The 69,107-nt window shown below is 49.2% G+C and overlaps 3 protein-coding genes across 7 annotated transcripts in view; 2 read left to right on the top strand and 1 right to left on the bottom strand.

The window, feature by feature from the left end:
* Positions 1 to 1,595, top strand: part of LOC120234481 (maestro heat-like repeat-containing protein family member 1) — an 82,684-nt gene extending 81,089 nt beyond the window's left edge. The window contains exon 42 of the mRNA XM_039236353.1: positions 976 to 1,595. Within this exon, the coding sequence (XP_039092284.1) occupies positions 976 to 1,304 (329 nt within the window). The 3' untranslated portion in view covers positions 1,305 to 1,595. The remainder of the gene's footprint in view (positions 1 to 975) is intronic.
* An 11,420-nt stretch (positions 1,596 to 13,015) lies between these two features.
* On the top strand, positions 13,016 to 47,906 carry DDX11 (DEAD/H-box helicase 11). Of its 3 annotated transcripts, none has more exons than XM_039236381.1 (28): positions 13,016 to 13,102; positions 17,526 to 17,713; positions 17,970 to 18,117; positions 24,244 to 24,492; positions 25,191 to 25,277; positions 25,579 to 25,736; positions 33,049 to 33,097; positions 34,010 to 34,117; positions 34,322 to 34,409; positions 34,817 to 35,022; positions 36,564 to 36,716; positions 37,330 to 37,376; positions 37,694 to 37,773; positions 38,690 to 38,734; positions 38,844 to 38,911; positions 40,045 to 40,083; positions 40,343 to 40,454; positions 40,575 to 40,706; positions 41,197 to 41,309; positions 44,138 to 44,210; positions 44,492 to 44,595; positions 45,242 to 45,391; positions 45,671 to 45,739; positions 45,852 to 45,952; positions 46,387 to 46,471; positions 46,792 to 46,870; positions 47,035 to 47,189; positions 47,272 to 47,906. In XM_039236381.1, the coding sequence occupies exons 2-28, from the start codon at positions 17,697 to 17,699 to the stop codon at positions 47,299 to 47,301; spliced, it is 2,745 nt and encodes a 914-aa protein (XP_039092312.1). In that variant the 5' UTR covers positions 13,016 to 13,102; positions 17,526 to 17,696; the 3' UTR covers positions 47,302 to 47,906. The 3 variants fall into 3 exon arrangements, with proteins under 3 accessions (XP_039092312.1, XP_039092311.1, XP_039092313.1); XM_039236380.1 differs by having other exon boundaries at positions 40,343 to 40,466; XM_039236382.1 differs by lacking the exons at positions 46,387 to 46,471; positions 47,272 to 47,906 and having other exon boundaries at positions 40,343 to 40,466; positions 47,035 to 47,126.
* Positions 47,907 to 48,570: 664 nt separating this feature from the next.
* On the bottom strand, positions 48,571 to 66,481 carry WASHC1 (WASH complex subunit 1). Of its 3 annotated transcripts, none has more exons than XM_039236371.1 (11): positions 66,450 to 66,481; positions 62,952 to 63,105; positions 52,621 to 52,732; positions 52,258 to 52,404; positions 51,961 to 52,097; positions 51,566 to 51,701; positions 51,166 to 51,367; positions 50,920 to 51,078; positions 50,049 to 50,207; positions 49,175 to 49,243; positions 48,571 to 49,017 (listed from the first exon to the last, which is right to left on the bottom strand). In XM_039236371.1, the coding sequence occupies exons 2-11, from the start codon at positions 63,098 to 63,100 to the stop codon at positions 48,878 to 48,880; spliced, it is 1,410 nt and encodes a 469-aa protein (XP_039092302.1). In that variant the 5' UTR covers positions 63,101 to 63,105; positions 66,450 to 66,481; the 3' UTR covers positions 48,571 to 48,877. The 3 variants fall into 3 exon arrangements, with proteins under 3 accessions (XP_039092302.1, XP_039092303.1, XP_039092304.1); XM_039236372.1 differs by lacking the exon at positions 66,450 to 66,481 and adding an exon at positions 65,974 to 66,261; XM_039236373.1 differs by lacking the exon at positions 66,450 to 66,481 and adding an exon at positions 65,505 to 65,617.
* Positions 66,482 to 69,107: the final 2,626 nt, after the last annotated feature.

Here is a 69,107-nt window from a genome sequence, read left to right as displayed (position 1 = left end):
CCAGTTATTCACTGCCATTACTATGTTAAATTTCCTTCTTCATACTTCATTTATGTTTGCTTGTTTGTTTTATCTTTCCTCCACTAGAATGTTATGTTCTTAAGGGTGGGGAATCTTGGGGCCCCGGGTGGCTCAGTTGGCTAAGCGTCTGACTTTGGCTCAGGTCATGATCTCACAGTTCGTGGGTTCGAGCCCCGCGTTGGGCTCTGTGCTGACAGCTAGCTCAGACCTGGAGCCTGTCTTCCAATTCTGTATCTCCCTCTCTCTGACCCTCCCCTGCTCACACTGTCTCTATCTCTCTCTCAAAAATAAATAAAACATTAAAAAAAATTAAAGGTGGGGGAATCTTTCTTGTTCACCATTGTATCCCCAGCACCTAGCATACTGGCTCGGGGTAGTAAGCACTCAATAATAGCTGTTGAAAGAATTAATAGTTATTGCTTATAACAGTGAAAAATTGCAAATGACCTAATTATTCATTAATAGAGAGTTCATCAAAGAAATTGTGATAGAACCATGTGATTGTATATTATGGTGCATAGAAGAATATTTTGTGGGAAGAAAAAATGTAAATCTTATTTTTGTAAAAAGAAGTGTTCATATTCGGTATTTAAAAAAATACTGCAGGGGTCACTGGCTGGCTTTGTCAGCACAGCATGCAACTCTTGATCTCGGGGTCATGACTTTGAGCCTCATGTTGGGCACGGAGATTACTTAAAAAAATATACTGCAAGGATAGGTATGAAAATATTAAGTGTTATCTCTGGATGAGAGGTGAGTGATTTTTCTTTCCTTTAAAAAATGATTTCTATTTAGACATTTTTCTACAGTAAAAGTATTACTTTTACAGTGACGAAAATTATTCTAAGTGAAGTTATAGAATAATAATCTGGTTTATGGGGTGGAAAATAATTGGGTTTGGGTAGACAGTCCTTGGAGACTGAGAGTCTGACTTGACCTCCTTTCTGGTTTCAGCTATTGGAGGTCTGAGGAATGATCCTGTGGAATCTATCCAGGCTTTGGTCATTACTACCCTGAAAAAACTTGACGAATATGTTTACCTCGAGTCTGCCTCTACTTCCAGGATGAGCCAGCTGAGCAATAACATCTTCAAAGTCACTGGCATGAAAGCCTCAGAAAGAAAGAAGCGACTGTTTAAAACTGTCAAACAGGAAAGAGATGATGATGACAATCAGAAAAATAATATCTGGAATTGGCTTCGAGGCCTTCTAAATTCCTTGCACAACCGCCACAGTAGGAGGGTGAAAAACATTCCACTCATAATAGGCAATTCAGATAAATAATCAATGTGGTCACAGGTCCCAACATCTGAAAGTCCACCTACAGAAGCTGGGCTTGCCCCCAAATAAGTTGCACCTAATTGCTCTGGGACCAAAGCTTTTTCCGTTTGTTTGTCCAGATATCAATACTTTGATTCACAGTAGCTCTCTGACCTTTGTCCAACTGGATGGGCTACTTGGGATTAACCCCAAGGAGGCAGTTTGGATCTTAGAAGGCACATATGTGTCTCTCCCTAGGGGACTGCTGGCTATCAGCATCTATATTTGTCAATAAAACTTATTTTCTCATCCTGAGACAAGATGACTTTCATCCTAGTTTTTGGGGATTGGGGATAAACCTGAGTGGCAGGGACAGCTCTGGAAGTATCTCCTTCGGCCTTCAGGTAAAATTCCAATGACAAGCGTGAGGAGGAGTAGGGTGGCGGAACTGCACGCTCCCTAGTTTCTGATCTTTTTTCCCCCACCTCTACACACCTTGGATGAAATTCCCAGGCCTGACACACTTACATGGGCATATTTAGATTTCAGGTTGGAACAGAAAAAGGCAGGCTGTGGGTGTAAACAGTGGAGTGGCAATGGCGCCGGCCCCATCTCTCTCACTTAAAAAAGCGCATCAGATTGAGATGGAATAAGTGACACTCTTATTGCGATAACTTTGAGTCCATTCTAATTTGTTTTTATAAATCACTCCAGAGGTGCAGGGCTGGCTCAGTTGGAAGAGCATGTGACTCTTGATCTTGGGGTTGGGTGAAGAGGTTACTTAAATTAAAAGAAAAAGACACTTGGGGGGACCTGAGTGGCTCAGTCAGTTAAGCATCTGGCCTTTGATTTGGGTTCGGGTCATGATCTCACAGTTTCACGGGCTTGAGCCCAGCATTGGGCTACGTGCTGACAACGCGGATCCTGCTTGGGATTCTCTCTATCCTTCTCTGTCTCTGCCCCTCCCCTGTTCATGTGCGTGTGTTCTCTCGCTCTCAAAATAAATGAGCTTAAAAAAAAAAAAGCCCACTTAAAAATCACTCTAAAACTCAGACTTGAATCCTTGCTCCCTCTCCCACATAATGATTATAAGTGACTAGTTCTTTTTTCCTACTTCAGAGCTCTCTACTTCACTGCTGTGGTTTGATATCTCATCTAGAAATGGCCTTGATAATACCTCCTGTGGACCCCCCAGTATTTCTCCCCTTCTTTTTTTTTTTTTTTTTTGTTTTTCAACTGTGTGTTTGGTTGCCTAGAAAAAGGAATGTGTTTCCCATCCTCCCTTGCAACAAGGTCTGACCCACCCAGGTGGGTGAAAGGGAAAGTAGTATATGCGACCTCCTAGACTTGTTCTTCAAGGACAGGGGCACATCCATCTTCTTCATGTCGCCCTAGTGACTGGAACGGAGACATGATGGTTGGAGCTAAATAGCTATCTCAGATCATCAGGAGGAAGTGATCTATTGAAGACGACAGAACATGAGGATAGAAAGAACCTAGGCCAGTTATGACAGTAGAGCTATTTACCAGTTTGGATACCTTCAGACTTTATCTGGGGGGTGGGAGGGTTAGACGTAAAATTTTAGCTGTCTTACCCAATGTTATTTGAGTTTTCTGTCACTGGCAAAACCCAATCTTGATGGATTTATGTAACATTTCAACATTGCTGTAGGGATTCAAAAGGGTAATGAATGTGAAGTGCTTAGCAGTTTGCCAGCCACAAAGTAAGAGGGCAATGATTTTTTTTGGTCAAAGGTCATGCTGTTAGGCTATTGGAACCTGGTTCTGAGAAGTTTGAAAGATGTGGAAAGACCAAAGAACTAGTTCCCATGCTGGTCAAATTGATTAATTTAACTTCTTTGAAGTTAGCCATGATGAGAATGGTTTTGATTGCTTCTGAATTTTGTGAACTTTTAGATAAAATCTTTCGAATACTGTTTTCCTCTTATTTAAAAGTGAGAACATTAAACTTAGTTTGTGGGAGGGGCGTCTGGGTGGCTTAGTCGGTTAAGCATCCGACTTTCGCTTAGGTCATGATCTCGCGGTTCGTGGGTTCGAGCCCCGCGTCGGGCTCTGTGCTGACTGCCAGCTCAGAGCCTGGAGCCTGTTTCAGTCTGTGACTCCCTCTCTCTCTGACCCTCCCCTGCTCACCCTGTCTCTCTCTCTCTCTCCTAGAAATAAATAAAAAAAACATTAAAAAAAAAACAGTTTGTGGGTGTTATGGACTGAAAGGAGATGGCTGTATACTTTGTCCATAAATAAGTGCTTAATAAATGGCTATAATTATTACCTGGGTATGATGGTTAATTTTATGCGTCAACATGGTTGAGCCATAGTGCCCAGATATTTGGTTAAACATTATTCTGGATGTTTCTATGAGGATGCCTTTGGATAAGATTAACATTGCAACTGCAAATAAGTAAATCAGACTGCTCTCTATAATGTGGGTTGGCCTCATCCCATCAGTTGAAGATCTAAATAGAATAAAAAACTGACTGGGGCACCTGGGTGGCTCAGTCGGTTAAGCGTTCAACTTTGGCTCAGGTCATGATCTCACGGTTTGTGGGTTTGAGCCCTGCATCAGGCTCTGTGCTGACAGCTAGCTCAGAGCTTGGAGCCTGTTTCAGATTCTGTATCTCCCTCATGCTGTCTCTCTCTCTCTCTCTCTTTCTCTCTCTCTCAGAAATAAAACATCAAAAAATTATTTTTAAAGAATAAAAAACTGACTTCCTGGGGTACCTGGGTGGCTCAATTGGTTAAGTATCTGACTCTTGATTTTAGCTCAGGTCATGATCTCATGGTTTGTGAAATTGAGCCCTACGTGGGGCTAGCATGCTGACGGCATGAAGCCTGCTTAGGATTGCCTAATGGGCCACCATATATATATATACATATATATATATATGTATATATATAGGACTTGGTGGCCTCCATAATTGGCAATTCCTTAAATCAATCTTTCTTTCTACACACACACACACACATACACACACGCGCGCGCGCGCGCACGCACACACTGTTGGTTCTGTTTCTCTGGAGAATCCTGACTAATTAACATCAAGTATAAGGCAGCCTCCCCTGAATGAAAAGAGGAGTGTCAACAATTTAGGATGACAGAGGTGTGGTTTGTGAGAGTTGGTGGGAGAACTAAACTTTAAAGGAGAAACACTACTTTGACTTAGCTTCTGAACCCAAGCACTGAGACTTTCCAGGCTTTGTATATTGGCATTTGCCCCACTGGCCTTCAGTCTAGTTTTACGTTCTGATTTTTGCTTTCTGACTTTCACTGCAACTTCTTTCAAACTTGGACTTCTCAGGGTACCCCCAACCCTGTCATGATCTCTAATTCTTGCTACCACCCCCTGGCTGCCCATTCTGTACTAAGACAGCTGCCCCGTCTGTATCAGGATTTTGTAGGGCCCTTAGTCTTGTATTGGGGGCGGGGGGGGGGGGGATATTGACCAGCTCAGCCTGCCCGGCAGAGGAAGCTGGTCAACGGCAGAGGGAAGAGTTGCCCTCTCACTTGGTCCTTACATTAGCACCCCCTGTCTTCCTTTGCACAATTTTCCCTTCTTCTGCCTTCCAGCACACATCTTCCCCTTGTCTCTCTCCTCCCCTCCAGACTCTTTAAATGGGTGGAGCACTTCTGCTCCTCCAACCTTCTCATCATTTAAACTTTTCTTAATCCTTGCAGAGTGATTTTGTTCAAACTACTGTACTGGCTCTCCCATATTAAGTTGCCAGGGGATTTCTTTCTAGTTATTGTCCTCCTTGCTATATCTAGTATTTTTGATCATTTTCTCTTTTGTCTCCGTGATGGCCCTAATTTGCCTTCTATTCCTCTAATTAATCAATCTCTCACCTTCTTTTCCCCCAAATGGCCATTTTTTTTTCATGCTACTGATGAATTTTATGTTATTTTATTATTTTAATTTTTTTTACAAATAGTTTATTGTCAAATTGGTTTCCATATAACACCCAGTGCTCATCCCCACAAGTGCCCTCCTCCATGCCCATCGCCCCCCTCCCCCCCCTCTTCCATCAGTCCTCAGTTTGTTCTCAGCATTCAAGAGTCTCTCATGGTTTGCCTCTCTCTCTTTCCCCAACTATTTTTCCCCTTCTTCTCCCCCATGGTCCTCCGTTAAGTTCCTCCTAATCCTCCTATATGTGCAAACATATGGTATTTGTCCTTCTCTGCCTGACTTATTTCGCTCAGCATAACACCCTCAAGGTCCATCCATGTTGCTACACATGGCCAGATTTCATTTTTTCTCATTGCCATGTAGTATTCCATGGTATAGATAAACCACATCTTCTCGATCCATTTGTCCGTTGATGGACACTTAGGCTCTTTCCATGTTTTAGCTATTGTTGAGAGTGCTGCTATGAACATTGGGGGTACATGTGCTCCTATGCATCAACATTTCTGTATCCTTTGGGTAAATTCCTAGCAGTGCTAGGAATTGTTGGATCATAGGGGAGTTCTATTGTTAGTTTCCTGAGGAACCTCCACACTGTTTTCCAGAGGGGCTGTACCAGTTTGCATTCCCACCAACAGTGTAGGAGGGTGCCCGTTTCTCCACATCCTCGCCAGCATCTAGAGTTCTCTGATTTGCTCATTTCAGCCACTCTGACTGGCATGAGGTGGTATCTCAGTGTGGTTTTGATTTGTGTTTCCCTGATGAGGAGGGATGCTGAGCATTGTTTCATGTGTCTGTTGGCCATCTGGATATCCTCTTTGGAGAAGTGTCTGTTCATATCTTCTGCCCCCAAATGGCCATTTCTTAAAGGTCATTCCCTGCTGTTTTCCTCTCTTTAAAAAATGTGTGGTAAAGAAATATATAAGATTAACTGTATTACCGTTTAAAATTTTTTTTAACATTTATTCATTTTTGAGAGAGAGATAGCATGCGAGTGGGGGAGGGGGAGAGAGAGAGGGAGACACAGAATCCAAAGCAGGCTCCAGGCTCTGAGCTGTCAGCACAGAGCCCGACGCGGGGCTGGAACTCACAAGCAGTGAGATCATGACCTGAGCTGAAGTCGGACGCTCAACTGACTGAGCCCCCCAGGCGCCCCAATAATAACCATTTTTAAGTGTTTGGTTTAGTGTTAAGTACATTGACTATTATGCAACCAATGTCTATAACTCTCTTCTCACGCTGAACTGAAATTCTATACCCATTAAACAACAATTCCCAACTTCCCACTCGACTCAGTCCCTGGTAACTTCCATTCTATTTTCTGTCTCTATGAATTTGACTACTCTAGGTACCTCCTTTAAGTGGAACCATACAGTATTTGTATTTTTGTGACTGGCTTACTTCACTTATGATGTGATCGTTAATTTCTTTTGTCAACCTGGATGGGCCATGGTTCCCAAATATTTGATCAAATGTTATTCTGGATGTTTCTGTGAAGGTGGTTTTTAGATGAGACTAACATTTAAACCAGTGGACTTTGAGTAAAGCACATTATTCACCATAATGTGGGTCAGTTACAGTTAAGCAAGTGAAGGCCTTAATAGAACAAGAGATTCCCAGAGCAAGAAGAGATTCTATGAGCAGACAGCCTTTGTACTTGAACTGCAACTCTTCCCTGAGTCTCCAGTCTGCCTGCTAGCTTACCTCACCAGATTTTGGATCTGCCACGCCTCCACTCTGAGCCAGTTCCTTAAAATAAATCTTTTGCTATACACATTCTATTGAAATCTATTTCTCTGGATAACCCTGACTATAATGTCCTCAAGTTTCATCCATGTTGTAGCAGATGTCAGAATTTCCTTTCATTTTAAGGCTGAAAAATACTCCATTGTATGTAAATACCACATTTTGTTTATTCATTCCTGATGGACACAGGTGGCTCCAACCTTTTGGCTATTGTGAATAAGGTGGCTATAAACATGTGCAAATACCTGTTCAACTCTCTGCTTTCACTACTTTTGGGTAGACAGCCAGAAGTGGATCTGCTATATCATATGCTAATTCTATTTTTAATTGTTTGAGGACCCACCATACTGTTTTCCATAGTAGCTACACCATTTTACATTCCCATTAGCAGTGGACAAAAGTTCCAATTTCTCCACATCCTTACTAACTCTTGTTATTTTCCGTGTGTTTTTATAGTAACCATCCTAATGAGTACGAGGTGGTATGTCATTGCAGTTTTGTTTTGCATTTCCCTTGTGATGAGTGATGCTGAGCATCTTTTTAAGTGCTTGTTGGCCATCTATTTCCATTCTTTGGAGAAATATCTATTCAGATCGTTTTGCCTATTTTTAATTTTACCTATTTATTTTTTAAAGTTTAGTTAGTTATTTAGTTAGAGAATTCCAAGTAGGCTCCATACCTCCATGTTATTATCTCAGGGTCCAACGTGGGGCCAGATTCCACGAACCATGAGATTATGACCTGAGCCAAAATCAGATGCTCAAAACGTCAACCGAGTCACCCAGGCACCCCTCCTTTTGCCCATTTTTTAATTGGGCTGTTTTGTTTTTGCTGTTGTTGAGTTGTAGATGTTCTTTACATATTCTAAATATTAGTCCCTTATCAGATACATGGCTTGCAAATATTTTCTCCCATTCTGTAGGTGGCCTTTTCACTCTGTTGATGGTGTCTTTTGATGTTTATTGTCCAATTATCTATTTTTACTTTTGCTGTCTATGCTTTTGGTATCCTTTCCAAGAAATCATTGCCAAATCCATATCCCCTATGTTTTCTTCTAAGAGCTTTACACTTTTAGCTTTTCCATTTAAATCCATTTTGTGTTAAAAATTTTTAACTTTTTTTAAAGAGAGATAGTGAGTGAGCAGGTGCCAAAATCAGTCAGATGTGCAACCGACTGAGTCACCCAGGTGCCCCCATTTTGTGTTAATTTTTATACATGGTATAAGGTAAGGGTCAGACATCATTTTTTGCATGTCAATGCCTCCTGTCTCCCCTGCATTTTAACTGTTCACATCTTCAGAAATTTTATCACTTACCATGGCTTTAGTTCTTTTACCCAGGGGTGATCAAATCTATATACAGAGCTTCTACTTTTTCCCTGAACTCTAGTCCCCCATTTTCAAACACTGCTGAATGCCTCATGGAAACATTGATGGGGTAGCCTAGAAATTTAGTCCAATTAATTAGATCAACCTATTATGTGAGGATCAACAGAGTGTATCCCATGCCCACCAGAGTGTGGCTTAATGAGGAAAAGCCATATAACTAGATATATGCTGGACATAGTAATCAAAGAAACTAGGGCTCAGAGAAATAATATTAGGGCACATCTTACACTGTTCCAGGGAGAAGCACATGGATTCTTGGGGATGGAGCAATCTAATCTGGTCTCTAGAGGTTTTCTCTTAGATGGACAGGCACATTTCATGGGATTTTTCCAGTGCATAGGTGATATGTTTCACTCAAATTCCTATGTTTTCCTTGTTCTGATTCTATGCTTACCAAGCAATTTTCCAATTCACATTGCCTTCCCGAATAGAAAGAAACAAAGTAGCTTCCACTCACTGGAAACAGCTCCATTATAAATGAATCCATTGGTATGGATGTAAATTTAGTGACCATGCATTTGTAGTCTGATACTTTTTTAAAGTTTATTTATTTTGGGGGAGAGAGAGAGAGAGAGCAAGCAAGAGAGCATGAGCAGGCAAGGGGCGGGGGGGGGGGGGGGGAGAGAGAATCCCAAGCAGGCTCCACACTGTCAGTGCAGAGCCTGATGTGGTGCTTGAACTCATGAACAGGGAGATCATGACCTGAGCCAAAATCAAGAGTCAGACACAACTGACTGAGCCACTCAGGCATCTCAGTAGTCTGACACTTTGAGTTTACTAAGATAATTCAGTTTCTGGACTGATGCTCAGTTGGTATTTATTGAATGGATGAATGTCAAGGCCAGGCTATACCTTGGAAAAAGATGCCTTCGAGAGGTCCTGGTTCTGCCTGCCCTGCAGTATGATATGTAACTAATATGTACCCCATCAAACTGCATAACAAAGACAGAATATTCCTATCCCCCTTCAAAATGCATGATCACTCCCGACCTCCTCATTTTTACTCTTCCAATTGCCAAAACCCTAAATCTCAAAATTTGATTTATACTTAGGACCCAAGTTTACTTATTATTAGATTTTATTTATTTGTTGTTAGATTATGTCACAGCTATTTCTATAGGGGATCTAAGGAAACTTAAAATAAAAGCATAGGAATGCTAGGGGCTCCTGGGTGGCTCAGTGAGTTGAGTGTCTGACTTTGGCTCAGGTCATGATCTCACAGTCTGTGAGTTCAAGGCCCGCATCAGGCTCTGTGCTGACAGCTCAGAGCCTGGAGCCTGCTTTGGAGTCCGTGTCTCCCTCTCTCTCTCTCTCTCTCAAAAATAAATAAACATTTATAAAAAGCACAGGAATGACAAATTAACATTAGTAATAGCTAAACTTTGTTGAGCTTTTATAATGTGGCATGCAAGTTACCTCAGCAACTTATGAGAATCATGTAAGGTTGGCTCTGTCACTGCCTCCATTTTAGAGTGAGAAAACTGAGGTTCAGAGTGCTTAAACAGCTTGCAAGATCGCTGAGGTTGTCAATAGTGGAGTGGGAATCTGAATACAGATGGTCTGACTTACTAGAGCATGTACTCAAAATCATCAAGAAGTAGTAAGAACAGGGAAAAAAAGTATCAAAAAATATTGGCCAATGAAAAACTAAAACAGCATACATGTAACTTTGAGGTTATTAGCAGCAGAGGCAAAGAGGAATATATAATGGGCTTAAGTAGCTCTCACTGTTGAGTTACAGAAAACACATTTGTACATGAATAGGACATTTTTTCTCCCTGGCTTTGAGTTTTGAGAGGAGTTTGTTAATAAGGTCTTGGAGTTAATTCAATGAATGGCATCATCTAAGGTGGTTTAATAAGAAATGGAGACGTGGTCCACATAGGGCTAACAGTCTTGATTTTACTTTTCGGGCAAAGCCCAGGGTCCAACATTAGGAGTGTCAATCTCATATATAATCCATGGGGTGAGGATGAGGGGAAGAGAGAAGATCATATCCAGGTTTATGGCCCAGCAGTAACTGCCTCCATCCCCTCCCTTCCTACTGCTGGCACTCTTGAAGTCCATGTCCCTATTGCACTGTCTGCTTTTCTATCTAACCTGGCTTGTTTGCTTGCTTCTTGTCTCTCCCTCCCAAACACCCTTTGAGAGAGGGAAACCGAAGGACTTCATAAAAATCTGCTTTCTGCTCCTTATCCTGCTTCTACTCTTGCTAGGAGTTGCACCCCCACCTACACATGCCTCATAGTGCACGTAATGTATGTCCTCCTTGTAAGAGACAAGGAGTTAATGATATTTTTTAGAATCATTAACATCTAAGGAAGGACCAGAGGAAGCCATCCTGTGTGTTCCAGACCACCAGCACTAGACATCAGGACACCAAGACCCCCCTGACTCCAAGTACTAACACCGTCCCCTCCACCCCCCTACCCCCGCTCTTTGTTCTAACCAGTTCCTGGATGCCTGAGAGGACACGTACAACAGACTACACACCTGGATAAAAAACTTCAGACCCCAAACATAGACCAGACTGTCTCTCCTTTCCTTTTTGAATCTCCCACTTTGTCTGTAACTGCACTCTTTGTATACTTTCAATAAACTCTGCTTTCACCTCCTGCTGGCTCAGTTTTGATTTTTTGTCAGGTTAGCTAACATACAGTGTATACAGTGTAGTCTTGGCTTCAGGAGTAGATTCCCACGTTCATCACTTACATACAACACCCCGTGCTCTCCTCAGTGCCCGTCACCCATTTCCCCCTGTGTTCCCCCACTCCATCAACCCTCAGTTTGTCCTCTGTATTTAAGAGTCTCTTATGGTTTGCCTCCCCCTCTGTAACTTATTTTTCCTTCCCTTCCCCTATGGTCTTCTGTTAAGTTTTTCAAATTCCACATATGAATGAAAACACATGATATCTGTCTTTCTCTGACTGACTTATTACACTTAGCATAATACCCTCCAGTTCATCCACGTTGTCACTAATGGCAAGATTTCAGGGGCGCCTGGGTGGCTTATTCGGGTAAGCATCCGACTTTCGCTTAGGTCATGATCTCGCGTTTCGTGGGTTCGAGCCCCGCGTCGGGCTCTGTGCTGACTGCCAGCTCAGAGCCTGGAGCCTGTTTCAGAGTCTGTGACTCCCTCTCTCTCTAACCCTCCCCTGCTCACGCTGTCTCTCTCTCTCCTAGAAATAAAACATTTAAAAAAATGGCAAGATTTCATTCTTTTTCATTGCCGAGTAGTATTCCATTGTAAATATAAACCACATCTTCATCCATGGACATTTGGGCTCTTTCCATACTTTGGCTATTGTTGATAGCACTGCTATAAACATTGGGGTGCAATGCCCCTTCGAATCAGCACTCCTGTATCCTTTGGATAAATTCCTAGTAGTGCCATTGCTGGGTCATAGGGTAATTCTATTTTTAATTTTTTGAGGAACCTCCACACTATTTTCCAGAGTGGCTGCACCAGTTTGCATGCATGCTCGATTGAAGAGGACGACCTTCAGTCAAGAGTATGTGAGTAGTTATGGTCCCTACTAGAACCTCCAAACAAGCTCTCACAGGTTTGATTTTTATCCTGCATGCAGCCAGGGGCCCTCTTGGCTGGTACTGTGAGTCCCTGGACCTGGCCTGCTGGCATCACCTTCACACTGCTTCCGGCTTAATATTTCCGAGACACTGCTTTTGCAACTGCACGTCTCTGTTTAAAAACATTTCAGTGACTTGGAAATTGCTTACAGTATGTTAAAAAGAAAACCACAGGCCCAAAGTGCATCACTTAGGCTAAGTCAGTAAACCAAGACTCAATACCTAACCTAGCTGCAGTTTCAACCTCCAGGAATTATAACCTTTAACTAGTCAATGTGGAATTTCCTGGTCAACGACTAGGAAATTTACTGATATACTCCTGCTCTCATTGGAAGGGGTTGGTGGTGTGCAACCTTGCCTAACCAAATTCCTTTTTTAAAAAAATGCCTTCTTTGTCTTTAAAATCCTTTCTTTTGTTTAACTCAGTGGAGATCCCCTATGCTTGCTATATGGGATGCTGCAGATTCAAGAACTGTTTAAAAGAGCCAATCAGGGCATGGAAGGGGGCACTTGTGGGGATGAGCACTGGGTATTATATGGAAACCAACTTGACAATAAACTATTTGTAAAAAATAAAAAAATAAAAATAAAAAAAAGAGCCAATCAGATCTTCAAATGTACTTGGTTGAATTTTGTTTTTAACAAGTATGAAGTCTAAGTGTACTATCTTGCTGTTTAAAGTCTTCTACAACCAGACCCGACTTACCTTCATCCTTCATCTTATCACCTTCTATTACTCCAACGGTGCTTCTTAAATTAGAGGCTTCATATGGAGGGAGAGAGAGAGAGAGAGACAGAGAAAGAGAGAGAGAGCGCGCGCGCGCGTCTGTGTGTGTGTGGAGGGGAGAGAGGCGGAGCTTTGAAGCAATACCGGGCATTTCCGACCACAGCCTCTAGGGGTCGGTCATGACCAGAACTCCCAGCTCCAGAAAAAAAGCCCACCCCTGAGTTCGCCGCGCAAGCGCAATGGCGCCAAAGGAGACGAACAAGCCCCGCCCCACCCTTCCGAGTTTCGGGGTGCGCAGGCGCAGTGGCTCGGGGGCGTGGCAACTCAGCACGCTCCTCCCAGGGGCCGACGTTGACGGAAAGCGCTGCGGTTTCAAATTCCGCAGCCTTGTGCTCAGACTCCTCAACTCCTCACCGGCCTGGACTTCGCGAAGGAGTCCCGCGGGCAAAGACGGTGAGAACAGTGCCAGCTGAGGAGAACGCGAAGCGAGAGGAAAGAGGGCAGGCGCTGGTGGAAACGCAAACACAGCGAGCTGTAGTCAGAGGGGCAGAGCGAGTCGGGAGCGGGAAAACGTTCTGGAGCCGGAGGGGCGTAGCCAGTGCATGATTGGCAGGCCAGAAACCAATAGGAGGGGGAAGGGCCGACCAAGGAGGGTGGGACCTATAGTTGGTGCCGGAGGCGCTTAAGAGTGAGAATAGCTAGCACGCGTCTGGGGGCTCCAGTTTAGCCCGGCTGTGCTAAGTGCTTTTCATAAATTACCTTATGTAAGGGTCACTGCAACAGCACTGTGAATAAGTGCTGTTACCTGGGAAGTCTGAGCCTTAGGGGTATTTACATAAGCTGGGATCCCAGAGCGCGCTTCCTGAGCCGGGTTCCCATCCTGTGTTCCTGGCTCCCCTCCACTGCCCATCAAGGAATCGAGGTCGAGTAGAGTCCAATCAAGAGGACTGGGATGAATGGAATTGGCCAGGTTGTTATAGGAAGTGTCATAAAAGTGAAAATAAATACAAGTAGAGGGAGACAGAAACCCCCAGCAAGGTGAGAATGTGGAGGTTGCAGGCCAGGCTGTCTCTCCAGGCCTTGGAGCATTGCACTTGGATCAGCAGCATCTGCAGGAAAGCTTTTCTTTTGGGGCTGTGTTGTCTCCCAGGTGTGTGAAGTTCAAGTATTTTAGGAGCCTGACAGCACAATAGTACCAGGAACACACTTGTCTCAGGTTGCTTTAATAAAATACTTTAGGCCAGGGGACTTAACCGAAATTTATTTTCTCTCCGTTGCAGAGTCTGGGAATTCAAAGGTACTGGTATATTTGGTTCCTGGTGACAGCTCTATTCCTGACTTGCAGACGGCCTCCTTCCTCATCCTCACATGTTGCGGAAGGAGAGCTCGTCCCTTTTTCCTCTTCTTATAAGGCTGCCATTCCTAGTAAGGATTAGGACCCCACTCTTACAGTTTTGTTTAACCTCAGTTTCCCCCCCAAAGCCCTGTCTTCAAATACAGTCTATATGGGGGGTTGGGCCTTTAACACAAATTTTGGGGGGACACAGTTCAGTCCATAGCACTTGTTCATACACAAATAATGAGTGGTAGTTGGGGACTGGAGAAAATGAACTCTCAGAACTAATGTGTCCCTGAGGTGTTTTCATGTATTTTATGTCATTTATTTGTTTATTTATTTAAATGCTTATTTTGGGGGAGCCTGGGTGGCTCAGTTGGTTAAGTGTCTGACTTCAGCTCAGGTCTATCTCGTGGTCCTTAAGTTTGAGCCCCACATCAGGCTCTGTGCTGTCAGCTAGCTCAGAGCCTGGAGCCTGCTTCAGATTCGGTGTCTCTCTCTTTCTCTGTCCCTCCCCCACTCACACTCTGTCTGTCTCTCAAAAATGAATAAATGTTTAAAAAAATTAAAAAATAAATGTTTATTTTTGAGAGAGGGGCAGAGCAGAAGCAGAGGAGGGGCAGGAGAGAGGGAGACACAGAATCTGAAACAGGTTCCAGGCTCTGAGCTGTCAGCACAGAGCCTGATGCAAGGCTCAAACTCACAAACCGCGAAATCATGACCTGAGCCAAAGTTGGACGCTTAACCGACTGAGCCACCCAGGCACCCCTATCTTACCTCACTTGTAAGTGTATAGCATGTGCCTTGGCACTGGTGGGGATTTCTAGGGAGAACTTGTGTGTGGGATCGTGGTTGTCCTCCATACAACCAACCCAAAGAGGTCAGAAAAAGTTACACCAAATGACCTTAATAGCGCTTAGTGAATCCATTATTCAAGGATTTATGCAAACCCTTCTTTAACTTTGTGATTTGGCTTGTGCTGCTTCGGGAATAATGAGATCCATAATTACCACCCACAGGGAAGTGAAATAATAATTGCTTTTCTTCTGTATTGTTTCATGTTGTCATTCTGAAGTTTAGTAACCAAGTCTTTCTTTTCAGTCTGCCTGCCCTGGTGGGAGGAAGAGGGAGGAAAATATAAAGCCCAGTGCCTTGGAGGTCTGGCAGATGGGGGTTCAGATCTTGGGTTCAAGCACTTGCCGAGTGACTGAGCAAGTCTCAATCTTTCTGAGTCTCAGTGTTTTCATCTATAAAATAGAGCTAATAAAAATATCACATGGGATTGCTGTGAGGTTATGTGAAAACAGTTTGAAACATTAAAGAACAGGCCCTTGGACTGGATATTTTAGTTATGGGGCCTTACTCTACCTACCCACACCTCTGAAGAACAGAAACCTCTACCTACAGCCACATGTCAAGCTAGCTATTCATTCATTTCATCAAAATTTATTTAAATACCTGCTAGGTGCCAAAGTACCTATTCTGGTGCTAGGGGCAGACAAGGTTCCTTCTTTTATGCCATGTGTATTCTGGTAGGGGAGGATTGTAAATAAAATAAGTTCAGCTAGTGCTAAGAGCTGTGAAGAAATTAAATACAGGGTAATGAGACAAAAGAGTGACTTAGAGTAGGGTGGTGTGTCTGTGTTTGGATGGGAGCGGTATTTGACCCATATGGGGTGGCCAAATAGAGAGGGAGTCATCTGTAAGGAGGTAAGGTGAGTCTTAAAGTCCATCGTTTCCCAGTCGGGGCTGGAAAGGGGCGGTGGACAGCAAATACGAGGCCCAAGTTGATTATATCAGGTAGGGTACCACACCAGTCTAGGCTGACCAGTGAGTGATCGGTTTTTGTTTTTTTTTTTTAACTTTTTATGTTGTATTTATTTCTGAGAGAGACAGACAGCGTGAACAGGGGAGGGTCAGAGAGAGAGGGAGACACAGAATCCGAAACAGGCTGCAGACTCTGAGCTAGCTGTCAGCACAGAGACCGACGCGGGGCTCGAACCCACGAACTGTGAGATCATGACCTGAGCTGAAGTCAGATGCTTAACCGACTGAGCCACCTAGGCGCTCCGAGTGATCAGTTTTAAAAGGAGAGGCAGTGCTGATTAGATTTTCTCTTGCGATTTAGAACTAAGAAACATGAAAGGATTTTTCACTTGGCGTTGGGAGGTGGAGCTGGAAGGTAGAGGGCGCTGAAGAGGCCCTGTGCAAGCTGAAGTTTTGGGTAAGCAGAAGCTATGAGTAAGCAGAGGTCAGTGAGTGGCTCCACGTGGCATGTGACCGAGTGGAAGAGGGACTACCAGAACTTTGTAGTCCTGGTCTGCAAGAAATCCCACTCCGCCAGTACCTTCGGCTCTAGGTTTTCACACATTGTCTCAGTTCTTAATTTCTCAATATGTATATTTTCAGTAGATCTCCCCTTATACTTACTCTTGTTATCTTTTGCCAGACAAATCTGACTAAAAGAGCCGTATGAGTCTTGGTTTGGATCCCTCGTTTTCCTATTATTAGCTGTGCCTTTGAAAACTAATTTCTGTAAGCATTAGTATCCAGCAACTGTATCCTTAGAGTGTTGATCAGGTTAACTGAGATAATAGTAGTAAAAAGGCCTGTGGAGTGATCAATATTTATTAGATACCCTCCTCTTTTCTTCCTGATCTGAATGGTTTTTTGATTACATGCCTCTCTCTCAGTATTGACTTGTCCTAGTTTTTAAAAGTCACCTTTTTTAAAGTTTATTTATTTACTTAGAGAGCGAGCGTGCATGCATAAGTGGGGGAGGGGCAGAGAGACAGAGAATACCAAGCAGTTTCCACACTGTCAGCGGCAGAGCCCCACGTAGGGCTCTGTCTCACAAACCATGAGATCATGACCCGAGCAGAAACTAAGAGTTGGATGCTTACCTGACTGAGCCACCCAGGTGCCCCTAAACTATAACTGGAAGAACATCATGGCAACTACCCTTCTCTTCATAAATGTAGGACACATTACTAGTCTTATTGAGGCCAGTTACGTAGCAAGATTGTAAGTTGATTTCAGACTGATTAGTATTTGTACTTAGAAGAGGTGGTGGCCCACCACCCAATAGTTTGGAGCAGTGACTTCCAAAGAGAGGGTGGGAACCAGGATGGAAGAGTCAGTCCTCCAAATGATAATGAAAGGAAGAAAGGGTATGGAGAAGCTATCTTAGAGAAATTCCATTCAGAAGAGGAGGAAAAAACATGAAATAAACCTGGAGCTGCAGAGTTCTTAGACCTTGGCCTGGCAAGGAACAAGAAATCCTGTGGACTCCGTATTGGAAGCTCTGGCAGCCAGGTCCCTGTGAAGAGAGCTCCCCTAGCCTGCAACCAGACAGAAAGCTCTTTATTTCTTGAGGCTGGAAAAATTTTAGGAAGCGGCTCTGGTTTATACTGGAAATGGAGGCTGGGATGAACTAAGAAGCACGCTAAAGATACCTGTGAAGTACATATGGATACGTGAACCTGTGCCGTGGAAAGAGCTATACTGGTAATTCTCTGCCTGTGTGTCATGATCTTCCAGGTCTTCCCAACAGGATTCAGTGAGGCAGCCGTGCCAGGCAAAGGCTGCGCTGTGGAGATATGAGGGAACTGTCCTGCAGAGGTCGCCAGGAGCGACATCCTTGACCTCGGGCACAGGTCTTTGAGAGGAAGTCTCTGCACTTTTCCAGGAGGCATTAGAAGGGTGTCCAAAATGCACAGTAATTCCAGGTAAAATGGCTGGGCGGTTTCTGTTCAGAGGCTTTGCTAGGCTGCTTTCTGCATAGCCATTTCTGATAAATGTCACCAAGTGGATAACATGATTTGGGTACGGCTTTGTGACGATACCCACAATGGAGAGAACATGGTCTCCGCTTGCAAAAAAGGGTATAACCTAAGGAGAAATTCCATAGCTAGTATTGAGACTGCTCTTAGGAGCTGTTCTCGGTTTCAAGTCAGTACTTCCAGATCTATTTTTTCCCCCTAGGACCGTGGCTAATAAAACCCAGGAGGATGGTGGCATCCATTTCCCTTTTCCCTTCACACCCTATTCCATCCAGAAAGACTTCATGGCCGAGCTCTATCGGGTGCTGGAGGCTGGCAAGATTGGAATATTTGAGAGTCCAACTGGCACTGTAAGTATGAGTCGTCAGGGGCTAAGAAGGGTCTTTGAGAGACCCTGATTCTGACACAGCAGAGGCTACCTAGCTTGCTTGTTACCCTAGGCAGAGGTTTTTGTGGTTTGACATTGGGCAAGGTAATAGTCACTTCCTTTATTAAAATGTTAAACAGAAGGGCACCTGGGTGGCTTAGTCAGTTGAGTGTTCGACTCTTGATCTTTGCTCAGGTCTTGGTCTCAGGGTCGTGGGTTTGGCAGAGCCATGTTGGGCTCTGTGCTGGGTGTGAAGCCTACTTAAATAAATAAATAAAGTGCAGCCCCAGGTTCTGAGAACAATTAGGCTAAAGAATTTGAATGCCAGTAGAAAGCCAGACCTATAGCACTAAAACTTTCCATATTGTTCTGGGCACACAACTGCTTTGATGTTGAGAAACAAATTACTTTGGCTTTTTCACAGATTAAACCTATCAGTTTAGTCTTCAGGAAAGAGGTTACTGGGTGCTGGAGGGATCCAGTCAAAGGCCCCTGAGTTTTTCCTTCTGGGACTGGAATGAGGGAGGGATTTATCAGAGGGTGGCCTTGAGGAGGATAAGGGCTGTGGCAAGCAGTGCCAGCCTCTTGCTGCTTGCTTAGAATGTACCGTGTTGTTGGTGAGATGCCTGCGTTGATGTGAAGGTCCCCCAGCAGGCCTTGACCTCCTGGAGGCCCTCCTCCATGTCTCTGTCATCCAGTGGAGCTCAGCAAGTTAGGCCCACAGGAGACTCTTAACCCAGTGAGGCAGGACTTTCTGCCCTATCAGTCCACTGAGGTGTTTCTCAGTATCAGCAGAGGCTTCCCGGTAACTAGATTTGGGTGTTTCGAGTCCTTATTTGACCATTCTGCAGTAGTTGGTGTTGTTGAACATATCCCTCTCCTTTGTTTAAAGTGATCCAAAAACATCAATCAAAAATAATGCATGTCATTTAAAAAGTTAAATTTATTAAATATGGTTCTTTGGGCAGGTACTTTGAATTCTTTTAACTGGTTTCTAAGAAATATACTTGCATTGCACATTTGAAATTGTAAGCTTGGTGCTATTACTTGATTTATGGATTTTAATCATTGTACCTTCCTCTTGTGATAGCTAAGATGCAGCTTTCTTACCATTTCTTTTCCCTCCTTTGCCCCATCCTCCCCGTGCAGTTAGATGGAAAGTTTTAGCCTTTGCTAAGCTAGTATGTTTTAATTATGTGTTTTCTTCTTAAAATTTTTTTATTTTCCCAGGGTTGATAATTGCCTTTTAAAGTGTGCCTAGTTAATATACCTACCGTACTTTCTCTCACACCATTCAGTGGCCTCTGTAGGATATTCCATACATAAAATTACTGCTTAGTCTGGCTCCTCGTCTGCTATCACAAAATACCACAGACTGGGTGGCTCAGATGACAGAAATTTATTTCTCACAGTTCAGGAGGCTGGGAAGTGGAAGATCAAGAGTCTGGCTGCTGGCGGAGACTCTTCCTGGCTTGTAGAGGATCTCCTCATTGTGTCTCACATGGTAGAGAGATCTTTGGTCTTTCTCCCCTTTTTATAAGGTGACCAGTTCTATAGGATCAGGGCTCTATCCTTAGGACCTCTTTGAACCATAATCACCTCCTTGAAGACCCTTTCTCCAATAGTCACATGGGGGATTAGAGCTTCAACATATGAATTTAGGGGTGACATAATTCAGTCTATAGTAATTAACCAATTCCATTTTACCCTGCAGACTTCCTTCTTGAAGTTCTCCCATTTATTCCTGTGATCTGCTTCACAGCTATTGTACTAAGATTTCCCTTCCCTCCTTAAAAATAAAATAAAAATAAAGCAACCTTAGGAAGTATAATTGACATACAATAAAATCTACCCCTTATAAGTCCACAAGTTCAGTGAATGCTGACAGATGGCAACCCCCATATAACCACTGCCACAGTGAAGATGCAGAACATTTCCATCAGCCCAGAAAGTTTGTTGTACCCCCGGCTGCTGTTCCTCCCCTCACATCCCAGCCCAGCCTTGCCCCAGGCAGTCAGTGATCACTTACCATCTCTGTAGATGAGTTTTACCTTTCTAAAATGTCATGAAAATGGCATCATATCGTAAGTACTCTTGCTCAGCCAGCATAGTATTTTGGGGATTCATCCGTGTTGTTGTGTGTATTCTTTCTTCTGTGTTGGAGTCTCTGTTTCCTGGATTCCTTATCTTCTTTGCTTTGGTAGATAACATTCCTGAAGGGTTGTATGAGAGGTACGATTTTGAGACTTGCTGAAAGCATATTAATCTGCCTTTCTCTTGATTGATAGTGATAGTTTGGTTGGGTATATAATTCTAGCTGCAGAACGCGTTTCCCTCACAACTGTTCCCTTTCCTCTTTTCTGTTTTGTTGCTACTAAGAAGTTCAGTGCAACCTGCACCCCAGTCCTTGGTGACCTAACCCACCTCATCCTCCAAAGCTTTCAGGATATTCTCTTTTGTATTCTGACACCTCATGTTGATGGGTCAGATGTGTGTTCAGTTCCTTGTGTTGGCCACTTGATGGGCTTTTTCTACCTGGAGGCTTCTATCTTTCCATTCTGAGACATTTTCTCACATCTTATAATCTTCCTGGTCCTCCCATTCTTTGGACTTGGTGTTTAATCCTGTAATTATGTTTTCTTCTAATTGCCCATCTCTTTGGGCATCCTGGTTGGATTTTGTTTTGTTTTGTTTTTGCTTTAAATTCTACTTCTTCAAGATTTCTTTGATCTTGCTGTCCAGTCTTTCTATTCAGTTTATTTTTATTATCCTAGCCTTAATATTCAAGAACTTTTCTTATTCTTTGATTTTTAAAAATAGCATCCTGTTTTTGTTTTGTGGAAATAATATCTTTGTGAGGATATCAATTATAGTAGTATTTTGAATTTTTTCCCCCTGCATCATCTCATCATGCAGTCTCCTCCCGCCCCCAGTTTGGGTTCTGTGTTTTGGTAGAGGCTTTCCTCAAATGTTGGGTGATCTTTGGCTGTCTTCTATTGGTATTCAAGAAAAAGCTACCACAGGGCTGATGGACAGGCCTCCAGTGATCAGTGTCTGTGTGATTTCTCTTGAGCCATCCAGTTTTTCCAGAGAAAAACTCTAAACTCTTCTAGTCCCATGCTGACGGCCAGTATTCTCAAGGGTGTCCCAGGGAAGTGGCTTCAGGTGCATGGTCTTTGCTTTGTGTCCTGCTTTGATTTTAGCCTTCTTCCCCACCCTTCACTCAACCTACCGTCTCCAGGGCTCTCCTGGCTTTGCTCCTCCAGAGGGTGCACATCCTGTCTTTTGCAGGGAAGGGGTGTCCTTGCCAGTTTTGGGGCTTCCTAGGAGGAATCAGGGGAGATCTCTGCAGGCACTTAGGCTTTCAGTCCTTTACTCCATCGGGTCCAGTTCTCTGCTTTCCATCTCTCCTAAAACCTGTTACTCTCCATCTTCCACTTTCCTTCTGTGGGGTGTAAGCCCCTTTTCTTCCTTTGGCATAAATTTAGCACATTTCGGAAAAGAACACAGAAGAGCACGTATTCATTCTGCCCTGTTTAACCTGAAGGCGCAGGTCTCCATGTCTGCTCTCTGCCCGTTCCATGCATCCTCTTCCTCTTCTCAGCCCTTTGTCGTCCATGTTCCTGGTTCCAGGGCCTCATATCCTTGTTGTGACTTCGGCTCCCATCACATTCTGACATTGGCTACACCTCACCTCTGGTAAGCTCTTCCTCCCATCGCCATGCTGTTACCTGCCGGGCTTTACCTGCTGGGCCTCTGCCCTGCGTGGTCAGCTCTCCGCTTGGGTCCTTATGATGCCTGCTTACCTTGGATGTGTCACCTTTTTAGCCTTTCATGACTCCACCGCGTTGTGCTGACCTTCTGACCTCATACCTCCTGTGCCTTGTGTGACATTGCGGTTTTGGGCGCTCTGAAACCTGGAGTCCATGCTGCTCAGGGAACTGTTATGCCCTGCAGGTCACGGATTAAGTTTGTGTCTGTGGGGATTTCTAGAGAGCTGTTTCCCAGCATCAAGCCCAGTTTGGGTGTGGGTGTTTAGAATGAATGAATTTACTTATCTTGGCATAAATTTTATAACTGTGATATCTTGGAAGTTACTCCATGAAGTAACATTGTTCAAAGCTAGGTATATCGTGGGTACTTTATTAAATTTATTTGATAACTGAGGCAAGCATTTGGTCATACTTCCTTTTAACATTTTCCAGTTAAAATTTTTGCCGTCTTATTAGAGGGCATAGAATTGCAGGGCCTTAGTTCTCCTTTCTCTTTGTGTTAGAGTGTATTCACAATTGTTTCTGGAGGATAAGTTGGACCATCCCCTTAAGGAACTTCCTCAGCTCACTTTGAAGTGGGGAGTGCTGGCTCTCTAACCAGGTGTCTGACCCTGGGCCATTGTTACAGGGGGATGTCTCACCTGCCCCTAGCCTGGTGATGGCTAAAGCCAGTGGCTCCTCATTTTACCGGCAGTACAGAATGGCTGCTCTCCAGGTTCTGCTGGGGAGTGCTGTCTGTAAGGTTCTGCCGTTCAGTATTTCTCAAAAGCTGACACAAATGGTATCTGTGGGGCTTTTCCAAAGATCACGTTAGAAGTGCCATTCTGTCATAGGGCCTTTCCAGAATTTGATGAAATAGATTCTTAATCCAGGACAATAATAATTGTACTTTTATTACTTAATAGCAAAACAAAACAAAACAAAAACCCAGCCCCAGTTGCTGGGTACAATTATGTACCAGATATTGTTCTAATCCTTGTGTAGGTATTAACCTTTATGGGTAGGAGATTAATGCTTGCAGCAGTTCTCTGAGGAAGGTACTATTACTATCCCCTTCCCCACTTTTTTTTAACTTTCCATTTTTGTGCCTATGGAGCATACAAGCCTAGAGAGGTTAGCCTCAGGTCACGGAGCTGGTGAGTGGAGGAGCCAGCGTGTGGCCAGCAGCCTGGACTCTGGAGCCTTAGCCACTGCGCTCTGCTCTTTCCCCAGCTCTGCACACTTGTGCATCTTACCTACGGTTCGTTCAAGCCCAAATTAAGTTGAGAACCCCTCTGGGTCCTCCGAGACTGCCTGGGCTAAGTAGGCTCGGAGGGCTGCCTGCCTGCCCGGAACGTGTAGGTTCCTGCAGAGACTCACCTGAACTGAACTGCCCTTTGGACACCGGAAGCGGCAGCCTTAAGAAACCCATGGCAGCGGCCTTCCAGAAGGACTGTGATAGTGCTCCCCCTGCCATAACAGAGTTCCACAGGCTGAGGGCTTCAGCGACAGACACTTCCTCTTCCCAGTTCTGGAGTTCAGAAGCACAGAATCACAGTGTGGGCAGGGACGGGCCTCTCTGAGGGCTGAGAGAGGAGGCTGTTCTGGAGACTGTGTTGTCACATCGCTTCCCTCTGGGCACGCCTCGGTGTCCCAATTTCCCCTTCCTGCAGGGACACCAGTCTTGCTGGATCAGGGCCCTCATCTTAACTAAATACATCTGGAGTGACCCTATTTCCAAATAAAGTCACATTCTGAGACACTCAGGGTTAGGACTTAACTCAGGAATTTACAGGGAGGGGACCCATTTCAACCCACAAGGACCCACAGGGAACATTCTGGTCTTTAAATTAAGAATTGTGTTCTCCAGAGCAATTAGTTTGGTTTTAAAGTGTTTTGAAGACCAGGACTCATGGGGCTGACCATGTGCCCTCTGCACAGGGGCTCTATTAGAGCGGAGAGCCCAAGGTGGAGCCCCCTTAGCAAGGATCTAGGATTTCAAGCTATATTATTTGGCCTAAATTCTTTTTCAGGGCTATTTATCTAATTCCTCACCTTCTAATTTTGTTAACTTGCAGTACTTATATGTAACCTGATAAGCCACATTAAATTATTTCAGGAACAGTGAGCTGCTTTAATTATTTAAACCAAGAACTTCAATTTCATTTCTTCTTTTTTCATATTTTCCCTGGCTGTACCTTTGCTAATTCCCTTCCTACCTTTTCCCAGGTCGGTCTTAAAGTACCTTCTAGTAATTAAAGGTAGACCTTCCCTGAAGGCTTTATTAAAATGGGAAATGTCATCTGGAAAGCTTTAGTTTTTGTTCTCTTTTCCTGAAGACCTTTTTCTTCCTGTAGGGAAAATCTTTAAGTCTCATTTGTGGGGCCCTTTCCTGGCTCCGTGACTTTGAACAGAAGAAGCATCAAGAAGAAGCACGTCTCCTTGAAACCGGAACTGTCCCCTTAAGTGATGGGAAGGATCAGCCCCCGTTTCTGTCATCCTCCTGCAAAGAGACCCCAGACCCTCTGAGACCTGCTGGAGAGCCTGACTGGGTGACTCAGTTCGTGCAGAAGAAAGAAGAAAGGGACTTGGTGGACCGGCTGAAGGTGAGCTCTAGGGTGATGGGAGGTGAAAATGATCCTGGAAACAGTGTTTGAGTGGTAATTTAGGTTGATGAGTTTGTCCTTTGCCTTTGCAGTGCCTTCTTGAGCCAGTGGTGCTGTGCCCTTGCTGTCTTTTTAAAGCTTATTTGTTTATTTGGTGGGGGGGAAGGGGGTGGGCAGAGAGAGAGGGAGGGAGAGAGAATCCTAAGCAGGCTCTGCGCTGTCAGCACTGAGCTCAATACGAGGCTTGAATTCATGAACCGTGAGATCATGACCTGAGCTGAAACCAAGAGTTGGACACTCAACTGATTGAGCCCCCCAGGTGACCTGCTTTCTGTCTTTTTAAAGCTGATGTCCCTGGGCCTTCTCTAGACCAGGGGTTGGCAGTTCCATTCATTACTCACCCGAGAAGGGAACCTCACTGTTGCCATTGGCAACACGGTTCGGTGGCTGCAAACTCCATTAAGGGAATGAATTTGATTGAAGAGTCTGTGACTTTGGGAGGGAGTGTGGAAGACCTGCGGTGAGCAGTAGGGCTGGGGCCCGGTGAGGGCCGGGGATGCCGCTGCGCCCTTGAGCATTGCCCACGGAAGGGAGAATCGCCTTCTGTGAAGAGGTGCGAGGCCGAGCCCCAACTCTTAAAGGAGTTCCCCGTTTGGGACTCCTGTGGAAGTTTCCCACGGGGCTGCTTTACCCTGCAGGAGGAGCAGGTCAGGAGGAAGAAGCGAGAAGAGCGCCTGCAGCAGACCCGTCACAATGCACAGCTCAAGTATGCAGCCAAGCGCATGGTGAGTGCCCTTCTGGAGTGGCAGGGACGGCGCACGGGCACCGTCCCGCTGTGTGGGGCCTCCCGGAGTTGCTCCTTTGGGTGAGTGGCCAGGACCCCGTCTTCTTGCCCTGACCCCCCTCATCACCCAGAAGCTGGCGGCTTGAGCTGAGGGACAGGTGTAGATACCGGTAGGACAGCAAGGCCTGTGAGATGGCATGTGTGTTGTCCCTGGTGGTAGCCACTTTGAGGCTGACTCCGTCACGGGGGCGGGGGCACCGGTACTGAGATTTCTCTCTTCCACTTGCAACGCTCTTACACAGAGACAGGAAGAAGAAGAAACGGAGCGTCTCCTCCACCTCAGCAAGGAGATGCTAGCGGAAGGAACAGGGACGGAGCCCCTAGAGCAGCTGGTGTGTGGGGAGGAGGAGCTCATCCTCGCCGAGTACGAGAGCGATGAGGAGAAGGGAGCAGCTCGTGGGTAAGATGGTGCTTCTCCTTCACCCACCGCCCATGTACTGGTCTGCAGGGCTGTGCCTAGGGAGAGGCAGCCTGCTGTGCCCCTCAGGACACATCTGAAGGGATGGAATGCCTCCCTCCCGTTCCTCCTGAGTGTGCATAAATGAGGGCTGGGCCTTAGCTGAGGCCACAGGGCTAGGAAGGGGAGGAGCAGGGACTTGCACTCAGCAGCTGGGCCGCCCTAGATCGTGTGCGCTGAGCTCCCAGACCACACTTTGTGAGGTTTATGGTGTAAACCATCAATGTCTCCTTAGCCCAACTTGTTCTTTTCACCTTCTGGCTTCTGTCTGGGTTTCTGATTTGTGAGTGTTAAGCTGCTGGGTGGAGTAGCAAACATGGAAGGTGACAGCGAGGCTGTTCCCAGGCCACGCTGCCCCTAGTGGAAGCCTCTTTTTCATTCATGCTTTAGTTGCACAAATGACCTTTGAGGGTCTGCTCTAGGTGTGACGTGGCTCCAGATGTCAAGAATGTCGGACATGACCCCTGCCCTCAGAGAGCTTGCATGTAGTTGGAGTGGGGTGAGGAACACAGAACAGAGCCGTGAAATGAGCACATTTGCCCATGAGGAGAATAAAACCGGTGAAGTGGGTAGCATGTGGGGTCGCACCTCCAGGCGAAGCCAGGAGAGTCTTCCAAGGGGGTGATGAAGGTTGAGAAAGAGCCGTGAAAAGACCTGGGAGAAGAGAAGTCTAGTCAGAACCCTAAAGGAGCCCTGGTCTGGAAACGGGAATAGGTTTGGTGGGTTCAAGGAAGGCCCAGGGGCTGAGCAAAGAGCAAATGAGGGAGAGAGGGAAAGAAGAGGCGGCCGTGTGTTTGGGTCTCGTAGGTCCACCCAGTGTCTGGCTGTTCTCAGTGCAGCAGAGCTGCGGGAGGTTTCAAACAAGGGAGTAACGTGATTGGATTTGGGCTTTAGAAAGGGCATTAAGGTCATTTTGATATCAGCTCTTTACCCAAGGCACAAGTACCCCTAGACGTTATCCCTCTTAGGCTCCCAGCTTAGAAGTGGTGTTTTCTGCTCCTCTGAAGGTGACTCCAGGTCCTCTGTACTCCACATTCTCATTGACACTGTGGTCACCATGTCTTTGTAGAGTGTAGAGGTTTCCAAGGCCTGAAACCTTCCATTGACTCTTTCATGCTGGAGAAAATCTTCACAGTCTGTCTGCAGTGCACCTTCTAACTCCACCCTGGGTGCTCAGCCTCCCGGTTGCCCTGGCTTTTCTATTTTTCCCCCCTCAGCTTTATTGAGATGTAATTGGGTTATAACATCATGTAAGTTTAAGAGACATACCACGATGAAGATGATCGTATTGCAGAACAGTCACTACTAGATAAGGGTAGTTAACAGATCCGTCACCTCACATGCTTAACATTTCTGTATAAAGATGTGCCCTCCTAGCAGCTGTCAGGTATACGATACAGTGTGGTTAATGACAGTCATCATGCTGTGACCCTAGAACTTATTATCTTATAATGGTCTTTACCTTTTGACTACTTTCACGTCACTCCTCAGCCCCTAGCAATCTACTCTCTGGTTCTAGGAGTTTGGTGTTTTTAATTTTTTTTTTTTATGTTTTATTTATTTCTAGGAGAGAGAAACAGCGTGAGCAGGGGAGGGTCAGAGAGAGAGGGAGGCACAGAATCTGAAACAGGCTCCAGGCTCTGAGCTGGCAGTCAGCACACAGCCCGAGGCGGGGCTCGAACCCATGAACCGCGAGATCATGACCTAAGCGAAAGTCAGACGCTTAACCGACTAAGCCACCCAGGCGCCCCAGGAGTTTGGTGTTTTTAGATTCCACTTACGAGATGACACAGAATTTGTCCTTCTCTGCCTGACTTACATCACTTAGCAGAATGCCCTCAAGGTCCATCTACATTGTCACAAATGGCAGGATTTCTTTCCTTTTTAATGGCTGAATATTTCACTGTCTCTGTGTGTGTGACATTTTCATTATCCATTCCTCTGATACTTAGGTTGTTTTCATTAGTGCTTCATTGAACATAAGGATGCGGAGATCTCCATGAGGTAGTGATTTCATTTTCTCTAGATAATATACCTGAAGTGGGATTACTGGGTCATATGCTACTTAATATTTTCAATTTTTTGAGGAATGTCCATGCTGTTTTCAGAGTGGCTGCACCAATTTACATCGCCACCTTCAGTGCACTAGGGTCCCTTTCCTCCACATCCTTGCCAATACTTACCTCTCTGTCTTCCTTTTTTTTTTTTTTTTTTTGTAGAGAGAGAGTGCGAGCAGGGGAGGGGGGCAGAGGGAAAGAGAATCCCAAGCAGGCTTGATTCTCATTGCACAGCCCGATATGGGCCTTGATCCTACGAGCCTGAGTTCATGACCTGAGCTGAAATCAAGAGTTGGGTGCTGAATGGGCTGAGCCACCCAAGCGCCCCATCTTTTATTTTTTTGATGGTAGCCATTCCAACAGATGTGAGGGGAAATCTCACTGCAGTTTTGATTTGCATTTCCTTGGAGATCAGTGTTTTGAACATCTTTTCGTGTACCTGTTGGTCATCTGCATGTCTTTGGAAAAATGTGTATTCAGTTCCTCTGCCAATTTTTATTATTTATTTATTTTTATTTTTATATTTATATATTTTGATGTAGAAAGAGACAACATGAGCAGGGGAGGGGCAGAGAGAGAGGGAGACACAGAATCTAAAGCACCTCTGCCAATTAAAAAAAATTTTTTTTAATGTTTATTTTTGAGAGATATGGTGTGAGTGGGGGAGGGGCAGAAAGAGAGGGAGACACAGAATCTGAAGCAGGTTCCAGGCTCTGAGCTGTCAGCACAGAGCCCAACTCGGGGCTCGAACTCCTGGACTGTGAGATCATGACCTGAGCCGAAGTCAGATGCTTAACCAACTGAGCCACCCAGGTGCCCCAGTTTCTCTCTCCCATTTCTTGGTTGCCTTTTCATTTTGTTGATTATTTCTTTTGCTGTGCAGAAGCTTTTTAGTTTGGCATAGTCCCACTTGTTTATTTTTGCTTTTGTTGCTTATACTTTTGAGGTCCTCTCCAAAAAATTATTATGAAGACCAATGTCATGAAGCTTTTTCCCTGTGTGTTCTCCTAGGAGTTTTATGATTGTAGGTCTTACATTTTTTAGTCCATATTGACTTAGGTTTTGTGAGTGGTGTAGGAGAGGGTTTCCGTTTCATTCTTCTGCATCTGACTATTCAGTTTGCCCAGCACCATGTTGAAGGGACCATCTTTTCCTCATTGAGAATTCTTGGCTCCCTTGTCAAATAGTACTTTACCGTATATGCATGGTTTATTTCTGGGCTCTGTTCTGTTCTACAGGTCTTATGTGATTGTTTTTATGCCAGTGCCATACTGTTTTGAGTACCATGCTTTTTGAAATAAGGAAATGTGATGCCTCTAGCTTTATTCTTTCTCAAGATTGCTTTGGCTATTTGCGGGTGTTTTGTGGTTCCTAATGATTTTTAGGATTCTTTATCTATAAAAAAATGCCATTGGAATCTTGATAAGGAATTGCATTAAATTTATTTTATTTTTTTTAAAATGTTTTATTTATTTCTGAGAGAGAGAGAACAGCATGAACAGGGGAGGGTCAGAGAGAGAGGGAGACACAGAATCTGAACAGCCTCCAGGCTCTGAGCTAGCTGGCAGCACAGAGCCCGACGTGGGACTTGAACCCACGAACTGTGAGATCATGACCTGAGCCGAAGTCGGACGCTTAACCGACTGAGCCACCCAGGCGCCCCATGGAATTGCATTAAATTTATAGATGGCTTTGAGTGGTATGGACATTTTAGCAACATTAATTCTTGTGAACCATGAACATGGGACATTTTGTCATCTGTGTTGTCTTTAGTTTCTTTCATCAAAATCTTGTAGTTTTGAGTGTATAGGTCTTTTACCTTGGTTAAATTTATTCCTGAGTATTTTATTGTTGTTGTTTTTTTAAGTTTATTTCTTTGAGAGAGAGAGAGTGCAGGTGGGGAAGAGGCAGAGAGGGGGAGAGAAGAGAGTCCCAAGCAGGCTCCTTGCTGTCAGCACACAGCCTGATGTGCGGCTCAAAATCACAAACCATGAGATCATGACCTGACTGAAATCAGGAGTTAGACGCTTAACCATCAGAGCCACCCAGGCATTCTCGTATTTTATTGTTGTTGTTGTTGTTTTTTAATGTTTTTTATTTATTTTGAGAGAAAGAGTGTGAGTAGGGGAGGAGCAGAGAGAGAGAGAGAGAGAGAGAGAGAGGGAGAATCCGTAGTAGGCTCCTTGCTGTCAGCACAGAGCCCAACTTGGGGCTCAAACTCACAAACTGTGAGACATGACCTGAGCTGAAATCAAGAGTCAGGCACTCAACTGACTGAGCCACCCAGGTGCCCCAGTATTTTATTGTTTTTGATGCCATTGTAAGTTAGACTGTTGGATTTCTTTTTCAGCTAGTTTATTGTTAGTGTACAGAAATGCAACTGATTTTTGTGTGTTGACTATGTACCCTGCAGCTTCACAGAAGCCATCTTTTGGTGCTGTCTTCAGGGCATTTGTATATAAAATCATGTCATATACTTCTTCCTTTCCAATTTGGATGCTTTTTTAAATTTCTTTTTCTTGCCTGATTGGTCTGGCTGTGACTTCCAGTGTTAGGTTGAATAGGAGTGGTAAGAGTGGGCACCTTTGTCTTTTTCCTTGTCTTGATGGAAAAGCTTTTACTCTTTCACTGTTCTTTTTTTTTTTTTTAATGACTTATTTATTTCTAAGAGAGAGAGACAGGGTGAGCAGGAGAGGGTCAGAGAAAGAGGGAGACACAGAATCTGAAGCAGGCTCCAGGCTCTGAGCTAGCTGTCAGCACAGAGCCCGACGCGGGGCTCAAACCCACAAATCGTGAGATCATGATCTGAGCTGAAGTTGGACACTTAACCAACTGAGCCACCCAGTCGCCCCACTTTTTCACTGTTCAGATGTTAGCTGTGGGCTTGTCATAGATGGCCTTTATTATGTTGAGGTACATTCCTTCTGTACCTAATTGATCAAAAATTTTTATCATGAACAGATGTTGGACTTTGTCATGTTTTTCCTGTTTCTGTTGAGATAATCATGTGACTTTTATCTATCATTCTGTTGATTGATGTATCCCATTTACTGATTTACATATGATGAACCATCCTTGTATTTTAGGGATAAATCCCACTTGATCGTGGAGCATGATCCTTTTAATATGCTATTTACTTTGGTTTGTTAGTATTTGGTTGAGAATTTTTGCATCTGTATTCATCAGGGAAATCTACTAGCCTGTAGTTTCCTGTCTTTGTAGCGTTCTTACCTGGCTTAGGTATCAGGGTAATGGTGGTCTCGTAAAATGAGTTTGGGAGTGTTTCTTCCTCTTCAGTATTTTGGAAGAGGCTGAGAAGAGTTGGCATTATTTCTTTAAATATTTGGTAGAATTTGCCATTGAAATCCTCTAGTCCTGAGCTTTTCCTTTGGTGTTCAGAGGCCTGCCCCTAAGCACAGATTTCAGGATCTGGATTAGAACCAAAACTCCTGACTCTGCCCAGGGCTGAGGTGTCAAGACTTCTTTATGGATCCCACCTCAGGGAGCTAGGGCAGCGAGTGCTCTGTAAACCCTTTGCCACCTGCCTCTGAGACTGCTGGCCCACTCCTGTGCCCCTCCTCAAGAGGCCCCTGGGAACACGAGAAAGAACTTGAATGGAGTTTGTGAATATTAGAGAAAGGGCTACTTAAGTTGTGGGCCTGAGCCAGTAATCTTGCAGATTTTTACAGCTTCCAGTGCCCTGGCATTTCGAGAGACATGAGCCTCTCTCAGAATACCACTAGTTCTGAATATAAAATTTTTGCTCTTCATTTCTTCACATGCCCAGCTTCTTACCTAGATTCTGTTAAGTTTGCTTACTGTGTGATTTAAATCCAGGCCTTGCAGACAAAGCTGACTGAACAATATTGATTTATTTATTGACCAGGAAGGCAACTCTATAACTCTTCTTCTAATCCCCCAAAGCAATTAGCATTTCTGCTTTTTAAAAAATAAAATTTGCCAAGTGAACAGAAAGAATCCCAGTGATGACCCTGTAGATAGAGTGTATCTGTAAAAGATTTTGTGTTTTCTGAGGACCTAGACTAACTATGTTGACCAAACATTCAGCCTTGTAATGCAGGGTTGACCTCCCTCCTAATCTGCCAGTGCACACGGGCTCTTCATTCATTGCTGCGAATGGCAGTCTGAGGTGCTAGGGAGAGAGGAGGTTTATCTGGTTTTGAGTGACAGCATCTTTTATTCAGTTGGCCAGTCAGTCCGTTGTGGCTTCCCTCAGGAAATGTGCATGGAGTTCCTGCTGTGTGCCAAGGCCTTGGTGGGACCCTGGCACTCACAGAAGCCAGATACCCCCGGGTCCTGCCTGTGGACATTACAGTCTGGAGGGGAAGACAGACCAAGAATAAGTGATTTTTTTAAAAAAAATCTATTTCTGAGAGAGAGAGAGAGACAGCGTGAGCAGGGGAGGGTCAGAGAGAGAGGGAGACACAGAATCTGAAGCAGGTTCCAGGCTTTGAGCTAGCTGTCAGCACAGAGCCCGAAGCAGGGCTTGAACCCACAAACCGTGAGATCACGTCCTGAGCCGAAGTCGGACGCCCAACCGACTCAGCCACCCACGCGTCCCAAGAATAAGTGATTTTGAATGTGGTACAGGGTGGCCACGGCAGTATGTCACAAGCCAGCCAAGCCCGTGTTGGAGGAGTCTGGGGAAGGCTGTGCAGAGGAGACAGTGTTTATGTGGGGATCTCAAGGTTGGCAGTTGGCTAGGTAAAAGAGGTGAAGGGAGAGAGCACTTCTGGCAAAGAGAACAACATGTCCCAGGCTCTGAGGTGGCATAGAGCAAAGTTCTGTGGGGAACTGAGAGAATTCCAGTTTGCTGGAGGGTGGTCAGTGGGGACAGAGTAGCCTTTGATGAGGGGCAGTCAGATACTGAGCCTAGGCTTCAGGAATACCATGCCCCTTTCTCATTTCCTCCTGGGCGGCAGTGGGAGGATGGGGTTGGTGTTAGCCCGGGGGTGTCTCTCTGACCGAGCGAGCGAGTGAGCACCTGCTTTGGTGGAACCTTGTTGCTGGAATGTGCCTGTCTCCCTCTGGCTGAGGGCTCCGACCTCAGCAATGCTGGCCTCCCATGCGGGGAACATCTTCCTTGTTTAGCTAGCCGGCCGGCACGTGGCAGATGGCTCGGTACGGTGCGTTTCAGTTGACCTGAGTCCCAGATCTGTGTTCTGTTTCTCTCTCAGAGCGGACGAGGAGGAGGAGGAAGACCTGGAGGAAGAACACGTAACGAAGGTAAGACGTCGGGGACTGCGTATTCTGGGATTGGTCCCCAGTCCAGGGCTGTGTCCCCCCAGCTGCTCCTTACTCTCCTGGGGTTCCCCAGGCCCAGACCTGGGCGTCAGGGGCTCACTTGGCCAGATGGGTAGGCACCCGGAGGAGGCCTCTCCTGGCCGTGAAGCCTGGGCGTGTGCACCCCAGGGCGTCCAGGAGCTGCGTTCTGGGCCCAGACCAGTGGCGTCTCTCCCTGGGAGGGACGAGGGGGGCTGGTGGACAGGCGGGAGCAGGTGCACCCTGCCCTTAGGCTCCCTCGTCTCTGATTTGTATTTTCATTGGCATGGAGTACTGTGAGGTACATATGATTCTGACACCTCTTGTGTTTAAAATCATTTGGTTTCATTTGTGTAAGACTTTTGTTTTCTCTGTTGAAAGTAGGTATTTTGCCTCGATTTTTCTCATCTTTTCTCTCTGTTCTCCATCTCAGAAGAGCACAGAGAGAGTGTAGCTCAATGCCTCTCTGCCTACTGCCCGCCCTTTGGGAGGTGTGTGTGGACAGCCCACCCCCAACACGCTCCCCAGAATGTACTCTTTCCCATTTGGCAACCGCAGCTCAGGGAGGCGGCCTGCCCTGAGATGAACAAGCCCTGTGAAGTGGCTGGATGAGCGACTGAGCAGGACTGATGGGAAGGGCTCCATGTTGTGGGTGTTCTTGGGACCTTCTGGAGCTGAGGGGACAGTGAGGACTGTCCAGGCCCTGTGTTAGTTGAGATCTGCTGTGGGACAGAGTCCCCTTGCTTTAGGTTTGTGTATTTGTGGCCACTCTCCCCAGTCCCTCAGCCTATGAGGCCGTGTATTCCTTGATGTGCAGAGAATATTTGGAGAAGTCATAGTCTTCTCTTTGAGATCCCCTCCTTTTCCTCGGAGCAGATTTACTACTGCAGTCGGACACACTCCCAGCTGGCCCAGTTTGTGCACGAGGTGCAGAGAAGCCCTTTTGGCAAGGACATCCGGCTTGTCTCCCTCGGCTCTCGGCAGGTACACAGAGGCAGGGGTCTTGGCCCAGGTGCTGGCCTGCTCCCTTCCCTGGGCATAGAAGAATTGTGGGTCTGAGGCAGGCCAAGCGGTGGGAGCATTGATCTCTTCTAGTCCTTGGCAGTGCTGAGCAGGCCCTGGAGGGTCACTGTGTATTGTGTGGCCGGGACCATTGTTTTGACTTTTTCTTTCTCCTCTGTCTTCTAGAATCTTTGTATAAATGAAGATGTGAGAAACCTGGGTTCTGCGCAGCTTATCAATGACCGCTGCATGGAGATGCAGAGAAGTAAACACGGTAGCCACCAGTACCCTGGAGCTATGCAGAGCTCTGGGACTGTTGCGTAGCCTTGGGCAGTACGGGGCAGGGGTGGGGAGCGGGGTGGAAGTGGACAGGGATGTGGGAAATAGTGTAGTAAACGGTAGTGACAGCAGAGCAGACGGCTGAGTCCTTCCTAAAGACCATCTCCTTGGGAAAAAGAGTTTTGCTTTTTGGGTCAGTGTCTAGTCCAGAACCCTGGCCCTGAGATGACTTTATTGTCTGTTTCTAGTGAACACCAAGTAAAATCCTGGGATGGTGTGCTGAGATCATCCTAAACAGCACTGGGAAGGGTTTATCGGACCCCGCCCCATAGAATTGGGCTCCTGTCCCGTAGACATTTATCATTCTTTCTGCCTTTGCCCCCTTGTGCCCACGGCCCTCAGAGAAGAGCAGAGCTGAGGACGAGAAGCCCAAGAGGAGAAGGCAGGAGCAGCAGGCCGCATGCCCCTTCCACAGCTACGAGCAGCTGCAGCTCCTCCGAGACGAGGTCCTGGTGGGGGTGAAGGACATTGAGCAGCTGGTGACCCTGGGGAAGGAGGCTCGGGCCTGTCCCTATTACGGGAGCCGGTTTGCCATTCCAGCAGCCCAGGTGAAGACCCTGCAGGGCTGGGCAGTCACTCTTGCCTCTAAGTGTGGCCTTAGCCACAAGCGGTTTCCTCATCCCTCTTAATTTGGGAGGATGTCACTGGCCATGGTTGGACTGACGAACACACTGCACACCGGTGGCCTGTCACCCACACTTCCAGAGTGTAGGGTCAGAGGCGGCCCCAGGTGCCTGTGGCTCTGGGTTGTGGGAACAGTTGGCATTACTGGGGACAGCGGATAAGAGCCAGGAAGGGGTGTGCCGTCCTCGTGAAAACAGAGTCGGGGGCGAAAGCTGAGGGGGTGCAGTAAGGGCGCTGCCCCAGAAACGTGTCTCCACATGGCCTTTCAGAGGAGCCGTCCTGACGCAGAAACCTACCCCTCAGTGTGTGAGAGGATGGTCTTCTCTAGACCTGCCCCCTTTGGCGTTACCTTTAAACAGAAATCTGCCAGATCAAAAATACCATTGTTCTTTGGTATGATCTTACTATCTTTTTGCCCCTTCTTGATTTGAGTGGCTTTTGGAAATAGGGTTTCAATTATGGAGACTTCCGTATGAGAAAGAAAAGATGAGGTAGATTTTCTAAGGGAACATGAGTAATAATTTTACAGGGCACTTAAATGCCCGTTAGTGTACTGCTCTTAACTGTGTTGTATGGACACTCAGAGTGAAATTCCAGAACCCTCCCAGCCTGTCCTTCCTGGGGTCTGCTTGCCATATTGCAAGATTAGTGCCATAGATACCTGCGTGCACATTTTTCACCTCATTTTTGCTTCAGTCTCCTAGTAAAAAAGCAAAGGCAAGCATATCCATACGAGGACACAGGCCCAGAAAGGTTAAGTGATTTCTCTGTTTTCTCATAGTGGGGGAGTAATGGAGCCAATATTAAAGCTGGGCCTTAAGTTTCCAGTTTTCTGGATTTTCACTCTATCGGTATTCTTTTAGCTGTGAAATCATCATCCCAGGGAGCACCTAAAAATTTATGGAATGCTTTAATTTTTTGTTGCCCATCCTCCACCCGTTAGCCCTCATTCAAAATAGAGTTTATCAAGTCCATTTTGCAGATGAAGAAACTGAGGCTCAGAAAGATTAAGTCATTCTCCCAGAGTCACTCAGCTGGGAAGTAGCAGCCCCCGAGACCAGAACCCAGGGCTGGCTACCTTCGAGTACACCCGTGGTTTTCCCAGTGTTTTGAGGAACCTTGGGTGCCTTGGGGCCACATCGGGGGTATGGATAAGGCTAAGCAGGGGTTCCGCACTCCTCTCTGCTCCCCTCTGCCCACCCCCACTCTTGGTTCAGTCAGATTCAGATTGGCCCCACCTATGTCTGTTTCATATTTGATGTTCCACATAAAACCTGAAGAGGGAGGAGCCTGTTGCTAAAAGCACAGAGCTGTGCCAGAGCTTTCACTCTTGAACATCCCTGCACATCTCTGCACGTGTTCCGGCTGGGAAATCAAACCACTCACACTGGAGCTTCGAGTGGGCGGGGCATACCTGCTGCGACAGGGAGCCCAGCCCGGCTCAGGTGGCCGCCCCTCCTCCCAGCTCGTGGTGCTGCCCTACCAGATGCTGCTGCATGCGGCCACCCGCCAGGCCGCGGGGATCCGGCTGCAGGGCCAGGTGGTGGTCATTGACGAGGCGCACAACCTGATTGACACCATCACAGGCATCCACAGTGCGGAGGTCAGCGGTTCCCAGGTGGGTCGGCCTCTCCCTTCTTGGGCCAGGTGCGTGCTGTGTGGCAGAGGGATGTGAATCTCTCTCCAAGTGCCTAGACCTGGAATTTGTGTGGCAACGGTGTGGGGGAGGGTGTGCTGAGTCGTGGCAGGGGCCTCGTCAGGGGCGGACTGGCTAGAACTGCGGGGACCCAGCAGAGACGAGGTGACTCATTTCCTTGCTCTTCACTGGCATCTGGTCATCCTGAGTCCCTCCAGCCCAGGGTGGTACCAGCCAGTTCTCTAGCCCAGGACAGTGGGGTGAGGGAAGCAGGGTCCTCACATGGCTGGACGTCGTTATTATCGTTGCTTTGAGCAGTGCTCAGGATTCCTGAAAGCCACTACTTATCGATTACCTACTCTGTGGCATGCAGCGTATGCACGCTGCCTCTGCAGGCCGGTGTTCCTAGTTAACGTTGAGAACTCTTGAGATGCAGGGGAGTTTAAGCAGTGTACAACTCTCTTCACCTCGGTGGTTTCCCCGCGTGGAGTCCTGGCTGGCCTTTCCCGGCATGCTCTACGTTGTCATTGGCATAGCCCTTGGCTGCTTGATCAGAGCCTGGGCTGCCTTCACACTTGTTCCCTGTTCTCTCCAGCTCTGCCAGGCCCATTCCCAGTTGCTCCAGTATATGGAACGATATGGGTAAGACACCACCTCCTGAAGGGGAAGGGAAATCCTGCTCAGTCTCCTAGAGAAGGCACTAGGGTCTCTGGCCCAGGCGCTGTGCTAGCTGGGCCAGGGTGTTGTTCATGGTGGTGTGTACCCCACATAGGCCAAGGACACTTGGGACACAACAGCTGGCTGTGAAGGCCTTGGGCCATGGCCAGCCTTTTTCTCTGGGACCATATTTGTCTCTGTGGCCAACCTTGAAAGACACTAGACACCAGAAAGCATGGGGCGCTGGGAAGGGAAGCTGCTTGGGGAGTGCTACCACTTGGCATCCATTGGTGTCTCCTCAGGAAGCGTCTGAAGGCCAAGAACTTGATGTACATCAAACAGATCCTGTATCTGTTGGAGCAGTTTGTGACTGTGTTGGGAGGTAAGGAGCACCATGCCCACCCCAGCCCCTGGCCTGCTACGCTTGCTGCTGTCCATCCCCTGGATGTCAGTCCGGACACCTAGGATTTCTGTGTCCTCAAGGATTGCCTTCACCATTGATTTAGAAGATTCTTATTTTTCATAGCTTTGTTGAATTGTCTGACCTTAGATCCTTTTTTAGGTTTCTAGTTTATCTCCACCTGAGTCCTTTTTATTTTGCCAAGCCTTACTCTCCAGGTAGTAAGAGCAGCACAGTGTAATAGAAAGGTGTGGCGTTACTTTGGGGTGCTCCTGTGAGGAGAGAGCTGCACGGGCACCTCACTGTTGTTGACAGATGAGTAAACTAAAGCTCAGAGATATGACCTGTGACCTCTGCTTCATGAACCTAGTAGGAGGGACTACTTCTAGGTAGGAGGGGCTTCTGGCTCCAGCTTCCATACTGTTTTGCACAATTCTGTGTCACACACCCTTTCCTTTATGTATGGCTGTCTGTTTGAAAGCTTTCATAGAAGCCAAAGTTCCAGAAAGCCAGTGGGGCACTCCGCTGGAGGAGTTTCATTTAATCTGGGTGTTCTCCCTTCCACCTCTGCCTTGCCTCTGGCCAGCGTGCAGCCTGGACAGCAACTGGCACCTGCATAAAGTGGGTGGTCCCTCAGCCCCAGCCTCCTGGGTGGGGGCGTGAAAAGGATGAGGTAACAAGGCTTTGGGCTCCAGTGCAAACATGGGTCAGGTTTTGAGGCTTCCTAGAGCCTCCCTCTCAGTGGGTTCTTTGGGGCCATAAATGGCAAAAATCCTGTTCACATATGAATGCTCTTATTTGACAAGTACATTAAATAGTGTATTCACGCAAGAAGTGTGAGAGGATTGGGGGGGAGGTCAGAGAATCCCCATCCTGACCTGTTTGAATTCTGTTTTAGGGAACATTAAGCAAAATCCCAACACACAGAGCCTTTCGCAGACAGGTAAGAGGGCTGCCTTCAGAGGCTTAGAGCTGGTCTGAGCATTTCTGAGCTCACCTCTGGGGCTGTGGTCTTCAGAGCAGGGATTCCAAGGCCCTTTGTTTATCCTTAGGAACAGAGCTGAAGACCATCAATGACTTTCTCTTTCAGAGCCGGATCGACAACATCAACTTGTTCAAGGTAGAGGCTCTCCCCCTTCTGGGTCCGCGTGTCCAGGTTCCCTATCTGTACCGCCACCTGCGAGCGGAGTGCTGTGTTAATACTGGAAGGAATAAAAAGTAAATTTCTTCTGTTCTGAGGCAGTCTAGAAGCCTGAGGACCCACAGCATAGATGTTTGTAACTAACCCTTAAACAAAGTGTCAGGAAGAAAAAAAAATCTTCAATCCAGGGTTGAAGGGTGCTAGGGATTAGTAAGAAAAGGTGCCTTTCATGTACCATGTAACCATAGATAGAAACCCCCAGGTCCTTTGCTCACTCAGCTTTCTTCCAGCACAGTTTTTGCCCTGGGCTAGAAAGAGCAGGTCAGCTTTGTGAGCACGATCCTACTGTTGGGCTGAGGTGGCCGAGGACACGCAGCACTGCTCTGCGTGACCCACCCCCCTTGCACGCCAGCCTCAGGTGTCTGCTTGCTCCAGGCCTACTGTTCAGGGTACGGCTGCCATCGCTTGACTCACAACTTAGCGATTCCAAATTCCTAAGAATACAGAGCATGTGGTGTGTCCAGGGCAGCGCACCAGGCTCTGGGACCCCACGGTAGGAGGTGCCGTCACCCTTCTCGCCTGCTCTCCGCTCTCCCTGGCTTCACTCTCCTTCCCTCCTCACATCTTTTCTACACTGTCATCTGGCGAGTCCTCACTGGAAGATAGTGCCCTTTTTAGAAATGTTCAAAGGCTTCAGCTCCCTGACTTCCTTTCCAAGCTGCACATGTGGTACGCACCACAGGGCCCCCGAACAAGCCCAAACTTTACCCCTCCACGCCTTTGCTCATATATGTGTTTTTAAACTCTTAATCTTTTCAGGGTTCAGCTTAGGTGCTGTCACACTGAAGGAAAGCACAGGGGACCTAACTGTCACCGGGAACCTTTAGAGAGGGTCGCGGCCATGCAGACGTTAGTGAGGAGGCTTGCTCTCACGGGAAAGCACCGTGTTGTATGTGGGCCGGTGGGAGAGGGGTGACCTCAGAAACAAGGTTGGCCACAGAGAGGCCGGGCTCCTCAGGAGCTGGCAGGGACTCACACTCCCCGGGATTTTGGAAGGTGGTGGTTTATCTTTTTTAATTGTTGCATATGCCCGTGCTGGTTTGTTTTCTCAGGTGCAGCGCTACTGTGAGAAGAGCATGGTCAGCAGAAAGGTAAGGGCTCCCTTCCCAGGTCCGGCCAGGCTCCGCGGCACCCCGCCTCCCGCCCTCGCAGTGCCTTGCTCTCCCCTGCTCTTTGGAGCCCCAAGTCACCTCTGCTCCCTTCTTCCTGCAGGGCCGCTTGCTGGGTGGGGCAGGGGTGCGTCACGGCGGGGGCAGGTGGGGGGCTGCATGGGTCGCAGCAGCAGAACCTCTAGCCTGGCCTCGCGCTTCGTTCCTCCCTGTGCTTTCTCTCCCCCCACCCCCGTCCCAGCTGTTTGGCTTCACAGAAAGGTACGGCATGGTCCTCGCAGCCTCCAGGGAGCAGCCCAGGCTGGCTGGGTTCCAGCACTTCCTGCAGAGCCTACAGCCTGCGTTGACCGAGAGTGAGTCAGGAGGTAGGAGACGGGGCCACAGGTTGGGGCCGAGGGCGTCCGTCCCTCAGGCGTGGACTCCTCTCCCACCTTGTCTGTGGTCCCAGAACTCCTTCCCTCTGCCCTGTGCAGCTCCCGTGCCCCATGGCGAGGAGGAAGAGACCAGGGCGCCACGGCCCGCTTCCCCGCTGATGCACATCGAAGGCTTCCTTGCAGCCCTCACCACTGCCAACCGGGATGGCAGGGTCATCTTGAACCGCCAAGGTAATCCGAGGAGGAACCAGCGTGGAGCTGGGTGCAGAGATCCTGCCCTGCACCCCCCTGGGTTGGGACGAGGTCTCCTGTGGCTTGGGCGGCTGGTGCAGGCGTGGTCAGGAGGGATGCGGGGCACGGGGCAGGGGACGGGCATCTCACGCCAGGTTATGAGAGAAGCTGTGTGGCCTAGTGGTTACAGGTATGTGAGTTTTGGTTTGAGTCTTGGTTCCGTCACTTCCAAGCTTGTATGCATCACTCTGAACCGCAGTGTTCATGTGCAGAAGGAGCTGGTAGTGCTGTCTACCTCGGGCTTGTCCTGGACTTTAAGTGGAATCGAATCAAAAGGGAAAGTGGTGTCTCTAGTGGCTCCAGTGGACGCAGGACGCAGGACGCAGCTGAGTTCCCCTTTGCCTCAGACTCGTGGAAGTCTTTGTTGGGCCTCCCTGCAAACCGCACCCTGCCCACCCGCCCCCCACAGCCGGCTCTGTCTTCTTTTCAGGAAGCCTTAGTCAGAGCAGCCTCAAATTCCTGCTCCTGAATCCAGCCATGCACTTTGCCCAGGTGGTGAAGGAATGCCGGGCAGTGGTCATTGCGGGGGGCACCATGCAGCCGGTAAGGGAACCAGACCCAGGTGCCCCAGGTGCTGGGACGGGACAGGGACAGGAGGGGGGAAGATGTGCTGTCCAGTGGGCCCAAACCAGAAAGGGTCAGCTTGAACAGGCCCAGCAGTGTCCACCAGGTGGCATTGCTGGGCTGTTCAGCCTGGCCCTTTAGCCCGGGGCAGGGGTGGAGTGGGCAGTGGGGTGGGGGTGAGGCACTGCTGCTGATCTGGTGCTTCTGTAGCCCGGGTACCGCACTTCTCCCGAAGGGAGCCGTTCTGGGATTTTGGGCCTCCGTTTTAGGTGCCCTAGTGCCATTCCCTCCTTGTACTCACCCTGCATACAACCTTTTCTTTCCTTTATCAATTTATAAACACCCATGTTTAGGAGAGTAATATGTTTTCATTATAGAAAGCAGAGACCAGCAAAAGCAGGGAAAAAAATCATAATTCCACCAGCAGAAGATTTATTTTAGTGTATATCATTATACTAGTCTTTGTATAATTTTTACAAATATACATACATATTTTAAAAACGAAAATCTGTATCTCTACATGCTGTTGCTGTGATTTGCTTTTTTCACTCAGCAACAAATGTCAACAACATTTTTCCTTGTCAGCAGTATGTTACTTATTCCACCGTGCTCTGGCTGTGCTTGATTCTGTTACACGAATATATTCTATCTTAGAGAACCACCCTCCTTTTGTTAGATATCTAGGTGATTTCCAGTCCTTTTCTGTTTGAAGCAACACAGCAGCCAACAGAGCCACGTCTCTGCACAGTGTTCTGTCCTGAGGGAACAGCCCAGGGCTTTAGCTGGCGGAAGGCTCCTGAGAGTTCTCACCTCAGCCACTAGGATTCCCTGTCGCTTTCTTAGTTCCCAACTTTTCGTTCTTTTGTATAGACTTGTCGATTTTTGTTCATGTGTTAAAACCATCAGTAGTCATTGCTGCTTCGGATGCCCGGGCAGCTCAGACTTGGCCCATTAGAGCCCCTGCCTGCTGCCTCCGGTCCTTGACGAGGCCCCGCTCGCCTTGCGATGTGTTCTTACTTTCCAGCAGGACGAAACATCCCGGCCACCTTATGCCTTCTTTGCCACAGATCTGGAATCATTCATTTCTCCAAGATAACCGGGTTTTTTTTTGTTGAGGATTGGTGTTTAAAAACCAACCTCTGGGTGTTGGGGTGTTTGTTGTACTCTTGGGTTATAAATGTTTTAAGGCCTTCTGTAGACAGCCTGGGGAAAATGGTGTTAAAAATTCATGCGTCCATATTGATATTTCTGAATGAAAATCAGTCCGTTATTTCACCTGACACTGTATCTCTTTTCTCTTGAGCTGAACGTTTGGTTTCTCATTATGCTGACATAATTACTTATTTGATTTATCCCACAATATACTTAAAATAGTTTCATATACTACCAGTATTATTCTAACAATAAACTGCTGATCGAAATTTCATTTCTTTGCATTTATTTTTTGCCCTTAGAGTATATCCTACTAAGGATGTATGGTCACCAAGGATCTGAGGTCATTTGAAGTCAGGTTTTGCTTTGTGTGCTTATGCTGTGAATGTGACAGACAGCCGGGCTTTCTTTATTGCCATGTGTTTTCAGTTTTAGAGTTTGCTTTTTCACTTTAGACTTAATTATATTTTTAAAATAAGTAAACACCTGTATGGATCAAAAATCAAAACTGTATGGAAAGATACCTTCAGGGGCACCTGGGTGTTTCAGTTGGTTAAGCATCTGACTTTCGCTCAGGTCATGATCTCACAGTCTGTGGGTTTGAGCAGAGCCTGGAGCGTGCTTCAGATTCTGTGTCTCCCTCTCTCTCTTTTCCTCCCCTGCTCATGTTCTCTCTCTCTCTCTCTCTCTAATATAAGTAAACATTAAAAAATTCTGAAAAAATTCTGAAGTCTCACTTCTATCCATTTCCAGCCTGTTCCCCATGCCCATAGGTAATCATTTTTCTTACTGCTGATCTGTCCTATGGTTTCATTTTGTTTTTCTGCAGAAATAAGCAAATATATGTACTTATTTTTTCCTTTCCTTTGTCCTTTACATCAAAGACAGTGTAACCAGTTTTTAGGCACCAGTGTGTGGCAGCGCTCACGCCTTTCAGCAGCCAGCGGTCTGTGCGCCTCTTGCTGGCTGCGGAGTTGTGCACTGAGAGGGTGCGGCGTGGCGCTCCAGCCGGCCCCTTCTGCGGGGGCTCGCTGAGCAGGAAGTATCCTCGTGCATGAGTTGCTGTGTGGAGCTCATCCTCAGCAGGGACTCCTAGGTAGGGGGTCTGCCAGGTTAAGTGGTAAAAATACATCTCATTTATTAAATATCCCCATATTCCCCTCCAGCCGGAGCTGTACTGTTCTGTCTCCCACCAGCAGTGTGTATGTGCCTGTTTCTCTACAGAGGGTCAGAACTTAGGGATTTTTGCCAGTTCAGTAGGTGAAAACCCTGGAGCTCTTTAAAAATACCAATGCGCGTATCTTCCCTCTAGAGGTTCTTATTCAGTGGCATGGGCTGGGGCCTGGCCGTGTGTTTTGTTGTGAATGCCTGCTGGCGGTGTTGCATCGGCTGGGGTTAGGTCCATTGTGTGCAGTTTACCAGGTTCCTGTTGGTGCTTTCCACAGCTTAAATGAAACTGTCGACACTGGGTACCAGTCATTTTTTTTCCTTTTTGCCAATTTGTTATCTGCCTTACCTTTTACCTCTTTCCTCTGTTCCTGTGCACTTGCTGCCTCCTAGCCCAGACTTCTGTCTTCCCTGGAGTGCTTCTCTCTGTCCCCCTGCCTGCCCAGGCCTGTGGGGAGGTCACGGAGCCTTGCCCTTGTGACCCGCAGGTGTCTGACTTTCGGGAGCAGCTGCTGGCACGTGCTGGGGCCGAAGCCGAGCGAGTGGTGGAGTTTTCCTGTGGTAAGGACCCACGGCCAGGGTGGGACGGGCCACGCACCACACACTGGCCGCTGTTGGCACAGTTGAAGCCACGAGGTGGGAACTGCTCCCTTTGCCAGCTCTCTTGGCCAGCGGACTGACTTAGCCCCGCGCTTCCACGCCGTGTCCCGCTGCCCACCAGTGCTGTAGAAGCAGGGGGGGTGGCCGAGTGTCAGAACTGCCCTTCTAGCATGGAAGACAGGGTTGTAGAACGCTCCTTCTGGACCCTGCCATGTGGAACAGCCCCTCCTCGGTCTCTGCAGGTCACGTGATCCCTCCAGACAACATCCTGCCCCTCGTCATCTGCAGTGGGCCCTCAGGCCAGGAGCTGGAGTTCACATACCAGAAGCGAGAGCTGCCTCAGATGGTTTGTACCAGCCCGACTGCCTTACCACAGCCTCTGCCGGGGCAGGAGAGTGCTCTGGGGTGGCGGGTGTTCTGGCCAGTGCTTCGCGTCCAGGGGCCGCATCTTCCACCACAGAGCTGGTACAGGGGGGCTGGTGTCCATCTTGATGCTTATCGGGAGAAGTCTGTGCGTCCCCCTCCCCTCCCTCCCTGGACTGTTAAATAAGTGTTCTTAAACCTCCAGGCGTTCCTTCAGGATGAAACTGATGAGGAAGCTGTTCCTTTCCTCTGGCTCTCTTGCCATTGGGCAGGGATGCGGGTGTTGGGAGCCTGTCGCTAGAGGCTGCCTGGGGTTTTCAGTGGTGCAGTGGGCTCTGGGAGTTGGAGCAGGGAGGACTCGGGACACCAGCAGCGGGACTAGCTCTGGCATGCTGGCCTTGCGATGTGTGTGGTGCGCGCTGCCACTCCCCAGGAGCATCAGTTGGGTGTGTGTGTGGTGGGAGGGTGGCACTTGCCTGTCTGTTGCTTCCTGCTCGGGGGGCCTCTGGGCCTCACTTCTCTTCCCTGGCTGCAGTCACCCTGGGATCTCTGTGCTTGGTTTGGAGTCCCAAGGTTAGGAAGCGTTATTTGGGCACGGCTTCAGGGAGGGATCTCTCTTCTTTCCTTAGATGGATGAGACGGGTCGCATTCTCTGTAACCTGTGCAATGTGGTCCCTGGAGGGGTGGTCTGTTTCTTCCCCTCCTATGAGTACCAGCGCCAAGTCCATGCCCACTGGGATAAGAGCGGTCTGCTGGCCCGCCTGGCTCTTAGGAAAAAGGTGAGTGACCCGTTAGCTGGGACTCCCACTTGTGAGGTCAGTGGCACCCAGGGTGTCTGCCAGGATTTCTCATGTATGTCAGACCAGATGGTTAGGCTCGCGTCTGGGCTCCTGCTAGTTCCTTACTCCCACCTCATCACCTCCCACAGGATTTCCCTCTAGCACCTGACTTGGTGGGGCTTTTCGGTTGCCAGTTGGGAAAACATAGGGTCGAGAGCAGACCTGGGACCCACACCTTCTGAAACCTTTGTCTGGTAGACATTGTCTGTTTTCCTTCAGATATTTCAGGAACCCAAGAGAGCGAACCAGGTAGAGCAGGTGCTGCTGGAATATTCCAGGTGCATTAAGGTGAGTGGTGTAACTGAGGCCTGGGGTCCGGAGAGCACCTGGAGCTGGCAGTTGCAGATAGTTTGCGTGGCTCCAGGCTCTTCTCCACAACTTTGGCTGCTGTCTCCCACAGTGCTGTGGCCAAGCGGGAGGCACGGTGACAGGTGCTCTGCTCCTCTCCGTGGTTGGAGGAAAGATGAGTGAAGGCATTAACTTCTCTGACAACCTTGGCCGGTAAGTTATGGGCCTCTCGGCTCCTGGGTTCTGACTCTGACCACCGCTCACTCCAAACAGCAGGGACCCTACCTGCAAGCCAAAGCCATCTGAGTCTGCACCCCAGCTAACTGCTCAGGCCACTCAGCTGTGTGGGGGGAAGTGCTTCAGCCCTTTGCTTCCAGGTGGAAGTTAGGCTGATCGTTGTATCAGGACTCAATCCACAGGGCCTGCGCTGGGTCTCTTAGCTGAGAAAATGTACTGCAGGTGGAGGTACCAGGTGGGGAGGGAGAGGCAGAGCCAGTGAGCACAGCTTGAGGGTGGGGGGAGCTGAAGGGGTGCTGGATATAGCAGCTGAGGACGTGTGGGTGAGGACTGGGTCCTTCCTGGCCCTTGAAGAGGTGATGAGGGCCTGACTGCCCACATGCCATGGGCTCGTGTGCCTTCCACGCTAGGTGTATGGTTATGGTAGGCATGCCCTACCCCAACATTAAGTCTCCAGAGCTACAAGAGAAGATGGCCTACCTGGATCAGACTCTTGTGAGTACCTCCAGGGTGGCAGAGGATGGGGGGAGATGGCTGGGGAGAATGTTCCATCGCCTCTAGGGCTGTGATAGCAGGGCTATACAGCTGTGACTTCCCCACTGCCTGCTGATGTGTGCCAGTGTTTGCTGCTTGCTCCAAGGGATGGGATGTACCTCCTAACCCTTGAGAGCTTCTGTGTGATCTCATCTGTTATATGAGCTGCTGGCATTGTGCTCATGAAGCCTACTGTTCTCGCTCCTGGCAGTATAATTTTCTCCGAACGCTAAGCAGGAGGCAAGAAAATACTGATCGGTCATCTCCTCTGCCCTTCCCAGCCCAGAATCCCAGGTCAGCCCCCACCAGGGAAGGCTTTGGTAGAGAATCTGTGTATGAAGGCTGTCAACCAATCTATAGGTAGGCCTGGGCCTGTCCATGTGGATAGTGGTGATGGATGGTGGGGGAATGAGGTGACAGGAAGGAGGGATTTTACTTCTCTTTAGGGTTGGGGGGGACACAGTAGAAAGCCAGCATGGCAGAAGCTGGTTTAACTAAGAGCACCACCCTCTTTTCCCATCTAGGCAGAGCCATCAGGCACCAGAAGGATTTTGCCAGCATAGTGCTCCTGGATCAGCGGTATGCCCGCCCACCTATCCTGGGAAAGCTGCCGGCCTGGATCCGAGACCGTGTAGAGGTCAAAGCCACCTTCGGCCCTGCCTTTGCTGCTATGAGGAAGGTCAGTCCTGCCTTACCCTGCCCCCTGAGAGCCTCCGCAACCCTGAGGTCTAGTGTCTCACTGCCTACACCTCTCTCCCCAGTTTCACCGTGAGAGGTCTGTCACCTCCTGATGGATGGCCCGCCGTCGCCTGGGGGCCCAGTTCTTCCTTCACCCTGCCCACTTGAAGTGTTGGTCTTGGGCCTGCTCTGTGGAGAGCCAGCCTAAGAAGGTGATACCCAGGTGGAGACCAGACCAGCCCCTTTCTGGAATCAGTGGGTTGCCAGGACTAGGCATTGGTAGAAAAGCCAGTAGGAGAAAAATCGAGTCGATCCTGAAGAAACAGTGGGTCCTGGCCATCCTTGGGCCCACCCCGGAGCAGCTGTTCCCCTCCCTGGAATGGGGCGGTGCCCATTCAGCGTGGCCCAGAGTTGAGCTCCCTGCCCTGTGCCACTGCAGTATCTCTGGCCTTGCAGTCTCTCAGTGGCCACCTTCTCAGAGGCAGGCCCTACTTCCTTTCTCCCTTCTGGCTAGTTAGCTGTTCTAGACCTTCACCCTCTCTTCAAAACAAAGAACCCTGCATATTTCTAGCCTCCTGGTGCCCACAGGGCTCCTTCTGCACCCCTCAACCCTACCTTCTTTCTCTATGTTGTTAAGAATGGGGAAGGGGGACCTGGATGGCTCAGTCTTGGTTAAGCATCTGACTTTGGCTTAGGTCATGATCTTGCGATCCTTGAGTTCAAGCCCTGCATCGGGCTCTGTGCTGACGGCTCAGAGCCTGGAACCTGTTACGGATTCTGTGTCTCCCTCTCTCTCTGCCCTTCCCTTCCTTGCATTCTGTCTCTCTCGCAAAAATAAACAAACATTGAAAAAAAAATTAAAAAACTGTAAAAAGAGCCCCAGCTGGCTCCCCAACCTGTCGGCCTTTTTTTTTTTTTTTTTTGGTGGGGGGTGGAGGTTTGTTTTTAAACCATGGTTCTGGTCCCTAACCTCTTCCACAGCATCTCTTGCTCCTCTGGCTTGGTTCCAGGTCTTTCTCCAAGTCAGTGGCACCTTCTTCCCCCTCAGCCACTTGAGCAATCTCCAAGACATCTCCTCTCCTGACTTTAGCAATTATGCCAAGGGCCATTAGGTTCTCAGCAGGACTATTTTTAGAGACCCCGTGTCTATCACGGAGACGTTTTTCCCTGTGTGGAAATACCCCGCCTCCATCTGCACCATCCGTCCCTGATGACTGCACCTCTCTTCTCCCCCTGACCCAGAGGAAGGGGCCTCGGTGTGCCAGGTGCCCTGCCCCCATTGCTTGACCTGGTGGGAACAGGACAGGCACCGGCCTGGGGGAGACACTTGCACTCTGCACAGCTATAGTCCCCTGATTAGAAGCGCTCTGTTGGGTTTATGCTTGGTTCTTGCGGGTTGTCTTTATTGATCCATGTATTTATTTCAGTCTAGCTGGAGGAGAGCACAGGCAGAGAGCAGTGGCTCCCCCCCACCCCTGCAGCCATTTGGCCTCAGAAGCTGGTCACCTCAACCTCCTTGAAGAAGGTTCCGGGCACAGACGTGGGGGTGGAGGGAACAGTCCTCCACCATCCCTGTTCCTCCAAGGGCAGCAGGGGCAGAGAGACCCATGGGCCAGGCAGCCCTTCCCAGCCATGTCCATGGGAGGACAGTAACTCCATTTGGGTTTTAGGGGAAGGAGTGGCGAACCCCTAGGATTCCCAGTCGTCCTCATCTTCCTCTCCAGGTGGCTGCTGTGGGGGAGGCAGAGGTGGTATGGAGTCTGACATTCGGGCGAAGGCTCCTCCTGGCCCCTCGCTGGTCCCCGCCGCAGGTCCTTTCCCAGAGATACCTGGGAGGGCAGAGGTGGAGGGTGAGGGGGTTGGTTTGGGATACCAGTTCACCCAGCCCCCAGACACTTAAAAACAGGAAGAAAAAGGCAGGACGTTCATGATACAAAATACCCTGAGCCTCCCAGCCCTGGGAAGGCAGCAGGTTCTGCTTCCTACCTTTACGCCTCATGACCAGCTTGTTAAAGAGATCTGACATCAGGTCCCCGCCTTGGCTTGTGGCTCTCACTGTAACAGGAAAGCCACTGGTGAAGAAAGATGAAGGAACCAAGGGCAGAATCTGCCCCTGGGGTGACATCCTCAGGGTTTGGGCCTATTTATTTTTTGCTCACTATCAACACATGCCAGCCCCTCCCATAGCCACCATGTCACCAGGTCTCAGACTGAATCCAGCACTAGGGCACTACTAAGAAACGGAGTAACACAGCCCCACTGTGAGACAAAAGGGGGAGGTATGAGTGGCCCCATTGTACGAATGAAGAAATTGGCCCAGAAAGGGGCAATTTGCGTGAGGGCATAGAGCAAAACTTAGAAACCCGGATGGGACTCAAACTCAGGACTTCAGGGCATTGCTGCTCTGTGCCCGGGTGTTCTATTCACGCAGGCATTTAGGATTCACAGGTGCAAGCTGCAGCCTCAAGAAGCTTAGCGAAGCAGGTCTGGGCTGGCCCTCCAGGTCCTCAATTTCTAAAGGATCTCACGTCCCCAACCACGTCCTTGGACAGCAGAATCTTAAGATTCTGTTGTCATGGTTTGATCTGGATGAGGAGGCTCTGTCTCTTGTTAGCTTGAAGAAAGTTCTAAGCAGGTTATAAAACCAGGAGGGAACCCACAGCCCAGGTTGGGGTGGGGGGGTGGGGGCAAGGGGGTGCAAACAGCCACCCAAGCTTCCAGCAGACACACCCTGGAGGAAGCACGAGGCAGGCTGGCTGGGTGCCGCCCTTCTGACCTCTGGGGTGGGAAGAGGGCACCCTATTGGAATCCTGCTACAAGAGAAGGCGGCCCTTTCCTAGAGAGCCCAGAATCCCCTCACCTTGTTCCTGCTCCTTCTGTTTCTTCTTCTCCAGCTTGCGCTCCTTGACACTGCGGAGCTTGGCCTTGCCAATGCCCCCAGCCTGGCGGATGGACTCCAGCAGAGTGGCCCGGCCACTGGAGGGGTCCACCACTTCCTTGGGAGCTCCCTGGACAGTGGCTGAGAGGGTGTGAGGAAGAAGGCTGCTCAGGCAGGCCGCTCTGTGGGACAGCCTTGCCCAGCCTGTGGTTCTGGGGGTCCAGAGGCTTCCCCTCAAGCCTAGCTGTGAGAACGGGGTCTTCCTCTTGACAGAGGAAGCCAGTGGGTGAAGCCAAGCCCTAGGTGACTGTGCAGCCTGAATGCTGACTGTGTCTGCTGCGCTGAGGAACTCCTATATGTAGGCACCCCTGGTCCCTTCCAGCACCACTTGGTTTAGGGGCCAGTGCAAATCTACCGATTTTGCTGACAGTGTCTGAACTTGACACACGAACCACCAAGGGGTTTTGTGCCACCTGTGGGTACTGGAGATAAACCAGAGGTCATGCTAAAATGAAAATCCTCATTTTTAAGGATTTGGATATTTTATTGCTGAAGTTCTCCATTTATTTCAGTAGCCCCCTTTTTCCCACTAGTTTAAGTAGGAATGGGGGACCACAGCTCCACGTCCAGGCTCCTTCTCCCTGGAGATGAGAATTTGGGTGGGCTACAGTTTGAAAACCATCTCATGAACCCAGTGAAACAAGATCTTGAAACTAGAACTATTCTGAAAGCCTGAGCCTTATGGCACATAAACCTATAGAAAACCCTTCAGGGATCTGGAAATCAGAGTTATCCTCAAAGAGCACACGCCCCCTCACCCAGGACACCCCCTGCACCCTGCTGCTGCTCCTACCTGGAGACATGCCACCGCTGCTGGCCTCCTCCCTGGTGCCTTGGCCTGGGGAGGCCAGGGTCTGGGGTGGGGGTGGTGGAATGCTGACCGCCAGAGCCGGGGGAGGCGGTGGGGGAGGGGGTGGGGGAGGGGGTGCTGTCAGCACGCCGTCTTCTGGGTCTGCAACGAAGTGTGAGAAAGTGTGATGTTCCTGGGACGCAAGTGGCCAAGCAGGGGACTCCTGCCCAACTCCCGTTCCCAGCTCACCTGGCTTGAAAGGCTCAGCCACCTCTGTGTGGAAGGTGGGCAGCTCTGGAATGGTGCCAGGGGCAGAGGGGGCGATGCCGGGGCCCAGGTCGGCGCTGTACATGAGGTCGTCGGCGATGCCTGGCAGGTCGGGCAGGTAGGACGGCACATCGATCTCCGGCACTTGGCCCAGGTCAGGTACATAGAAGTAGTTCTCTGGAACCTGCATGATTAGGTGGGAGTGGATGAGTGGGGGGCTGCAGGGGACTGGGGCCCTATAGTCTGACCTTGGGGCAGCGAGCAGGGCCTCATGCACACCTGTGTATGGCAGGGTGGGAGGAGGGGCTCAGCAGACCCTGAAAGAACACTAGCTGACTCTCATCCACTACACTCCCCCACGACACGCACCCTCCATCCTCACCTGTTGCTCCAGCTGCTCCCTCTTGCTGATGGACAGAGGGGCATCGAACAGCTTCTCCTCCGTCTCTGCCCCCAGCATCACGTGAGTCTTCGTTACAGCACCAGCTAGGGGGTCCAGGAAGACGTACTTTTTGTACCTGCAGAAGTGGGATGGGTGGGGGGCAATCCATCATCTGCTCTAGGCCCATGGTCCTGACCCATCTTTCCTACTTCTTCGTGGCCAGTTTGTACTGTGGATTCCTGAGGACTTACAAGGTAAACCAAACTGCTCAGCTCCTGGCCCCACACCCCCTACAGCCTACAGACTTCTGCACCTGAGTCTGATGCTCCCTGTATCCCCCACAAAGCCAGGCCGGGCCCCCAGCCACCCTTCGAGAGCCTTGCCCTCTGTCATACAGGTTCTCGGTGGTGTTGAATAGCAGCAGGGAGCTGACGGAGCTGATGTTGCTGGGAAGGCCCCCGAGCCCCTCCTCGGCCTCATCCTCAGGCTCTGGCTTGGTGTTCACACACACAGGGAAGTATTTCAGCTTCTCCTGGCGGGGTCAGGGGTGGTAACATAAGAATGGTGGGTTTTGGTACGGGGCCAAAGTGACCACCCCGTCCCAGTCAAAATCCTCTCGGGACAACCCTCAGTTCCTCCCCCAAGCCAAGGCCACCTCTGGTCACCCCTCCCAGCGTATGAGCCCGTCAGACCTGCAGGGCCCACTCATCCAGGGGGCGATGCTTGCTCTGGATCCTGTGACGGGGGCGTCTCTGGAGGCCAGGGTCCTGGGCACCTGCAAAGATGGAACCGTACTCCTGCAGATGCTCTGGCGCAGGGTACTTGGCACTGGAGAACACCTGTGGACACAGAGTTAGAGATCAATTCTTCAGGGGGCCCAAGATGCTCCAGCCTGGGCGTGGGGTGGGGGTGGGGGATTCTGACCAGAAGGAAAGCTTGAGGGGTGGCTGGACAGGATGGGCAGGAACCTGGACAACCTCCGAGGCATCAGAAGATAGGGATGGGATTTCTGTGACTGCCTGCCAGCTACAGGGACTTGGGGTCACATGGGCTACCTTGATGGCCTTCTTGCTGCCCTTGATCTTCTCGATCTTGGCCTGGGCCAAGGAGACCCTCTCCCCAATGGCCTGTAGCTGCCTCCGGCTGAGCTCTACTCGCTGGGAGATCCTGCCAGGGAAAAAGAATCACGGCCTGAGGGCTGCTTCCCAAGCACACCGGCTTCTGCCTGCAAGCCCGCAAAGCCAAGGGCTTGGGCAAGGGCCCTTCGAATACAGTGTTCTCTGATGGTGATGACAGTTCTTGGGACTGCCAAGATGGCCTCTGCAAGGCTCGTCTAACCTTTAGAGTCTAGGCATGAACTCTACTGGATTCCTTGGAACTCTGGATAGGAATTGGCAATCATTCTGGCCTCAAGTCGGTGCCTGGACAGGTCATCTTTAAGGGACAAGGCTCCTGCTCCTGCTCCTGGGAGTTGACAGCCTCAAGCAGGGGCAAGCAGAGACAAAACCATCATGACTCATGTACATCATCACCTATTTCCAGACAAGGAAACTAGAGCTCAGCAAGGATGGGTGACAGGCAAGACTGGGTATAAATTCAAGTCCCAGACGCGTTCACAGGGAGCTGCCCCAACACATCATCAACGGCTCGTGTGGGCAACTCCAAAGTCCTCACCGTGGTTCTCATGGTTGTTGTCAGGGTGCTCTTGGGTTTCTACTTGCCCTTCCCTGATCAGTGGACTCCAGTGACCCCAGTGCCCTGCTATTCCCTGAACATGCCAACCGTATCATCACGTGGCCTTTGCATCAAATGGAGCGCCGTCCCCACAGATAACCACATGGTTGACTTCTTTGCTTCCCTCCTCACTGAAGCCTTCCCAGCCACGGACTCTGAAGATGCACCTGTCACTTTCCAACCCTTTTTTTTTTTTTTTTAACACAGAGCCACTTAACATTACACACGTGTGCTACGTGTGCTCCAAGGGGGTAAGTGCTTGGCTTTGTTCCCTACTGCGTTCCCAGTGCCGGCACCTGTAGGCGTTCGCTGGGTGACTAGCACCCATGTGCCCTAAATGTACAACCACATGAGTCTCACACTGTTCCATGTTATTGAGCAATGGCAGGTTTCTTCTCACCGCAGAGTTGACAGATGCCAGGGTATCCTCCTCCCGATTGCTCCCTCACCTCCAAGAACATCAGTCCTTGCCCATGACCCCCAAGTTTCACATTCAGAGTTGTCACATAAGCACTCACCTGGCAGAACTGAGCACACGAATGAGGAACAGGCAGAACTCCCAAGTTTATTTTGGAGGGTAGGGGAGGAGGACACAGTGGGTGGCAGGAGGCCCCTGCTGCCTCTGGGGTCAGAAACTATACAGCCAGGGAACTCTGGGATTTCTTTAGAAGTTGAACAGTCAAGGCTCTGGACCAATCTTCCTAAATCAACCTCCACCAACTCTAGAGGAGTCTGGCCCCCAGAGAGCCAACCTGATCAGCCAATTTCATAACCCAGGGGTCTCCATTCCTGAATCTCTCCCTGATTACTGCTGGCTCCTTATGTGCAGGGAGCTAAGTGAGGTGGGGGGCCAGGGTACAAGCAGGTACCCAAAGTAGGTTAGTCTTCCTTGACAGACTGGTCTGAGTTGGGCAGCAGAGAGGAACAGAGGGCAGAGTTTCCCAGTGAAAAAATGCAGAACCACCCGACTTGCATGAGCTCCATCTTTTCTGGCAGCAAGAAAGGTTTCCATCCACTGAGAAAGGTTATTCACGCCCAAGCTGCTTCCTCCAGTTCCCAACCCAGCCACATTCTGCCCCTGGGTGCTGAAGCAACGTCAGTGGTTACATAACCACTCGGCTTGAAGTCAACACGGAGAGTGGGAGGGACATCAGAACTGCAGAAGGACAAAGGCTATTCTGTTCCGGTTCTTCCATCAAGGAGAGAAGGGCCGGTTCCTCTAAGTTGCAAACATAAAGCTTAACAATAAACCCTGGCCAAGTTCCAGAATGGATTATTAAATCGAGGGTCTGTAAGCATTTCAAAGAGAAAGAGGCAGATCCCAGAGGCCAGCATTGTTCTAAATTCACAGCATTTCTTTTTCTGACAGTGTTATTAGACTGGTGTATCAGGGGAAAGCCTCAAACACAGGGCATCTTGAGTCAGCAAGGATTCTGACGGCTTCTCACAAAATCCTGTGGATGAGATGGAGCTTTGGGGGTTGGAGAAGAGCGCATTTAGGAAAAACCCGAAGGGCACTGCTGAAGAACGGACTGATTTCAGCCTTGCACAAAGGTCTCTGGCACGGCCCCATCTAGCTCATGAACACTGGATTAGCAAATGGGGTACTGAACGGAGGAGGGTTAGTATGGTCTGCATGGAGGAATCAAGACTCAAATGATCTTGAGAGGCTGGAAGGATGGACTGCAATCAACAAGATGAAACTGACAAGGGATGAAGTCCAGCATTTAGGTTTAAAAAGCCAAGTGCACAAATACAGAAAAGATGGTGGTTTAGCAACAAGGCCTGAGGTTCTGGTTAACTATAGCTCAGTAGGAGCTAAAAATGTGTTAAACAGCTTAAACAGGAAATTCGATCTTGGGGGCACACAGCTCTTTGTCCCTCCTTCCTTCTTTCAGTAAATAGGGGACATCCACGCTCTTGGAGGTGCTATAGAGAAAACAGACCCCAGATTAATGAGCTAACCTATGCCAGGCACCAGCCTCTCTGCAGTTGTGTCCCCTTTAAACTGGATCCACATTTTTTTTATTTATTTGAGACAGAGAGAGAGAAGAGAGAGCGCAAGTGGGGGAGAGGGGCAGAGAGAGAATCTTATCAACATGGGGCTCAATCTCTTGACCCTGGGATCATGACCTAAACTGAAATCGAGAGTTGGATGCTCAGCTGTAGAGCCTCTCAGGCACCCCTAAACTGGATCCACATTTTAAGAGTACTCTGAATTCCATCTAGACTATAGGGTCTGTCTGTATTCACTGCTGTATCTCTAGTACCTGGGACTGTGCCTGACGTGTAACAAATACTGGCTGAATGTAAAGAGACAAGTCAAAGAACGTCCAAAGGAGAATGGTGAGGAGTGATTAACTCATGTCATACAAAGATGAATGAAGGGTGTTCTGGCTACAGGTGAGATGACTTAGAGAATATGGTAATTCCCTTCAAACATCAAAACGTTCACAAGTGCTGTTGGGCTGAAAAGCGATTAGACTTATTCTGTCACCCCAGAAGGCTGCATAAAGACAAGTGGGTAGAGTTACAAGGAAGCAGATCTCGGTTCTAGACAAGAACTTTCTAGAAAAGTTACACAGCTTTTCAGTCAGAGTCCAGCAGGATGACCACCTGTCAGGAATGCTCCAAGGGAGACTGCTGTGTAGGGCAGGGGAAAGGAGACCAGGAGCTTACAGATATCCGAGAGCCTACATATCTAAGTAATGGCCTACTATACTCTGGTTTCTCTTCAGATCATATAAATCTTTCGCCTTTTACTAAGTAATGGCCTCCTTGTTGACAAAGCCCCCAGTCTGATCTGTCACAGTCATAGCCATGGTGCCGAGATAGGTGTAGACCATTGGTGAAAGGGTTCTCACTGCTGGGCTACATTAGGAAGGACCGGCGGGCCACGTGCGGCTGGGACAGAGTGTCACAACCCAGTGGCAGTGTCCCCTATGAGGGAGGGGGAGTAGTGGCGAGTAGGTGATTGGTCATTCCTAATTTATGACCCCTGGCATGATGATCTGCTTCAAGGCAGGTCAGTTTCCAACCTTATCATGGAAGCCATGTCTTCAAAACACATGTGCCCAGGCACCAGGGCTGCCACTGTTGGCAGTGGCTTAGTCAGTCTGCTCAGAGCCTGGGACACAGAAGAATTAGGTAAAACACACAACTGCCCTCGGGGAGATTCCTGTCTCCCAGGGGGAGAGGTGACTACAATGCCCCACAAACCTGGGTTTAACATCTATTGAGCATGTCACTCCACAGGCCTAGGCCTCAGGCTTCTTCAGCTGACACAGGGACAGTGACTTCTGTATCATGGAATTACTATAAAGGTTAAAATGAGCAACTGTGTGTCTAGTGTTCCGTACTAGTGGATATATCTGAAGCACTTGGTTAACATTTGCTATTACTACCCCTGAGATTAGGAGGGATGAGGGGCTCCAGGCACACAGATGAAAGCAAGAGGAGGCGGTGCTGACGTGGAGCAGGAAGTTCCCGGCCAGGAGAGACCACACAATGGAGCAGAGAGCTGGGCAACAGCATAGGCTCCTCTGGCTGGCATGGGAGGGTCTCAAGGAAGTGCCCTAGGGACCACTCTCCTGGCATGGGAGAGGAAAGGGACAGTGCTTGGGCCTGGGTCCCCTACCTCCAATGCCCGCCCTCAGTCCCTCAGGGATGATTTCCTGCCCTGGCCCCTGGCCATCAGCACTCCCACCCTGCCTTCCGCAGAGACTGCTGGGGAGGAGGGAGGAGGGAGCACCCTTCCTGTCCCAGAGTCTCTGCTTCTCCCCTTGCTTGTCCCACCCCTTGGCATTGCAGACCTTGAACCTGCTCTTGCCATTATTTCCTCCTCCCCCTCCGCTCACTGGGATGATTAGGAATGATCTGCTAATTATGCAAGTGGCTGACTGACTGCTTCCCAACCTCAAGAGTCACCACGTGCCAATCAGGACCAAGAAAGGAGGGGGAGGGGAGGGGAGGGGAGGCTGGAGGAAGTGAGGCAGAGGGGGAAGGATGGGAAAGCATGAAGGGGAGAGAAGAGAGGAAAAGAAGGAAAGGAGGGGTTGGAAAGACAAAGGAAAAGCAGGGGAAAGCTCTGCAGGGAAAAGCAACCCTTCCCCAGGCTGCGGTTTCCTGGGTGAGGCGGCCACAGTGCTGGGGCTGATGGGGACGCCAAGTGACAGCATCTGACCCCAACCTCCACCCTGTCCAGCTCTTCCCTATGCCACCCCAGCCCCCCCTGCCTTGTCATCTGCGTCATGTGAAGCCGCTGACGTCTCTGGGCAGCTGATTTGGGGCCTGGCTGGTCCCAGGTGAAGATGAGGGCAGGTGAGGGGTGGGCGTGCTGCCAGGCAGGAAGGGAAGTGGGTCCAGGAGAGCCTGAGAGGTACTTGTCATTCTCTCCAGTCCCGAGGCTCCCGCTGCGGCAGAGCAGGAGGAGGAAGGTGGCCAGCTCGGAATGCTAATTTTCCATGAGCTCACCTACCTGCAGAAGCGGGCACCCCGGGGCTGAGGGGCCTGGGCCTGACACAGTGGAGCAGCGGGGAGGAGAGACAGACACCCACCTGACTCTTCTTCGCCAGAGGTTTCCAAGCAGGTGGAATAAGTGTAAGGGGGAAGATTCCAGGCTGGGGTCATATCCTCACTGCAAAAGCCCATGAGAAATGAAAAGCCCACATGCTTGCTGACTGCTGCAGGATGGGGGTGGGAGGAGCAGGCAACTAAGGCTGGGTCTGAGTATGCCCCCCTCCAAATACCCCTGGCCCCTCCCCTTCCTTCACCCTCTTCCCAATCTGTCATCATTCCCTTTGAAATGTCTCTCATCCAGCCCTCCCTGCCGGCAGCTTCCCTGGACCGCAGCCTCACCCCTTCCCTGCCCTGACTGCAGCAACACCTCTCCCCTTCCTGTCCACTCTGCAAGGGCTGCCTGCTGAGCCTTCCCGAAACTCTTCTGCAGCACCCTTCCCGGCTCCAGAGCCCACCATGGCCTGAATCAAGCGCAAATTCCTGTCCTGTTAGGAGAAGCCCCCCTGGGCCTTAACATTCTTATCCCAACCGTTTACTCCCCGTCCCCCGGTCACGGTGCATTCCCACAGCAATGCGGGAAGGAGCACAGGAATAAGCGACAGCCCAGCTCCCAAGGGTGCAGGATCTGAGGGGGAAGCGAGGCCCATAGACACAGGGAAAGTTGATTTTTCACACCCTGTTCTGCAGTGCAGGAGCTGAACGTGATGTCTGTACTCCCAGTACAAAACACCCCCGCTCAGACTAGCCTCTCCAGGGGAGCCTGGAATACACCATGCTCCCTATTCAGGCCTCTGAGCTGCTGGCACCCGTTTCTGGACCCCACCAGAGGACCCGCACACCCACATTCCCACCCTGCCCAAACACAACCTGTCCCCTCCATGGCCCCCTTCAGGAGGCCTTCCCTGACCATGTAGGAGGCCTGTGGTTTTCCTCTCTGGCATCTACTTCTTCCTTACTCAAGTAAGGGTCCTCAGTTCCTATAAGGAATCCACTGCTCCCACAAGCTCAGTCCCTGCACTTTAGCTGGGACTAAACCCAGGGCGTAGGAGTAATGCCCGTAATAGGGTCTATGCCAATCGGCGTGTCATGCCCGCTGCCCACAATGGGCTCTGGGATAGACAGGAGAACCCAGCCAGGCCATGGGCCTTCCGAGGAGATGCTGGCACAGAGGAAAGCCCTCTTTCCTGCAGCACCCAATCTGAGCATATGAGCTTCTGGCCCCGCTGGAGAGTGCAGCCTGTTGGGGAACGGGACCAACCCCAAAGCAGCAAGCTGGGATGGAATGAAACATCGGGTACTGACGATATGGCTTAAGCCCTGCAACTCCAAATCCTGCTCTACTGATTGATTACTGCTTGCTTCAACTGGTTTAGGGAGTTCTGATTGATTAGAAGAAAAATAATAAAGAATTGGTGGCACATTTAAGTTTTCATTTATTTTGAGCGAGACAGCAAGAACAGGTGAGGGGCAGAGCGAGAGGATCCCAAGTAGGCTCTGTGTTGTCAGCACAGAACCCGATGTGGGGCTCGAGCCCATGAACTTTGAGATCATGACCTAAGCCCAAATCAAGAATTGGACACTTAACTGCCTGAGCCACCCAGGCACCCCAATGTGCCACCAATTCTTACTTATTTTCCCCTTCTCTAGATCCCTAGAAGCCTGCACAGTTCATGTTACACAATCAAGAATCCATCTACCATTGTTCATCATCGGGGAAATACAAATCAAAACCACAATGAGATACCACCTCACACCTGGCCAAAATTAACAACACAGGAAACAACGGATGCTGGTGAGGACACGGAGAAAGGGGCGCCCTCTTACGCTGCTGGTGGGAAAGCAAACTGGTGCAGCCACTCTGGAAAACAGTGTGGAGGTTCCTCAGAAGTTTAAAGATAGAACTACCCTACGACCCAGCAATTGCACTACTAGGTGTTTATCCAAAGGATACAAAAATACAGGTTCGAAGAGGCACATGCACCCCGATGTTTATAGCAGCATCACTGACAACAGCCAAATTATGGAAAGAGCCACCAACTGTCCACCAACTGACGAATGGATAAAGAAGATGTGGTATGTGCGTACACACACACATATATATACATGTGTGTATATAGGTGTATGTATATATATGTGTGTATATATAAATGGACTATTACTCAGCCTTCAAAAAGAATGAAATCTTGCCATTTGCAACAACGTGGATGGAGCTACAGTGTATTATGCTGAGCAAAATAAGTCAGGGAAAGACAGATACCATATGATTTCACTCATATGTAGAATTTAACAAAACAGATGAACAAAAGGAAGGGAAGGAAAGGTAAAATAAGATAAAAACAGAGAAGGAGGCAAACCAGAAGAGACTCTTTAAACTATAGAGAAGAAACAGAGGGCTGCTGGAGGGGAGGGGGATGGGGGATGGGTTAGATGAATGATGGGCATTAAGGAGGGCACCTGTAATGAGTACCAGGTGTTATCTGTAAGTGATGAGTCACTAAATTCTACTCCTAAAACCAACACTACACTCTATGTTAACTAACTTGAATTTAAGTAAAATCTTGGAAAGAAAAAAAAAAGAAGAATCCATCTAGAGACTTACTGCTTTCCCATTCTAGACTATAAGATCCTTGGGGAGAGGACCCACATTGTACATACCATCAGAACCCCTCAGGGTCCAGCACATTTGGCACATGGTGGGAGGTCAATGGAGTGACTGGGAACCTGGCTGTGAGGGGAGCCCGGACTTAGGCCCTGGGCTCCTGAGAGGCACCATACCCTCCCTGGACCAGGCCTAGCCACTTGGGAGGACCCTGACCTCACCACTTTCTCCCAGGAGAGACTTCCTGCCCTCACTTCATTCCATCCATGGGCACAGACAACGAAACTGTCTACCGGTGTCAAATACCAGGAAGGGAAAGGGCAGTATACTAAAAATCCAGTGCTCTCCTTAGAGAAAGGCAAGCACAGAATCATAGTCCTGGTGAGAAAACACAAATGTTTCTGGTGGAATGTTTCTGGCATCCATTTCAGTCACGGGCATGGGGTGGCTATAATCTGGGACTGATGGCTCTTAAAGGCCTGTGTCCTCTTGCATAACTATGTTCCTTGGGCATAGTTACCACAAATAGAGGCACAAAAAGGGCACATAGCACTTTTTGTAACTACTGACAGCAAGTTAATGGAGGGCTACGGTAGGCAGCAGAGGAGCAGAGCTGACAGCAACTGATTAAAGAGGAGGCGTTTACTGAGTGCTTACTATACTCCAGGTACTTTAATTCCCTTGCAAGTTTTCATTTATTTAAGCTTTACCACAATCCTATGAGAAAGGCAGAATTATTGATGCCATTTTATAGATGGGAACACTGAGGCTTAGAGATTAAGTAATTTGCTCAAGGTTATACAGCAAGCAAATGGGGAAGCCAGAGTGGAGCCAACCCCTTTCATCACTGTAGGGCACCGCCCTTTGGTTACATTTACATTCTGGACAGAATTGGGGCAGGTAGGGGAGTTGCGGGGGCGGGGGGGGGGTGTCCAGGTCAGTGACCGAAGAGTAAGAGGGTCTGGTGTTTATATCAAGTTTAACTACTCTCATTTTCTGCCCCTACTCGGGAAGGCTTCCGGGGGGAGGCCAGCTTCCAGGTGGTGAAGGGGGAGGTTGCAAGGTGAAGGAGCGGGGGTTTCCTGGTCTGGGGCAAAAGCAGGGGAGGAGGGGAGGGTGACTTGGATCCCAGGAAGGACCTCACACTGGGCAGGATGAAAGGCCCCCATGTGAAGGTGATGTGGGCACCTGGAAGGAGATAGAAGCCCCATTTCAGGCTTCTTATAGCCAGAAAAGCAAAGACTTGCATAAAGGACAGAACCCAGGACCTTTGCAAAGCAACAGCAAACGCCCTTCCAGAAGCACCTAGTGAAAATCATTATAGCCCAAAGGCTGTGCTAGATAAGCACTGACAATACTCCTACTCAAAACTCTACTTTACCTCTAAGGCCCCACCTATGTCTCCGGGGCTCCTAGGCTCCCCTCAGCCTCTCACTCTCCTTTGCTCCAACCACACTGCCTTCCATTCAGGTCCTTCCCATCTCATGCCCTTCTTTCTTTCTGGAATTTTCTTCTCAATCTCCCCACTCACAATAACTCCTACTCACCCTTCAGATTTTCCCATAAATGTTTTTCCTCACAGATGCCTTCCCTGATACCCCTGGACCAAATCAGGCCCTCCTGTTACCAACTCCTGTCGCACCCTTTCTCCCCATCACAGGGACACAGTAACAATTCCAGAATCTGTAGCCATAATGGCTGGGTGTGACCCCTGGCTCTGCCACTTGGGCAAGTCTCTTAGCTGTGCCTCAGTCTCCTCATCTGTAAAAGGGAGAAAACCATACCTCTTCATAAAGCTGTTCTGAGGGTTGAGTTAATGCACTCCGATCAATAGTGGCCCATGGCTAATGCTATCCGAGGATCAGTTATTACATAACTACTATAAATAGGCCTTAATCACAACGGTAATTAAATAACCCATTACACAATTGGTTAGAGTCCGTCTCTTCTGCCAGGGTCCCAGCCCCCCACCATCCACAGGTAGGGCAACCCCTGAAACCTTTCAGAAGCTGCAGTGGCGCGCAGTGAAGAAGCAACTGCCATTTCATAAAAGCGAGCATCTGCTTCGGATTTCTTGCGGTCAGCAGTCAGCGAACACAGGAACGAATGTAGGTCCTTCGTAAAAGCAAAGCGGCAGAACGCGACCTTCCAGACAGTGAGGGAAACCTGCACGTTCTCTGGGTGGGACTGGGATGCTGCCTGAGCCGCTGTTATAACTAAAGAGCACACATAGCACGGTGCCTTGCACACAAAGAAATGCTGACTCGTTATTTGCTGACTGCAGGACTGAGCCAGAGCACAGCGCCCCCCCCCCCCCCCCGGCCCCCTGGAGGAGCTTGGTGGGACAGTCACAGTGAGTTCCTACGAGCACTAACGAGAAAAAGTTTCTAAGTTGGGCTTCTACCTTGGGCCCCCTGGGCACAGGGAAGCCAGCTGGGTCCCTCCACGACCAAGAATCACCAGAAGGGCTGCTCCTGGAGGGTGCACTGCCACCGCCCAGCCCCCGGTCAGGTTCGGGTCGGTGGCGGCACCCACCTGCTAAAGATGTCTCCAGAGACCTTCTGCAGGTACTGCAGGGCATCGGCCGCTTGCTGGATGGCCTCCTCTCGCCTCAGGTCCGGCTGGATGAGGGGCACTGCGTAGGTCTGCCCCGCCAACGAGTGCTGGGTCCTCATGGGAGTCATGGTGCCTGTGGGGGGGGAGCCAGAGCGTGAGGACCGCCCGCACTCACCCAGCACACGGCACAGTGCGGGGTGAAGAGAGCCCAGGCCCCCATCCCGACTGTCTGCCTCACTTTAGCCAGTGCGGGCCGGGAGGCGAAGGACAGAGCACTGCGGTGGAGGCCAGGGGCTCCCAGGAGCTGCTGCTCTGTTGATGCTCATTGAGTGAATGAGGGAAGGAAATTGGGAGGGGCAATGCACCCTTTCCATACATTATCTTATTTCAAATTGAACAAGAAAGAAATGAACAGGAAAGAAACCCTGGCTGTAGAGTTCAAAAGAGGCTGGGAGCAGGGGGAGGGACTTGGGGGGAAATACGCCTGCGTCAACTGCCAAATGATACCCAAGTATGGAAAAGCACAGATGTGGACTCCCGAGTTCTTTCCACTTTGACCCTGAAGAACTCAAGACCTGTTCCTGAGACAGGATAGGTGGTGGCTGGTGACTCTGCCCACACCAGTGTCTGGGCTCTGCCCCCCGAGGCTAGAGCTAAGGGGGGGCCGGGAGGAAGGAGGGACATGTGGGGGAGGGGGACAAGAAGGAAAAACACTCCTTCGAATTGCAAGATGAGGGCAGAGTCTATTTATACTGGGTTTAATTAACTCCGCTCCCTGGTGCCACTAAAGCAGCAATCACACTGCAGACGGCACTGATTTGATTGGCAAGGGACGTACCAGGCAGAATATTAAGGCACCGGGCCCCTATAAATAGGCCTAATCACAGCCCCTCAGAAAAAGATGGTGAGGCAGATATTAATCAGACCTGGCACTGTGCTACACACCTGTTCTCTCAGGCACCGTGTTGGGGCCCCTGATTGCAACAGAGGTGTGGGTGTGACAGGGAGGACTTAGGAGGCTTCATTTAGGCTTAAGAACTGTGTGGCTTTGGGTAAGTTGCTTGCCTTCTCTGAATCTCTGATTCTTCCCATTTCCCGTTCTGCAGACTGAAAATGGCACTACTCTATAAGAAGTGGTTATTCCCAATGTATCACACCATCTTCTCCAAGGAGTTTACTCCTTTGCTCCCTCTGCTGGCTTCCCCAGCCCTTCCTTCTACCCTACGGGGTCTCTCCTACCCTGCCTAGGCCAGGCCTTTTCATGATCTGAAATGACGGGTCTGCTCTTCAACTTTTTCTCCAGCAGTGACAATCCTCAGCTTCCCAGGCCTGAATCATCATCAGGGCCCAGGAGTCACTCCTCACCTCCCCACTTCTCTCCCCTCCTATCAAATGACCAAAGTGGGACCAACAGATGCCTAACTGAGGAAACTAACTCTGAGACCACCATACTCCCTTTCAAGGAGCCCCCCTATTTATACTCGATGCAAATTTGCTGGCCATTCGAACTTAATTTTGTACCTCAGTTTTCCCATTTCTAAGATCAGGAGAGGGTAAAAGGTAGAAGATACTTTCTGTGCACATCTTGAGATACATTCCTCCTAAGTTACCCTGTGTGTGTGTGTGTGTGTGTGTGTGTACACATGCATTAACATGAAGGGGTAGTACAGGCACAAATCTCCCAAACAAGGAAGTGGCAGGTCCATTCAAGAATTAAGAGACTGAGTATAGCTACTTAGTGGCTTACTTGTTCTGTCTGCAAACATCTACTGATCAACTATTAGATGCCAGCCATGATCACAACGAAGATGAACAGGACACTATGCTAGTCACAGAGACAGCCTCAAAACAAACACCATGTGATAAGCGGTCTAATTTAGCCAGGAATGCAATGCTAGGGAGGAAGCACTGAGGAAGGAGTGATAAATCCCTCTGGAGGTTAGGGGAGCCAGGAAAAAGCCTCTCAGCAGAAGCTGCATCTCCCTACCAGGCCTGGAGAGGCAGTGCAGGAGAGAACATTCCAGGTAGAACAGCTTGCACAAAGCCGTGTAGGGAATGCCAAGCAGCTTGAGTGATACAGGTATAGCGATCCTTGGGCCATTAGCAGGAAGAAATGAAGAGGTCAGACTGTGAGAAACCCCGGACACCATGGCAAGAAGTTCGGACTGAACCCCTTAGGCCTGTGCTTGACCGACACGGTAGCCACTCGCTGCATGTGGCTATGAGGCGTCTGAAACACAGCCAATCTGAGTTGAGGTGCAGTGTAAGTATAAAACGTTACACCAAATTTCAAAGACTTACTAGGAAAAAAAATGTAGAATATGTCAGCCAAATTTTTATATTGATTACAGGCTGAAACAACCATATTTTAGATAGAGTGGGTTAAAGAAAATCTGTTACTAAATCAACCTCACCTGTTTTTTACTTGTAAAAGCGCATGTGTGCCTCACACCGTATTTCTATTGCATGACACTCCCTTACGGAATGTGACCAAAAGCATGGACTCTCCCAGAAAATGAACATACACCATACCTGTCTCTCAGAGCAGTTTATAATTTCGGAAGTGTATAAAGTCCTTTCTGCAAACCGTCCCCGGGCACCCAGCTCCCAGGGTCTACAGCCCGGGTTAAAACCAATGCTGTAGGGGCGCCTGGGTGGCTCGGTCGGTTGAGCATCTGACTTCGGCTCAGGTCATGATCTCACGGTTTGTGGGTTCGAGCCCCACGTCGGGCTCTGTGCTCTCAGCTAGCTCAGAGCCTGGAGCCTGCTTCGGATCCTATGTCTCCCTCTCTCTCTGATCCTCCCCTGCTCACGCTGTCTCTCTCTCCCTCTCTCTCTCTCAGAAATAAATTTTAAAACATTAAAAAAAATAAAAAATAAAAAACCAATGCTGTAGGCAGTCAGGAAGCAAGCACGCGGTAAGCAGTGTGAGGTCAACTAGGAGGGGCCGGAGACGGGCGGGAGCTGCAAAAGAGGGGTCCGAGGATTCGGTTCAGCCCACCTGCAGGGCCCGGCGCCCAGAGGGTGGAAAGGCACGTGAGGGTCACGGGCCCGGCGGGCCGCGACAGGAAGGGAGGCCTGGCGCCCGCGGCCGCGACTCCGGCGAGCCGGCAGGGCCCTCCCCGCGCCCCCGCCTCGGCCTGGGCCTCACGCCGGGGAAGAGCGGCGTCCCGGGTGCAGGCGAGCGGGGAGGGACCCGTCTTTCTGGGGCCCGAGGCCCGACACCGCTTCCGGGCGGCGGATCGCTGCGCGGCGGGGTGGGAAGTGAGGCCGGGCGCAGGCCTGTGCGGGCGGCGGCCGCGGCGCCCGGGCTCGGCGCCGGGCCTCGGGCGGAGGAAGGGGTGCAGCGGCTCCCGCCTCCCCGGGCTCCTCCCTCCCCGCCTCTGCTCTGCGTCCCGCCCCCCACGTCCCCGCGCGGCCCCCGGGCCCGCGCCCTCCCCCGGCTCGCCCGCCGCCCGCCGCCCGCCTGTTCCTCACCTGCGCGCCGCCTGCCGCCCGCCGCTCCGGCCGCCGCGCTTCCGCCGCGCCCGCTCCGCCGGGTCCTGGCGCCGCCGCTACCGCCGCGCGGCTGCTCCGCCTCTCGGGGCGCTCCGCCGGCTGGCGGAGCTCTGGGGGCGGCCAGTGACGGGTCCCCGCGGGGAACCGCCCTCTCCGCCGCCCGCGGCCCCCGCCGCACCCCTCGCGCGTACTGTGGGCGCCCGGCCGCCCGGAGCCGCCGTCCAGGCGGGCATCCCGTCCCCCCGCCGCCTTCCGCAGGCTGCCCGCCCCATCTGACCCCCTTAGAGCGCGACCCCCGGGCCGGGTCCGGGAACCGCCCTCTCCAGCCGCGCGCTTTACCGCGGTTCCGCCTGCGCCTGTGGCCGGGGCTCTGCCTGTCCCCTCAGAGTCCCCGAGAAGTGACCACGTAAGGCAGACGCGGAAGGACAGCCACTGTGTGAGTGCCCGGGGCAGTCAAACTCAGACGGACAGAAGGTAGAGCGGTGTGTGTGCGGCGGGGCGAGGTGACCGTCTAATGAGCACAGACTTTCCGTCGGTCTCTCTGCGCAGACCTGACTCACGCTCCTCTAAATTCTCTGCCCGGCGAGGCTTGGACCTGCATCGCCCAGTTGTAGTGGGAACCCTCTTAGGTCTTCTTAGCCGGAGTGCCCTCGACTCTACATCAGATCACCCTCCATATCTGACCACGTACCCCATTGCTCACGATCCCCGCGCCCTCCGATGCCAGCCCATCGCCCGGGCTGCTTTCAGCGAGAGCCCTGTTCGGTCCGTTGAGCAGAGAATTACCTACCCAGTTAGTAATTTTGCGTCCTCCGTCCCCGCCCCCACCTGCTCCTTGGCTCTAGATCCCCACTTGTCCATGCTGTATTTGCAAGTGACCCTGGCTCTATACGAAGCCTCTTCCCCCCTGTTGCAGAATAAATCTCTTTTCACTGCTCTAACTACTGTGCAGCTCTGGTTTTCTTTGACGTGTCTGTTTGGGGTGAGGAGAAAGTTCTGGAGGTTGATAGCGGTGATGGTTGTACAACAGTGTGAACGTACTTCATGCCACTGAACCATATCCTTAAATATGGTTTAAATGGTACATTTATGTGATGCACATGTTACAACAATCAAAAGAAAAGCCGGTTGGTATTTTTAAAGACTAAACAAAAAGTTAAATCCATGAAAGAAGCATCAGTCCAGAGATCCTGCAGCAGCCCTGGGGACATTCATGTCCTTGTCTCAGAGTTCTTGGCCCCTCTCTTGTAAAAGAGAGGCAACCGTAAGGTTGCCTGATAAAAATACAGAACACCAATTTTGAATTTCAGATAAGAAATGAATATATAGAGATAGATAGATATTCCAAACTAAACATGAGACATACTTACACTTTAAAAAATTAATTAGCTTATTTGAAATTCAAAATTAAGTAGATGTTTGATATTTTTGTTTCCTAAATCTGGCAAACTTAGCTCTCTTCTTAAAACTCTTTGAGTTTTGTCCTCCTTCCCTGCTGCTCACCCCGCCCCAGAGTTAGGTTAAATTGTCTTTTTTTAATGTTCATTTTTGAGGAGAGAAGCAGATGGAAAGTGAGCGGGATAGGGGCATGAGAGAGGGAGACACAGAATCTGAAGTAGGCTCCAGGCTCTGAGCTGTCAGCACAGAGCCTGATGCGGGGCTCGAACTTATGAACTGCAAAATCATGACCTGAGCCAAAGTCAGACACTCAACTGACTGAGCCACTCCAAATTGTCCTTTTTTGACCAGAACATTCCAATGCCTTGCTGGCTGCAACATACGATCCCCACCAATGATGAGGAAGAGACGAGTTTCCACCTGTATTGTAGACTGAATGTTTGTGTTCCCACCCCCCCCAAATTAATATGTTGAAGCACTAACCCCCAGTTTGATGGTGTTTGGAGATGAGGCCTTTGGGAAGTAATGAGGGTTAGGTGAGGTCATGGGGATGGTGCCCTCACGATGAGAGTAGAGCCCTTAAAAGAAAAGACACCAGAGAGGACCACCATGCAAGGATGTAGCCAGAGGATGGCCATCAGCAGCTGGGAAGAGAGTTCCACCAGTAACCAAATCTGCTGGCACCTTGATTTTGGACGTCCAGCCTCCAGAACAATGAGAAATAAATTTATGCTGTTTAAGCCACTCAGTCTATGGTATTTTGTTTTTGACTAATACAACCTGCAAACACATCTTCTCCTCACTCCACCTGAATAATGACTGAGTAGGGTTTAAAAAAATTTTTTTTAATTTGTTAAATTATTTGTTTTATTTGTTAAATTATTTGTTAAATTATTTAATTTGTTAAATTTGTTAAAAATTTTTTAATTTGTTTAAAAAAAATTTTTTTTTTTAATTTCTAGGAGAGAGAGAGAGACAGCGTGAGCAGAGGAGGGTCAGAGAGAGAGGGAGACACAGACCGAAACAGGCTCCAGGCTCTGAGCTGGCAGTCAGCACAGAGCCCGACGCAGGGCTCGAACCCACGAACCGTGAGATCATGACCTAAGCGAAAGTCGGACACTTAACCGACTAAGCCACCCAGGTGCCCCTTTTAAATTTATTTTGAGAGAGAGAGAGAGAGAAAGAGAATGAGCAGAGAGAGAATCCCAAGCAATCTCACAGCACAGGGCCTGACACAGG

The sequence above is a fragment of the Hyaena hyaena genome, unplaced genomic scaffold (genome assembly GCF_003009895.1).
Source record: "Hyaena hyaena isolate Hyena2069 unplaced genomic scaffold, ASM300989v1 scaffold_108, whole genome shotgun sequence".
Lineage (NCBI taxonomy): Eukaryota > Metazoa > Chordata > Mammalia > Carnivora > Hyaenidae > Hyaena > Hyaena hyaena.
The sequence above is the reverse complement of the archived record's forward strand: the minus strand, read 5'-3'. Positions and strand labels throughout refer to the sequence as shown.

What these genes read in the sequence shown, in the direction of transcription:
- WASHC1 (XM_039236371.1), bottom strand. Translation starts at nt 63,100, where the DNA reads ATGACTCCCATGAGGACCCAGCACTCGTTGGCGGGGCAGACCTACGCA. An exon ending in TCTGGAGACATCTTTAGCAG is followed by an intron (nt 52,733 to 62,951) that starts GTGGGTGCCGCC and finishes TTTCCCTGGCAG; the next exon opens with GATCTCCCAGCGAGTAGAGC. An exon ending in GGGAGCAGCTGGAGCAACAG is followed by an intron (nt 51,368 to 51,565) that starts GTGAGGATGGAG and finishes CTAATCATGCAG; the next exon opens with GTTCCAGAGAACTACTTCTA.
- DDX11 (XM_039236380.1), top strand. An exon ending in AGAGCATGGTCAGCAGAAAG is followed by an intron (nt 40,084 to 40,342) that starts GTAAGGGCTCCC and finishes CCCCCGTCCCAG; the next exon opens with CTGTTTGGCTTCACAGAAAG. An exon ending in GGCTGTCAACCAATCTATAG is followed by an intron (nt 46,871 to 47,034) that starts GTAGGCCTGGGC and finishes TTTCCCATCTAG; the next exon opens with GCAGAGCCATCAGGCACCAG.